This window comes from Brassica napus, chromosome C3 (assembly GCF_020379485.1).
Source record: "Brassica napus cultivar Da-Ae chromosome C3, Da-Ae, whole genome shotgun sequence".
Classification (NCBI taxonomy): Eukaryota; Viridiplantae; Streptophyta; class Magnoliopsida; order Brassicales; family Brassicaceae; genus Brassica; species Brassica napus.
Window position 1 is genome coordinate 69317385 of NC_063446.1, and position 69925 is coordinate 69387309.

At 35.9% G+C, this 69925-nt stretch overlaps 8 protein-coding genes, 2 long non-coding RNA genes and 1 pseudogene across 10 annotated transcripts; 9 read left to right on the forward strand and 2 right to left on the reverse strand.

Moving 5' to 3' along the window:
- The first annotated feature begins 16000 nt into the window (after window positions 1–16000).
- LOC106386230 (lariat debranching enzyme) lies at window positions 16001–18676 on the forward strand. Its single transcript, XM_048750446.1, has 10 exons — window positions 16001–16122; window positions 16169–16327; window positions 16433–16554; window positions 16646–16842; window positions 16915–17097; window positions 17184–17302; window positions 17397–17533; window positions 17659–17781; window positions 17921–18047; window positions 18236–18676. The coding sequence occupies exons 1-9, from the start codon at window positions 16001–16003 to the stop codon at window positions 18016–18018; spliced, it is 1260 nt and encodes a 419-aa protein (XP_048606403.1). The 3' UTR covers window positions 18019–18047; window positions 18236–18676.
- Window positions 18677–19338: 662 nt separating this feature from the next.
- On the forward strand, window positions 19339–23232 carry LOC106424194 (probable protein phosphatase 2C 59). The gene is made up of 8 exons (XM_048750445.1): window positions 19339–19472; window positions 21258–21385; window positions 21622–21720; window positions 21841–21999; window positions 22185–22271; window positions 22349–22440; window positions 22631–22705; window positions 22793–23232. Exons 1-8 carry the CDS (start codon window positions 19339–19341, stop codon window positions 23006–23008), a joined length of 990 nt encoding a protein of 329 aa, XP_048606402.1. The 3' UTR covers window positions 23009–23232.
- Window positions 23233–23267: 35 nt separating this feature from the next.
- On the reverse strand, window positions 23268–24835 carry LOC106384795 (annotated as a pseudogene).
- Window positions 24836–25052: 217 nt separating this feature from the next.
- On the forward strand, window positions 25053–26396 carry LOC125583471. The gene is made up of 2 exons (XR_007320507.1): window positions 25053–25845; window positions 25932–26396. It is a non-coding gene; the product is annotated as an uncharacterized LOC125583471 (long non-coding RNA).
- Window positions 26397–27163: 767 nt separating this feature from the next.
- Window positions 27164–29071, reverse strand: LOC125583472. Its single transcript, XR_007320508.1, has 3 exons — window positions 28583–29071; window positions 28441–28510; window positions 27164–28354 (listed from the first exon to the last, which is right to left on the reverse strand). It is a non-coding gene; the product is annotated as an uncharacterized LOC125583472 (long non-coding RNA).
- Window positions 29072–37498: 8427 nt separating this feature from the next.
- LOC106390020 (transcription initiation factor TFIID subunit 10) lies at window positions 37499–39086 on the forward strand. Its single transcript, XM_013830396.3, has 6 exons — window positions 37499–37771; window positions 37845–37909; window positions 38117–38179; window positions 38344–38395; window positions 38491–38541; window positions 38837–39086. The coding sequence occupies exons 1-6, from the start codon at window positions 37679–37681 to the stop codon at window positions 38882–38884; spliced, it is 372 nt and encodes a 123-aa protein (XP_013685850.2). The 5' UTR covers window positions 37499–37678; the 3' UTR covers window positions 38885–39086.
- Window positions 39087–39456: 370 nt separating this feature from the next.
- LOC106390018 (B3 domain-containing protein REM7-like) lies at window positions 39457–41052 on the forward strand. Its single transcript, XM_048749954.1, has 5 exons — window positions 39457–39534; window positions 39611–39938; window positions 39991–40118; window positions 40196–40597; window positions 40670–41052. Exons 1-5 carry the CDS (start codon window positions 39457–39459, stop codon window positions 40940–40942), a joined length of 1209 nt encoding a protein of 402 aa, XP_048605911.1. The 3' UTR covers window positions 40943–41052.
- An 81-nt stretch (window positions 41053–41133) lies between these two features.
- LOC106390019 (B3 domain-containing protein REM17) lies at window positions 41134–43444 on the forward strand. Its single transcript, XM_013830395.3, has 5 exons — window positions 41134–41264; window positions 41371–41775; window positions 41855–42166; window positions 42244–42526; window positions 43006–43444. Exons 1-5 carry the CDS (start codon window positions 41178–41180, stop codon window positions 43041–43043), a joined length of 1125 nt encoding a protein of 374 aa, XP_013685849.2. The 5' UTR covers window positions 41134–41177; the 3' UTR covers window positions 43044–43444.
- Window positions 43445–43711: 267 nt separating this feature from the next.
- LOC106378537 lies at window positions 43712–46893 on the forward strand. Its single transcript, XM_048750447.1, has 9 exons — window positions 43712–44437; window positions 44753–44914; window positions 45002–45275; window positions 45660–45774; window positions 45845–45969; window positions 46036–46117; window positions 46192–46303; window positions 46610–46767; window positions 46833–46893. The coding sequence occupies exons 1-7, from the start codon at window positions 44225–44227 to the stop codon at window positions 46244–46246; spliced, it is 1026 nt and encodes a 341-aa protein (XP_048606404.1). The 5' UTR covers window positions 43712–44224; the 3' UTR covers window positions 46247–46303; window positions 46610–46767; window positions 46833–46893.
- Window positions 46894–62822: 15929 nt separating this feature from the next.
- On the forward strand, window positions 62823–64663 carry LOC125583302 (glutamate receptor 2.1-like). The gene is made up of 2 exons (XM_048749955.1): window positions 62823–63066; window positions 63251–64663. Exons 1-2 carry the CDS (start codon window positions 62823–62825, stop codon window positions 64600–64602), a joined length of 1596 nt encoding a protein of 531 aa, XP_048605912.1. The 3' UTR covers window positions 64603–64663.
- A 117-nt stretch (window positions 64664–64780) lies between these two features.
- Window positions 64781–67438, forward strand: LOC106442144 (B3 domain-containing protein REM-like 1). Its single transcript, XM_048750448.1, has 3 exons — window positions 64781–66287; window positions 66358–66429; window positions 67006–67438. Exons 1-3 carry the CDS (start codon window positions 66195–66197, stop codon window positions 67264–67266), a joined length of 426 nt encoding a protein of 141 aa, XP_048606405.1. The 5' UTR covers window positions 64781–66194; the 3' UTR covers window positions 67267–67438.
- The last annotated feature ends 2487 nt before the right edge of the window (window positions 67439–69925 follow it).

Genomic DNA, 69925 nt, shown 5'->3' on the forward strand with positions numbered 1-69925 from the left:
TGGTCTCCACTAGAACTGATCTCTCTTCACTTGAAAAGAACCTTCTCCAGGTGCTGACTCAAAATCGGCAGAATAACAGTTTTCGAAAACTGCCTAAATCGCTCGAAAACTGCCTAAATCGCTCGAAAACTATCGAAACTCGATCTTTCTTTCTTTGCTTTCTCTCTCACGTTTTGAACTGACTTTCAAGTGTTCTGAATGTGTTCAAATGAGAGGGGGTCGTGGGCTATTTATAGAAAACAGCAACCAATCAGGAACAAGCCGTGTGGCAGCCCGTGTGTCGCTTCGCATGGCTCCGGACGCATGCGCGGCGACACCTCGTGCTCCACATGGCTGGCTGCATGTCTCAGTCTCATGCAGGATGACACACCCACGTCCAGATGGCCAGCTGCATGACTGAAGTGCATGCAGGTCGACACGCCATCTCACACATGGCTGGTCGCATGCTTCGGTTGCATGCATCGCAACACCTCGTGCTTGGTCGTTCCACCTCGTGCTCCACATGTCTACTTGCATGTACAGGTTGCATGTACTGCAACACATTCTGCTTCCCTTGACATACACACTGCCAGGAGCTTGCCACCACATCCTGAACACACACACATCTAGCCACCTCGAGCTTCTCGGTCAATTGTCTGATATCGGCCTTCCGGTGAATTTTTCGTCCCGCGATCATTTCCAATATTTTTTGACGCCCGTTCTGAGGATCTGATTATTTTTAATAAACTCCAAATGAATCCTAACTTGATGTAAAATATTTCCCGAGTTTCCGGCTTCTTCGAAAAATTCCATAATACCGAAATTAGGGTTTTTCGCCCAATTTCCGGTCTTCCAGTTGTGCTTCCAAAAGTGTCATGCTTCAAACGTCCTTTGAGTAAATATACCACATTGTCTAACCATTGTGTAGTGGGATACTTGACTCATGGTTCAGACAAAAATAATCTGATCGTCCGCGACTCGACCACCCAAAAGATACTCGACCATTATTATTATTATTTTTATGGGTTTTTACATTCTCTCCCCCCTCCCCTTAACAGAATTCATCCTCGAATTCTAAGGTTCTGAGGGGCCTCCTTCTTCCATCACATCATCCTCTCGGAAGAACTCCGGGTGATTGGTTTTAAATCGTGCTTCATCTTCCCAAGTCACATGAATCCTGTTTTGTCTTCCCCAGAACACTTGTACTTGATCAATCTCACGATTCTTCAGCTTCCGAATACGCCGTTCTCCCAATTTGATAGGTCCTTCCGGATACGTAAGGTTTTTCCTCAACTCCTCTAGTCTCTCGGGTTCAACAACACTTGGATCCCGTATATGTTTCCGAAGCATGGAAACATGAAATACAGGATGTAGACGCATATCCTCTGGCAGTTCCAAACGGTAAGCTACCTCACCAACTTTCCCGATGATCTTGTACGAACCAATAAACCTGACCGCAAGTTTCCCGACCTTGCCAAATATGTCCTTCCCTTTCTGTGCAGTAACTTTCAAATAGACCCAATCTCCTATCTCAAAAGTTACCTCTCTTCTTGACTGGTCTGCGTACTTCTTCTGGCGGTCCTGAGCCTTCTTCATGTTGGCCTGAATGGTCTCCAGCTTAATCATGGTCTCCTGAACGATAGGTGACCCAAACATTCTTCTTTCGCCCACTTCCGTCCAACACATAGGCGTTTTGCATGGCCTTCCGTATAACGCTTCATAAGGTGACATCCCTATGCTCGAATGATGAATGTTGTTATACGAGAACTCGACCAACGGCAAATGCTTCTCCCAAGTTCCTGCCCAATCGAGAATACACATCCGAAGCATGTCCTCGATGGTCCAAATGGTTCTCTCCGTTTAACCATCTGTTTCTGGATGGAACGCCGTGCTTCTGAATAGTTTAGTTCCCAAGGCTTCTTGGAGTGCTTCCCAGAATGATGATGTGAACCTTGGATCGCGATCTGAGACGATGTCTGAGGGTACACCATGTAACTTCACAATTTGGTCGATGTACAGCTCGGCCAACACTTCAACTTTATCAGTGTCCCGCATAGGCAACAAGTGTGTAACCTTGGTTAACCTATCCACAATCACCCATATCGAGTTGTTCGATCTACCTGGAGCAGTGGGTAATCCAGTGATGAAATCCATGGAAATAGAGTCCCATTTCCATTAAGGTATCGGAAGACTCTGCAATAATCCTCCTGGAACTTGATGTTCTACCTTAACTTGTTGACAAGTTGCACACTGCGCGACCCATTGCGCTACTGATGTCTTCATTCCCGGCCAATGATAGTACCTTCTCACGTTTCGGTACATCTTCGAACTTCTAGGATGGATACTAAGTAAAGAATGATGAGCAATCCTTAGTATCTCACCTCTCAACCCTTGTCCATTAGGAACCGTGATCCTCCCATTAATTAGCAAGGTTCCATCCTCCGCTAAGTAGTATCCAGCTCTATTTGGCCCACCTTGTCCTTTGAGTTCCTCAGCAATCTTCAATAGCTTCTCATCCTTTAGTTGTTCTTCTCGAATTCTCTGAATCAAGCTGGCCTGGTTCACCACTTGAAGTCCCAATGGCTCGCTCGCTTGCCCTTCCAAAATGACCAAATTTACTTGTTTCAATTCTTGGTTCAACAGCTCCACTTCTTTCTCTAAATCTGCGTCCAACTTTCTTCAACTTAAGGCGCCACAACAACATTCGCTTTACCAGGATGGTAGCGAATCCTTATATCGTAGTCTGCCACAAACTCCATCCACCTACTCTGGTGCAGGTTGAGATCTGGTTGAGTGAAGAGGTATTTAAGACTTTGGTGGTCCGTGTATACCTCCACTTCTTCTCCATACAAGTACGATCTCCAAATTCACAAAGCAAACACCACGGCAGCTAACTCCAAGTCATGTGTACTGTAGTTATCCTCATGCTTCCGTAGTTGTCGTGAAGCATATTCAATGACTCGTCCATCTTGCATAAGAACACAACCTAACCCAACTCGTGAAGCATCCGTGTAAACCGTGTAAGGTTTATCGTACACATGAAAAGATCTTGTTCTCTGCAGAGGGCTCCTATCGTGTCCAAACATCTCACTAATGCCATTTCCATCCTCTTGATCAGATTTGTAACCCAATCCTTTGCCTGTCCAATCCATACCCTCTCCCCATATCCGACCTCGTCCATCATCACCTGTCCCGCGATTAGCCATCTGCACACAATCAAAAAGGGTAAGTCATATTCCTATTACGGGAAGCGGCTGGTTTCCTAATCATCTTTTTGCGACTCCTTTGACTCGATAAAATCGTTAAAAAGCACTTGTGTCACGCATGGACGAAACCATGCTCTGATACCACCTCTGTAACACCCCTGAACCGTTCTAGGCATAGGTCGAACCATCGGCCAACAATCAAACAAGAACATGACCGACGGGCCGATCGTCTACCAAGGATCGGGAGTGCTACATGACGGGTTAACGGCCGATCCGGCCAAGGTCACTAAAAGTGCAATTCGTGATTAGGCCAGTCCGCCCGCTAACACGCCCCGTCAGACCAAAGCCTAAGGCTTCTCAACCCGTACTCTGATATGACGTTGTGTTAGCTTGGACAAGCTAATATCAAAACAACAAGGCATTTACACAAAACATTCGCTTTATTTATTTTATATATTGTATGGTTCAAAACACACAACATAATATACAAGCGGTGGCATGCCAAGAAAGCGAAAATACATACTTATAGTCTGAAACGCTTTAACCAAAAAGATGCAAATCTACACCAACCAGCCTAGGCTCCCGCGACCTCTACAAGCTCGCTACTGGTCACCTGAAACAACAACGAATGAGGAGTGAGTAATCTAGCATTACTCAGCGAGTTACAATCCCCAACTAACAAATACAACCCCTCGCTATCCCACCCCAAACAATCTAAAGCGAGAGGTTCACCTAACAACACAATTCAATAACAATAAGCAATATCAGAAATATGCAGCGGTAAACGATAGCAAGATAACTAGCATTATGCTAATTACAAGCTCATCACCAAACTCAAACTCGACTTAAACCAGGGTTTAACAACCCGAAACACGAAATAATATATATAACAAACTCGGGCCCTGGTGACGTTATGTTCCTCCCTCACTATCGGCAATATCCTATCTTCCTACCACAAAGGCGAGAAGAAGGAACTTTCAACCGACCGCGGCCCACAGTCTTTCGGGTCACCGCGCGACAGTCCACAGTCCTTCGGGTCACTGCCACATTACACCGTCGTGTAATCACTCAGCCATAGGCCATGACCCCGTCTATCTGAGTCTTCCCGATCCAGCGAATAAGGGGTTTCCTTGAACCCGCCGGGTACGAGGTCTGAAGGAACACTAACTCACCCCAATATGCCTAGCATTGTGGGTTACACAAATGCTGTCGGCCAATATATGATTAATACTAAATCCGGTAAAAATAACACAAGGTTCCTAGTATTAATCTCCACACAATCAACACATTTCACCTCAAACATGCCTAGCAGTGTGGGTTACACAAATGCTATATGGCCAAAATATGATTAATACTAAACCCGATAAAAATAACACAAGGTTCCTAGTATTAATCGCAAATTAACACAACCAATCATATTCCAGAATACCTAACTATCCACAACTTAGCGATATCATCTAAGCATTCCGCATTCGCTAACTAACCAATCAACCTAACCATTAGCATGCTACTACGGTTCTCAAACAATAACAAGCATGCCATCAACTCAATCAACATAACCTCAATTATTCAAACCGTTACTCAGTTAGACCCGACCTCCTGCCATGATCCAACGTCCAAGTAACGGGATCCTGCATGAAAACAACTCAACAATCAATCGATTATAACTCACAGTTTTTGGTTGACCGTGGCCTTGACCCCAAACCCTACTTCTGCGATCCGAACCCTTTCTCGACCTTCTCAAGTAGACCCACGTCCAGACCTTTCTCGACCTTCTCTAATTTTCAAGGATCGATCGAGAGTTGGTCTTCGGGGAACTTTCATGCATTGATTCGTCGTGACCGGTTTTGACCCCAACAAACCCTTCTTTTTACACACGGATATCGTTCATAGAATGGCTTCACATGAAGGATTCTACTTGCCCTCAGACACTCCGTAAGCTGGCTGCCCAAGCAGTCATCTATCACTTGTGGCTAGAGAGGAACAACCGTTTACACAATGCAGTCTTCTCTACTCCCGAATGTATTTTCAAGAGCATAGATCGTCATATCAAAAATACGATTCTTGCAATTAAAGGAAGGAAGAAGTTCAACTCCCTTATGAGCACTTGGCTGAGATTCTTTTAGTTATATGTTAGTGCTGTTGGGATAATATTTCTCTTCACGGAAATCTTTTGATGTTTTTTACCTTTTTTGGCATCAGCTGATTTAATCTTTTTGTACATGTACAGACAATGTTTCATTTTATGATAATTCACATACTTATCAAAAAAAAAAAAACCTCTCGCCTATTACCCTTTTCTTTTAAACTGGACCTAATCTTTTGGACCTAAATTTCTTAGTCTTTTTATACACATTGTTAAATTGATCTTAAGAAAGTGATATGTCGCTGCCAGTTGACGACCAACAAAGATATTGGTCACGCTGGATACTGTTAACAATCCATAAACATTAATAAGATTGTTGCTGGTGAATAAAATAGTTAGGGCTCATGGAAAAATTAATTAAATACTCCTAGTGTTTGTGAAAAAACTATTTGCATAACTCCCAGTGTAATGTTATTAGATATCAGCGTCGGTTGATCTTGGATCTAGAGAAAATTAGGATTTGGTCCGATCCTCCCAATTAACTATAAAACTCTAATTAATAAAACAAAAATTTAAATAAAAGTATAAGTAGCAAAATATTTATTGAAAGGCAAAAAACACAAATTAGTTTTTGAAAAATAAGAATTAACAAATAAAAACAAGCCTTTTATTAACCAATAAAATAAATTTCTAAAATAGATGGGTCTTTCATGGGTGGAAAAAAATTCAGATAGTTGTAGACTTGTAGTTTATTGATCCTAGGTGGAGTAATAAGACCATCTTTAAGTCATCGTCTTCTCCTCGGATAATTGTACATGACGACGTCCCCATGATGACATCATTACTTTGCATATATATGCATGATGCAATTCAATAACCTTACGTGTATTTTATTTGTCTTTAGTTTCTGGAAATTTGCTCTGATCCCGTAGTGTTACGTTCAACGAAATAATATAAAATGCCGAAAACGGAGAAAGAAAACTTTAAATGATTTCAAACCTCCTGAGAATCATAATTTTCAAACTAACTTTCAAGTTTTACAATTTTGAGCCTTTTCTTTTGTGCATGGGAGACTGACTAGTCAAAGTTGATATCAAGAAAATTATTTAAATTTCTTCATATAGGATTTAGACACGTTTCTGTGACAAAAAAAAAGATTTAGACACGTATTTATCTGAATAAAAATCATTTAACCGGGTTAACTGCAAATACTTTACTTGTTCAACTTCGGAACAAAATATTGGATTTTTTGGAGTTGTTATGACAGATTTAGATTATTTACTTATTTATTTACGTGAATTTGAATAAACAGGAGAGTAGTGCACAGATTCTGAAAAACATATGGAATTAGTGGGGGAAGGATCATTAAAACCATACAAAAAATAGTTGCTATTAGTTTGTACGAAATAAGCTATTGATTGACTCGAAGAAGCTCACAGCCATCACATGTGAATATAATAGGTAATACTATAGTTGAGAAAGACTTAAGTTGATAAAGAGTCAAGCTAACTAATAGTTCAGACAAAACCAAATAGAATAATAATGTATTTTTAGTTGGAGATTTCTTGAAATATCATTGCGGATTTCAACCCAAAAAAAAAATCCCATAGAAAATAGAACAGTTAGCGATGTGCTAGTAAGTATAACCAGAGATTAGCAATATTGTTTTTTTATGTTTTTTTTATGTTAATTAGTAAGTATAGCTAGAGTCTAGTTGAATAGTTGTTCTGTTCCAACTCATGGGACTTTTAGCCAAAAATAATAGTCCATGCACGTGTATTTTCTGAATGGTGGTTAAGCATTCACGATTCAGCAGCATCGTACGCAAGTAACCCCTACGTCATCCTGTATGCATCACGCATGCATACGCTTTTGTCCTTTCTTTTTCTTTATCAAAAATTTAAATGACTTGCGTCGTGGAATTGTTGAAAAGTAATGATTTTAAAATTGTGGGAGATGACCTAAGAGCGTGTTTAACTCTGCATCTTAGTTGGGTTCTAAGCCCAAAATGCCATTTTAAAATTAAAAAAAAAAATGTGGTAAGAGCTGGGTTCCAGAAAACCCTACGGAGGAGGCGCATCTTGTGACTGTCTTTTCGTCTCTCTCTCTCTCCTTTCTCACAGAGAATTCGTTCTTCTCCGACCAAATCCAGCCAAAATCAGCCGCGAGAGAGATCTCTTCATCTTCTTCGACTCGGTGGCCGTGTTTGCGGACCCGGCGAAGCAAAGCTCCCATCAGACCACATCGTCGAAGGTATGATCTCCCTCAATCGTCTTCTGTTCTTCCTCTATCCTCTTCTTGCTCTATCGTCTTCCTATATTGTCATCAAACCCTCGAATTGAAACCCTAATAAGAACTGATTTGATGATTTATTTGTCTTCAGGTGAGCCAAATCGGTTAGAAAGAAGTAGAGATAGGAGCTATTCTGTTTTCGTGTATCTCGGAGTTGAAGAACAAAAGGTAAACTGTGTTTTTTTCATCGTTTATAGGACATGCATGTGTGTTGAGTTGGTTAGATTCAGGGTCGAACATAATGTGATGTTTTGTGCGTTTTTGAGGTTCTCAAGTGTGATCGCGTGAATCAAAGAGGTATCCACAACAAGATTCATCATACAGAAGAAGATTTAGGTAAGCTTGTGGTGAATTTGAATTCATATAAGTTGAATCTGGTTGTGAAGAGTGTTGATGCTTTGTTGTTCCTCTTTTTAAGTTCTGAAGAGGGTTGTACTGAATCACAGAGGGGGCTGCAGGAAGAGTCATTCTACAGACAGAACATCTGGTAAGCTTCTGGTCTTTTTATTTACATATAGATGTTGTTTGATGTTTCCGAGAGGTAGATAAACATAGAAATAAACCTGAGTTGTTCTTTGAATTGCTTTCCCATGCTGATTAATTTTGCATCCTGTGAATTGTTCTTTCTTTCTTTGATCGCTTATTAGTTTGTTTGCTTGTTTGCTCTATGTATAATCATCATGTTTTCATCTTGTTAAAGCATTCACACATCTCCGATTTGATGTTTCTTTTTGCTGATCAATTCAAAAATGCAATACGTAATTTGAAATCTAAATCATAAAAAGTCCTTTATATTAAAGTCGTGTTTCTTGATGTCTGTCATTTATGGTGTGTCCTTTGTTAGATAGAAACATTAAAACATATACAAACATTAAAACTTCATATAAACAAATCTACAACAAACAACTACTTCCTAAAACAATTAAAAAAAATTAAAAGCAACATTAAAACTTCATCTACTTTCCTCTATTAAAGCTTCCTTTAACTTCGTTTACTTCATAAACTTCATCTCCTTCATATTTTCTCTAACTCTTCTCTCTATGGATTCTCATCAAAGCCAGTCTTCTGGCTTTGTACACCTACTAAACAGTCAACTACCTGACCATGAAAACCCAACTCCGTTTTTGAGTTCTTTACCTAGTCCAGACCTTGGAGGTTCTGCTTCACGTGCACAAAATTGTGAGGACCGTAAGCAAAGGTGCAAGTGGTCAATAGCTGAAGACCTGGTCCTCATCAGTGCATGGTTGAACACCTCCAAGGATCCACTAGTTGGAAATGAGCAAAGAGCAGGAACCTTTTGGAAGAGGATTGCCGCTTATTATAATGCAAGTCCCAAGGTGATTGGTTTGGCTAAGAGAGAGCAAAGCCACTGTAAGCAAAGGTGGGGGAAGATAAATGAGGGTGTCTGTAAGTTCGTGGGTTCATATGACGCTGCAACAAAACAGAGGACCAGTGGTCAGAGTGAAGATGATGTTCTGAAGGCTGCACATGAAATTTTATTTAACGATTACAAGGTGAAGTTCTCATTAGAGCATGCCTGGAGGGAGCTTAGGAATGATCAGAAATGGTGTGGGGCTTATGGAAGTAGTCAACAAAGCTCTGGTTCAAAAAGAAAGAGGGTGGGGGAAGAACAATCTTTTCAGTCATCAGCATCTATGCCCAGTGTCAATGGAGAGGATGAACCAATGGCTAGGCCTATGGGTGTTAAGGCAGCAAAGACGAAGGCTAAAAGGCCAATGGGAGAAGAAGGGAAGAATATGCAAGAGTTGCGGCAAATGTGGGAGATAAAGGCGAAGGACTTAATTATGAAGGATAAGCTTAGCAAGACCAAACTGCTTGACAGTTTGCTTGCAAAAACAGAGCCACTTAGTGAATTAGAAGTGGCACTTAAGAACAAACTGATTACTGAAATGTTGTCAATGTAATCCTTTAAAATATAAGTAGATCAATGTTAGTCAATTAGTAGTCTTTGTGATAAATGTTATCAATCTTGCTTAGAAATATAAGTTGATGTGTAATATAATAATCTTTGTGATCAATGTTATCAGTCTTTTAAATATAAGTAGATGGTTTTACTTTTTTTGTTTTTCAGGGGAACAGAAACCGAAATGGAAGCAAGAAAACCGATTGTTTGTGGCCTCTCAGCAAGAGGAATCATACCGCCTCTCCCACAAGAAGATACAGATGATGATGTTGCGGATAGCACACCAACTGAAGTTGAAGTGGTGGAGATATCAGATGAAGAAGAAGAAGAAGAAGAAGAAGAAGAAGAAGATATGGTGGAGTTGAGCTTTGAAGAATACATGAGAAACATGGGGTACTTGATTAGGGTGGAGGAATCGGTTGAGGACATCGAACCTGAGTTCAGAAGGATGCTGAAAAGGATGGAACAGGAAGAGAAGAAGCTGAGAGAGGAGAAGTTCAAGGTACTGAACTCGGGAATCAAGCTAGAAGTAGGCCAATCTTCTAAGGGTGATGGTAAGAAGAGGAAGAGAAGAAGCTGAGAGAGGAAGGTCACGGACAGGCTCCTGTATGTTGTATTTTGGTTCTTGCAGGTCACGGATTGTATGACATGCATTTTGTATATTTGTGTAGTCACCAGTCACGAGACTCTTGGATTATTTTGTAGGCATGCATTTTGTATGTTTGTGTAGTCACGAGAGTTGGTAGTCTTGTATTATTGGTATGGTAGTCTTGTACTTTTGGTTCTCTTGTTCTATAAATTAAGAACTAATTCTCATTCTACAACACAACTCTTCTTCTCTCATTCAAGAAACACAACTCGTATTCTCTCATTCAAGAAACACAACTCTGCTTCTCTCATTCAAGAAACACAAACTCTTCTTCTCTCCTTTTTTATATTCTCAGTTTGAATCAGTCACATTTTTCAAATTACGCTTGTTCTCCCTTTCTCTATTCTCATTTCAAACAATTCTTGTTCCAAACGTTTAACAAAAAAAAAAAATTCTCTTTCCATATGGCATCTTCTTCACAAAATCCTTTCGAGGGATTGGATGATGAAAAATTGGACGAAAAATTTGATCAATATTTTGACCAACATTTTGATCAAAATTTTGAACAACATTTTGAGCAAAGTTTCGAGAATTTTACCATTAATTATGGTAATCAAGAAGAAGAAAAGAAAAAAAGAAAAAAATGAGCTTACATCGAAAGAAATCGTGAAGAGGGCGATATACGTTTATGGAATGATTATTTCAGTGAAACTCCAACATACCCTGATAATCTATTCCGACGACATTTTAGGATGAATAAGCCATTGTTCATGCATATTGTTGATCGACTCTCCAATGAAGTTGAATTCTTTCGACAAAAGAAAGATGCTCTCGGAAGGCTTAGTCTCTCTCCTCTTCAAAAGTGTACCGCTGCCATTCGTTGTTTGGCATATGGTACTGCGGCTGATACGGTTGACGAATACCTCAGACTCGGTTCATCTACAACTCGGTCATGTTCGGAAAATTTTGTGGATGGAATAATATATTTATTCGGCGATCAGTACCTAAGAAGACCAACACCGGCTGATCTTCAACGTCTACTTCATATTGGTGAGCATCGTGGATTTCCCAGGATGATAGGAAGCATCGATTGTATGCATTGGGAGTGGAAGAATTGTCCCACCGCTTGGAAAGGTCAATATTCACGGGGTTCGGGGAAACCCACAATCGTTTTAGAGGCGGTTGCATCGTATGATCTATGGATATGGCATGCATTTTTTGGACCTCCAGGTACCTTAAATGATATCAATGTTCTTGATCGCTCACCTGTTTTTGATGACATAATAAAAGGCCAAGCTCCGCAAGTCACCTTCTCTGTCAATGGAAGAGAGTATCATATGGCTTACTATCTCACCGACGGTATTTATCCGAAATGAGCAACTTTTATCCAATCAATTTCAATACCACAAGGGCCGAAAGCGGTTTTATTTGCGCAACATCAAGAAGCTGTCCGAAAAGATGTCGAGCGTGCTTTTGGAGTCTTGCAAGCTCGCTTTGCCATTGTTAAAAATCAAGCACTTTTTGGGATAAAGTCAAAATTGGAAAGATTATGAGAGCATGTATCATACTCCATAACATGATGGTAGAAGACGAACGAGATGGATACACTCAATATGATGTTTCAGAGTTCCAACCAGGAGAAGACACCGGAAGTTCACATGTGGATCTCACGTTCTCTACAGATATCCCTACAAATATCGGCAATATGATGGCTGCTCGAACTAGAATTCGTGATAAACAAATGCATCAACAACTGAAAGCTGATTTGGTTGAACATGTATGGCGTAAATTCGGACGTGGTGAAGACAACAACTGAGCTCGGATATTTCTTTCAAATTATTCTCGTTTATTTTACTAATCTTTCTTTTGATGTTCTTTTTAAAAATTAATGTTTTAATATGTTTATTTTAATATGTTTAATTTAATAAATAAATTTTCTCTTTAAAAAATTTAAGTTAAATAATTTTTTTTTCTTAAGAACCCCTAATTAAAAACTTACCATTGGAGTTAACAAAATAGATGTCTCTTAAGATCAAACTCTTAACTATGATTAATTACTAAAAAATTATTAAGAGACCGACTTTGGCTGTAAGGGTTAAACATGCTCTAACAGTTACTTCAAAACAATAAAACATTTATTAAAACTTTGAAACAAAACAAAACATACAATACAATCTTTGTAAAAGTGGTGTAAGGAGACACTCCGATACTAGGTCACAATCTTGTGACAACAAGACCGAACAGTAACAAACGGAAACGAGTAGTCCTCAAAAAAACCAAATCAAATAAAAAAACATACTGAAATTCTCTCTGAACAAAGATCTAATACAAAGTCACATCATAGATATACTAATAGAGTTATAGGTAACATCGAAACCACCAAAATTAAATAGAAATGAAGAATACAACAGTTTTGCCACCAAACTATCGTAGTACATGCCCATCGTTCTTGCTCCGCCTTGAAGCTTTAAGAGCAAAAATAAAGAGCCTTAATTCTTCAGTATTGTGGTCTTTTAATTTGCAGTTTTTTTGTATTAGTAAAACTAACATCTCTTCTTCCATGGGATGAGTCTTGCCCTATTATCACAAGAGAATGCAACGGTGCTCACAAATTAACACTCTCGAGTAGCTTTAATTATCGTCCCTTCGGTGTTTTTCTTTTCACCTTTATTGCTTCTTTGTTTTATATTTATGTCCATGTATGTGGGAACGGTGTAGATAAATCTAGAGTATTTGCATCTCCTACCAAAACATTTCTTCATAATTAGTAATATACCTATATACACTATCTTGCACTGTTCGTAAAATTTTAATGACAGTGTTACTCCTATTCCTAATCTACTACTACATTTCTTCCAAGATCGTTCATATCTTCTACAAAAACTCTATTTAGTTTTCACGTGTAAAAGAATCTACTTTTTTCCCCCAAATCTTTCAGAAGCTATGCGAACCCATTTTTTTCCGACCTTACATGAAATTCGAGGTTCATCTTTTCTTCATCAAGACCAAAAGATCACTTTTCTGATTTAGCTAGAGAAAGGCCCGGCTCAAAGTGTTGGTAGGCCCTGTGCTATATATATGAAATGACTCAGAGATCGATAAAATTTTTGTTTGAAATAATGCTAACATTAAAAAAACAATGATACTGAATTTGTGAGTTAAATAATATTAAATAGCTTAAACTCACGTGTTTGTGGTTTCATATTCCAATGCCACATATATTTTTTTTCTAGAATTCACGTATATTTGTTGGATAATAACAGTTTTTGAAAAAAAATGGACCCTGAATTTTAATGAAATTGTGGTAAAAGAAATTAGGACCATGTGCTACTGCACCTCTAGCACACCCTCAAAGCCGGCATTGGCTAGAGATGATTCGCCCACCATATTTTTTGTCACCCTCATCTCTCCACCACCGTTCATTTTATATGGAAGACGGTAACATCTAATCAGGGGAAAAAGATAAAAAAAATTCTCTCTGTTTTAGAGGTTTTTTCTCTGTAATATACGATGTTTGTTTCTGTATTGAATTGTATATGTAAGTATTTCATGGTGTTATGCAGCCCAGCACTGGTCTTGACTTTCTAAGTAAACCACTACATTAAAGATGGTTCATTGAAATAAAGGCCGATATTTGTTAATAATATAGAAGGCCGGAAGCCAATGCTTCGGTGGCTTCCCCTCAAGGCCGGTACTAGTGTTATGAATTCTGTATATAGTGAAAGGAAGAAAGGGGGAAGATAATCCGTCTCAAGTGAAAGAATATTAATAACTAAATCTTGTAATTGGGAATTCAATATTTAAATTGGTAAATCAACGCCTAACTAGATCTGTTTTTTATATATTTAGAGACAACCTTTACATAAATATAAGGGTGTTGATTTCCTCCTAAGATTTTGATGATGTCAACAAGAGTCCAAATCGATCCGGGTAGCGTCTTGGAATTTTTTTTTTTGCCAAGTCGAAAGATGCCAATGAAGATGAAGACACACCATAGAATTAATCTGAGAAAAATAAGCATGATCCCTGGTCATGCAAGGGAAACTGATACGGAAGCTAAGGTAAATAGTTCCAGAACTTTATACGCTAATCCCGTTATCGAAATATTATTTGGATAACCTTTTTGAGTAACTGCTACTTTTAGCTCTAACCGTACTATGTAGGCACAAGTTAAATGCATTATATGAGGCGATGAAATATCCGAAATGGTTTGGTCTGACGAGGAGAAAGGACTTTAAGGTGGACTACTTGCTCAAACTGATTAGCAAAGAGAACATGTTCTCGACCAAGGAGGATGTTTGTATTACAATAACAAGTGAATAATGTGTTAGCAATACAAATATAAAACTAGCCGTCCACAGCCTAAGTTAAAACAATCTTAGTAATAATGCGTCATTTTGATGTCTAACCAATATTATTCTGAGCTAATGCTAGTTTTAGCTGTGCTTTGCATGTTTTATCCGGTTAATAACATTTTCACGTACTTTATATTTCATTTTGTTGAAGCTAATATTATGTTTAAAAATACAAGTAAAGTTTTTAGCCGGCTATACACAATCATGTAGTATAACATTTTCAATTATTTGTTTGTCTAATATAATTTACAAATGATATTTCTAATTTTGATTAACTGACTTATAACCAGCATGTCTTATATTAAGTCATTACCTAAATTTATATTGATACACTACTATTATATTTCATACAAGGTTATGAATTAAAATATATATCTTTTGTTGCATAATAACAAGTAAATAATATGTTAGCAATGCAAATACAAAGTTAGCCGTCCACGTTTTGTATTAACCGATGATATCGTTTGTATGCAAGTTTTTTAATTCACGCATGTGTCTTTGATCAACACCACCAAAGAAGTTGCCTGAATTAAATCTACCAAAAACTAGCAATGATAATCATTGATCTAAGTTTATATAAACACCTTTAGATAAAAGCTCAAATCTGATGTCTATCACACCAGAAAAGATAAGCCGCAGACGATTACCTACAAACACTCATCAATTATTTATAATATAAAAAAACACTCATCGAATCTCCACTTAATCAGTCCATTTTGTTAAAGCATCTCGTTTGAAGGAAAAAAAAGAAAGATGGAGTTTTACTTTAAACCTGGAAGAAATTATTAAGAAGAAAAATGTGTGAGAGAGCTCATCGATAATGGAAAGAGAATGTTTTTACCGTTTGCTCTACAAAAGCTACTGTTTCAATTACAAAATCTAGATAAATACAACAAATCTTTAATAAATCTTTATGTAGGTGTACAAAGGTAATTTCATCTATCTTTATGCTAAAGAAAATTTCACTTTTCACTGTTGCATGTATTCACCTAATTACTTTTTTTTTATGGGTTTTGAGCGAATTAGCTCATATTACTATTAGCCTTGTGACGACGCCGTTTCATTTTATGTAAACGAAGTCGTTTCATTTTATGGTAAACGACGCCGTATCTAGTTTCTTCTCTCCGCGAGTCGGGCGATTTCCGATTCAAAAACAATCAAGCCCTAAATCCTCGCTTCACCGTCTCTGCTCTTACTCAATTCGTCTGCTTCTGGGTTTATCCAGGAACCACCAACTAATCCTTCCTTCGTTTCGCGTGAGACGACGGTAAGAATCGATATTGAAACTGGGCATGTACTTTTATCTGTGCACATAGGGATTGCATGTTTGATCTTAGTCTCTAAGCGATTTGGTTGTGGATAGTGTTGTTACTCTCTGGGTTTTGATCTATGGATCTTTGTTTTAGATGTAAAGTTATGTCAATGCTGAAAAGTTTCAAACTTTGACAATAATAACTATGTTTCCTTTTTGCCTCAACGGATTGTTCTGTGTTGTTATTTAAACTCAGGAGGAGCATCAAAAGGTGAGCTCGTGTTATAGTTCTTGAAACCCAAGAATCCATAGGGGCAATGAAGATTGCTATTGAAGGTTGTATGCATGGAGACCTTGACAATGTGTACAAGACAATCCAACACCATAAACAGATTCACAACACTAAAGTCGATCTCCTCCTCTGCTGCGGCGATTTCCAGGTTAACTCTATGAATAGAATACTATTTGTTTTCTGCTTTCTTAGTGGCTGTGAGAAATGAGAAAGACATGGATAGCCTTAGCGTGCCTATAAAATACAGAGAGGTGAAGTCCTTCTGGAAGTACTACTCCGGCCAAGAAGTTGCCCCGGTTCCCACCATTTTCATCGGCGGGAATCACGAGGCTTCCAACTACTTGTGGGAGCTGTAAGTTGTCTACTAACCTTTTACTCGGTCTTGATTAGGATCCTGAAGCTGAAGAATGTGTTCTTGATGATTACTGGTTGTTGTTGTTGCTGCTCTAGCCTCTAGGTACTATGGTGGCTGGGCTGCCACCAATATCTACTTTCTAGGTTATGCCGGGGCTGTGAAGTACTGTAATCTGCGAATTGGAGGCCTTTCTGGTATTTACAATGGCCAAGATTACCGTTCAGGTTAGTCTCTCAGATCAAGAACCATAGTCCAGTTCTTGAAATACAAAAAAAAAGAAAACGGATTTCTGAGTTGTGTCTCTATTGTGAGTAGGACACTTTGAGCGGCCGCCATATAACAAGAACACCATCCGATCGGTCTACCATGTTCGTGAGTATGATGTCCACAAGTTGATGCAGCTTGAAGAGCCGCTTGATATATTCCTCTCACACGACTGGCCTGTTGGAATCACTGATTATGGAGACTCGAAAGTACTTCTTATTCAGCAAAAGCCTTACTTCCAAGAAGAGGTAAACGTGAAGTTATTGGGAAAATGTTTTGGTTTGAAGTGATTGGAGTTAATCGGACCAAATCTGTAATAGATCGAGACGAGAACTCTTGGAAGTAAACCAGCGGCTCTACTGCTAGAAAAACTAAAGCCACGGTATTGGTTCTCAGCTCACTTACACTGCAAATTCGCTGCTTCTATTCAACACGGGAGTGATGGCTCAGTGACAAAGTTTCTTGCCTTGGATAAATGCGCTCCAGGGAAAAATTTTCTACAGGTTCTTCATCTCTCTCTCCTCTCCAGCTTAAGCTTTGTTCTTTTCAAGCAAACGAATATCTTATAACTTTTTAGGATGTTTGTTAGATCATTGAAGTCGAGTCAGAGCCTGGAGCTGTTGAAATTCTATACGACGAAGAGTGGCTAGCAATAACACGAAAGTTCAATTCTGTTTTCCCACTAACACAGCGACGCGCTAATTTCAGGTGTACCATCTTAAGCAAGCTACTTACTAAGACATGTTTATATCTCTCCCATTCATTTTTTCCACTCACTTACGTACTGTTTTTGCGAAAATAGCTCTGCTGCAATGAATATAGAAGAGAGCCGCGAGTGGGTGAGGAAGAAGCTAGAGGAAAGGCAATTTAAACCTTTTGAGTTTGTAAAGACAGTCCCTGCATATAACCCATCACAGCGTGTCTTTGATTCCATACCTGGTAAGTTAAATGCACTGGATATATTAGAGGATTATGTATAGTTGGTGAATAACCGATGAGATCTGCTAGGATGTAAAATAAACAAAATAATTGGTTAACATGTGTTTTCGTGTGGAATTATGCAGATATCCCGCAGAATCCCCAGACACTGTCTTTGTTAGAGCTCCTTGGTCTTCCTTATCTCCTTGATTCGTCGCCAGTAACAGGGGAAAGAACCGCGATCCCTGCTTCACCGGCTCTTCCATCTGGTAATGATTTTGGCTTTCTTGATTTATTCTGTGAAGTTGTTCATTGACTCATTCTATCTGATTGTAATGAAACTGCATCAAGCACCAATGACAGAGATACCTTTAGTGCAAATTAAACATGTATGGTTGTGTATTGCAGACTTTCAAACGTATGATAGTGAAGAAATCCCAATCGATGATATTGATGATTTGGAAGAGATAGCAGAAGCAAAAGCCGACGACCCTACAAGAGAATAGGAGGCATGAATCATATCTCCATTCCAATGGTCAGAACCTTTCTCTTGGTAATTTATGCTTTTTGCTTAATCGTCAATTTTGGAAACAGCCACATTAGTGGGGATTTTGTGATTAGAAAACGAGGTTTTTGTTCCTACAAATGAATCATAAAATGTCTAACATATGCAGTTAGTTATGTTTTCGAGAAAGCTGAGCACTTTTGTCTTTCTTCCTGAAGTACATTGGCTTGGGAAGTTACTATCCGAGGAGGGTGATGGAAGAAGTGGATAAAACAACTGGAAGAAGAGAAATTCCAAAAGGCAAAATCATCTTGGTGAGGAAGAGAAATAGGAAAAAGAGTATTATTATGAGACCATTGAGGACTTGATCGATGTGATGAAAGTTGTTGCCCCCTTCGAACCATGAGCAAGAATGAAACCTGATTTTCTTTATCTTTTTTTTTTTTTTTTTTTTTTGTTATTAGTTATATTTTGTCTGTAGTCTTTTTGTTCATTAGATTTGGAGTTTTGGTTGCTTCTAAATTTCATAGCACAGTAAGTACAATTTAGCTTGCTAACTAAAGAGTATCTTCAACTCTATTTTATATTCGAAAATGAAGTGTAGTTCGACTTCTTATGTGATCAAAGAAAATAAATAAATTCAAAATTTAAGCTTCATATTGAAGATGCGCTGACTCGAATAACATGGCAGCACAAAACTAAAATTATTGACACTTTGGCTTATGGGTACTCTGTAAGGTTATTTGATGAATCGCTAAGCGGTAAGGCTAACCGTGGATCCTAATCTGCATGAAAGACACGTGTCATGATCCTAGTGAAATGGCGGTCTGATTCATCCTGGCTTCGTTTCACGGTAAAGTGGGTATAAAAGAAGCAACGAAGAAGAAGGGAATAATAATAACCATCTTTCTAGGCCCACGAGGTACCGACAAAAATCATTATTGTTAGTAGTTAGTACTGATTTTTATATAAAAGATTAATTAGATTAACCAGATTTAAATAAAAAGGGCTTACCTGTTTACTCTGTCATTTATTATTGATATCTTTTCGTCGTCTCCAGTTTGTCAAACGGAAAGGACAGAGCGATTGGTGGATCCCTAAATCTTGTCGGGCTCTTAATCTACAAATCTCGCTGTGATTATTTGAAAACAACTTCCTTCTTCTTCTGGTAAGCTCTAACAACTCCTTCTCCTCATTTCGTCAGTTTCTCTCTCGATCTGATCTCGAATCCATTTATTCACATTAGTTTTTGGCTTTATAGTTAAGCAGGTCATTTTGAACTGGTGAGCATTTGGTGATAGATTCTGTCCTGTGTATTGACATGTTCTCCGACGTCGTTTTTAGGTGTTTGAACAAGGGTGTTTGGGAGGGTACTATGGGATATCTGAATTCTGTGTTGTCATCTTCGAGCCAGGTTCACGCCGACGATGGACCTGTTAGCGGCGGCGGCCTCAGGTTCACTCTCCTCCTTTTTTTTTTGCCCCAGCTTCACCATGTCTGTTGTTTTGCTCTTTGTTTGAACCGAAAATAGTGTTTTTGTCGGATTCATACAATGAAGAATTTAAAAAATAGATTTCTTAAATTCCTGAGGCTTAACCGAGAAAAGTCTCGATCTTTTCGTCACACCGCTTATTGCCGAGAAGGACGTTCGTTCTTCTATCATCATTGGGCTTGTTGGTTCAACGATCGTGACTGAAGCTTGAACCGGGGAGTTCAATTACAAGCCAAGATAAGAGCTGTGTTTGAGTGTCCAGCTCGGGCTCCTTGGTGTTGGCGGAGCTTAAAGACGTCGCCACCGATGGAGCATAGGAGGCCGAGCTTCTTTGTCGGCAGCGTCTCACTGATCACTATTTCAAAAAAATAGTGCTCGGGATGAAGCTTAAAGACGTTGTCACTGACGGAACCTGCAGACCGATCATGAAAGGATAGCTACAGATCGAGAAGAGTTTATCTCCTCGTCACACTACTTTGCCGAGAAGAATCAACATGTTTGCTTAGTGATCGTCGGAGAAGCACCACTGTTGAATGAGTTCCTCATCTTCAAGAACGAGGTGCCGAGATAAAGACTTGAGCTTTGCCAAGATAAAGTCTCGAGAATTGATCGTTGGAGAAGCACCCACTGAAGTCAATTCGTTGAGGTGGTGATGCCTCAACAACCGCGATTGATTATTTGAGGATGAGTTGTTGCTAGTTGTTGGTGTAGATGATCATGAGCTGAGCTAGTTTGTTCGCCATTGTTTCGGTACCAAAGCTGATATCTTTATCCAATCGAAAGCAAGCTACGGATTGAGATCAGCGTGGTGAGACGAAGACAAGCCTCTGGATGGGTGGCGAGTTCTCGACCCCTCGGTGAGATCGGGGATCTCAAGTCAAACTGATGCTTTGTCTGAACGGAAAGCTCAAGCTCGATGCTCTCCACCGACGAGCTCTTCTTGGACAAGAAGCTCGTGCCTTTGAAGTTCTGATCTGGAGATGAGGAGCTCTGGATCGGGACTTTTGCGCAGAAGCGGGGGAGATGCCGTCAACTTCACTGGCGGATCGAGACGGAAGCTTCACCGGCAGATCGAGGAAGAAGAAAGAATCGATTTTGGATTTTTTTTTTTTTTTAACCAGATCTCGATCCTCTCAAATTTGATATGCTTTGAAGATAGTTTTCCTTAGCCCCCTCCTTCTAGCGCCAACTGTTTGATCCAAAAACGGTGTTTGTGCTGGTGATGTTTGTTGGAATCATACAATAAAAAATCTAAGGATAATGATTAGATTCTTGAGGTTTAGGAGAAATTTTGAAAGAATCAAATGGGAAATGAACATCAAAAAGAGTTTATTGATCAAAGATTGTATTACAAGAATGGTTTCTAGTGTAAAGTAATCTAAGAATCCATAAAGTATAAAACGGAGAAGAGAAGATCCTTTCTAAGAAGGAGGTAGCTTCTTATTTATAGAAAAAGGTGTATAGGATTTTCTAACAAAGTGGGTCTAATTCATTGTCTTAATGAACCTTGAGTGAGGATGTAAATCCACCCCCAACACTCTTCTAGATGAGAAGATATGATAGATTTACTTGGAAATTGGAATTATAAGATGTGTGATTATATATATATGTTAAGGCGTAATCATCGTTCCTAGACTACTTATAAATTGTTTTTCGTTTCATATATGAAGGCTTTGACCGTAGATGCTGTCAGTTTATATAGCGTTATAATGTTTAAAAAAAAAAAAAAAACTTCTTGTTATGTGCAGTCAGAACGGGAAGTTCAGCTATGGATACGCAAGCTCTCCTGGTAAAAGATCTTCTATGGAGGACTTCTATGAGACTCGAATCGATGGCGTTCATGGCGAAATTGTTGGTCTTTTTGGTGTCTTTGATGGTACTATATCCATCGTTCTCTCCCTCCCTCTCCAGTACTACTTTAAAAGTTTCTAATATCATGTAGGAAGCGTATGTATATTGTAAATTGGATATTTAGTAAGATTGGCTTTCGCATGATACATGAGAACAATAACTCGTTGATATCTACTGAACTAGTAACTATGATATTGTTTGCTTACCTTTTTACACGGTAAGGTGTTGAAGAGGCCATGTAGCTAATGTTTTTATGTGCAGGACATGGAGGTGCACGTGCTGCTGAGTATGTGAAGCAAAATCTATTCAGTAATCTGATCAGGCATCCAAAGTTCATCTCTGACACTACTGCAGCAATAGGTTTGTTTTCTCTTTTTAATCTTGTCAACCAGATGGTTCGTTAATTAGAGATCCCCAGCAAGGTGCCTTGCCTTGTTTACCCTTCCGATTTTTTTTTTATTTGCTTGCTTCTTATTTCAGCTGATGCATACAACCAAACGGACTCGGAGTTTCTTAAATCAGAAAATAGTCAGAACAGAGATGCTGGTTCAACGGCCTCAACAGCCATCTTAGTTGGTGACCGTTTACTTGTTGCAAATGTAGGGGACTCTAGAGCCGTCATATGCAGAGGTGGCAATGGTAATGATTCTTTTCCAAATCTTTGTATCTTTTTCTTGAGTGGAGATTAGAAGACGTTTGTAGGTGATATAGCACTCTTGTAGATGAAATTTGCAGTTTGTCGTAAACAATGCATCGTTGAGGAGGAAGTTGTGAATGTTCGTCGTGTCTGCTAATAATATATTTCTTTTTTTGGTTTGTCAAAGCTATTGCTGTATCCCGAGATCACAAGCCTGATCAAAGTGATGAGCGCCAACGAATTGAAGACGCGGGAGGATTTGTCATGTGGGCTGGTGAGAAAACGTTTAATGAAAACCTTTTCTTCAAACATGCGTTTATATCGTCTACTTAATTGGTGTTATGCTAAAAGGAACATGGAGAGTTGGAGGAGTTCTTGCGGTTTCTCGTGCATTTGGCGATAGGTTATTGAAGCAGTATGTCGTTGCTGATCCGGAGATACAGGTATTGGCTTTGTACCATAATCTCCTAGCGACCCTTTGCTACTAATAACTTATCTTTTGTGTGAATAAACTCAACTGTGGGGGCAAAGGAGTGACTATTTGTGTTATTTCATGCCCACATTGTATACTATTTTATACTGACTTCACCTATCCTGTCTTCGTTCACTCATGAACATATATGAAAATTTCAGGAGGAAAAAGTTGATAGCTCTCTCGAGTTTCTCATTCTTGCGAGTGATGGTCTCTGGGATGTTGTATCTAACGAGGTAGGAAGTACCGTTTGCTTTCTATCCTAACCTTTCAAAAAATCGACTTGAAAACCAATCTCTGTTCAAATCTTATCTTATCCTCAGGAAGCTGTTGGCATGGTCAAGTTGATAGAAGATCCCGAGGAAGGTGCAAAGAGACTGATGACCGAAGCTTACCAAAGAGGAAGTGCAGACAACATAACTTGTGTCGTTGTACGTTTCTTCTCAGACCAGACAGGAGCAGTAGGTACCAGCAGCAACAGTATCCCAATCGATCACGGTATTATACCAGACAGAAGCTCCAGTGACCCATCAACCTAGTTCTAACATTGGTTACGTACCTTTGGGTTTCTCATTTACTCAAAGAAACAAATGGATCTGGAAGGTTATATAAGATCGAGAATATATATAGACAAAACTCTTATGCACGAACGTTGTTTTTCTTGTCTCGTGTCACTTTTGTTGTTGTTATACATTGGTTACTTGGCTATGTAAAGAAACATATCTGTGGATTTAAGTTTCATCTCCAAAATGGATTTGCAACATTGGTATAAGTGAACTATTATTATTCCAATAAAGATTATCTCTGCATAATAGAACTAGAAAATGAATTGTATGTTATAACATTCTTAACTACCTCATTTCGCTGCGACAGCTCCTGCAAACTGTTGTACTCGATGTAGTTACCTCCACCGACCATGAAAACTATGGCTTCTCTGAACGGTTCATTCACATGGCTACAACCACTAGATCCTGTCTTTGAAGCTTTTGGATCCAGCATAATGTATGGATCGGTTTCTAAGTTCGGTTGTCCCTTGGCCAAGGCTTCAACGGTCCGGGCCACAGCCAGCTGCTGATTACTTGATAAGAGATTCTTGACTCCTGCAGTGACTGCGCTAATCGAGTGATCATAGAGCTTCTCAGCCCAGTCAACAACGTTGCTGCTGCTCGCTGAGTCTGCCGAGGCTGTTGAAGAGAGGTTAAGCGACTTGATTTTTTTTACGTACTGAAACGCTCTTGTATCAACCTCTGCTTTACGCAAAGCCGCTTCCACGGCTTCAGTCTCTGTCTGGTTTATGGTTTCTAAGGATAGTAGTAGGTACATGATGGCAAACCTCAACTTGTCCATCTTCGTTCGTACCTTTCTCATTCAAAACAGCTAAAACTTTGATAATGTCTATGCTGCCTCCTTTCATCATCTCATTCTCTTCCTCAGTGAACACATCCAGAGACCGCTCCTTGATCTCTCCCAAGAGATTTGTCGCGATGTTGGTGTGCTTGTCAATCATCTCCTTTCTCGCTTTCATCTCCGGAAGTGAGTTCACAGCATTCATCAGATGCTTTGTGTGTTCCCAATCAAATCAGTCTCATAAGCGCCAGTTCTCATCATGTTTATCTCTTCCAAGTCTTTCTTGTACTTGTTCAACTGAGTTTCAATCTCCTCAGCGACTTGTGGGAACTCTAGAGAACCATTTGCCAACCAGAACGGGTCTGAACCATCCAGCTTCTTCAGGCCAAGAACATCGTGGACAAGAGGCTTGTATCTGAAATCATGCCGAACCCCAACAGAGAGTTCAAAGTTTCCATCGAAAATGCACAACAAAGTACTGGTCATGCACCTTTGCGAGTCTTGCAACGGAACCTGAACTAAGAGTCTGGGAAGCGAGGCTGTGGAGGAGCGGGCGAGGGATAGAAGACGAGAAGTTCAGGTGAAAGTGAACGTAGGGAGATATTGTGGAAGCATCTGCTGTGATTTTCTGGATGTTGGATTCAGTAGGTTGAACAAAGTAGACGGCTACATCAGGAACATCATCTCTTTCTGTCCTATTGGTGAGCAACTTCTTATCAATGGGAGAGTTGAGTGTAACTCCATGCCTGAGAAGATCCTTCACTGACATCAAAGGATCGATAATCTTCTTGCAGAAATCGTCGTAGATCAACATCTTGTAACAATGCCCGTTTGGATTAAGAGGTTGGTTCAGGTTCAGCATCCTGATTATACACTCTGCAATCAGGGGAGATCATAAATCAAGAATCAACGAATAAAGAAAGACAATCGACAGAGATATGATCCATATCGCACCATTATGTTATGTATATGGAGATTTGAGACTTGCCAGACTGTTTATGGCGGAGATTGAGAGCCATGGGAGGTGTAACTTCTAAACTCTTCTTGTGAAATTGAATCCTCCTCTTCTCGCTCAGTTGTTCTTTATATATACCCTTTGGTCTAGATGTGGACATGAATCTAATATTTTTTTTTTTATTATTGACAATATTTTATTAATTAAAGTACATGCCACATGACCAATCCAATTCTTAAAATGTTTACAAATCTAAAATCACAAGTATAGCAAGTTTCCTTGATCTAAAATGTTTTTGTAACAAGTAGAGAAAAGTCTCTCTCTCTCTCCTCTTCTAGTTTACTTATAGTCGGGAGGTTGTGAGTCTAGGCTCATAAGACCATCTCCATCGGGAGGCCTTAGTAAGGGTCTCTTAAAAAATGGTAAGAACCCCATACGTGTCTATTTCGTAGTGGATAATGCCTTTTAGGCGAAAAGGATGAAAAAAATTTGTGGTCGATGTTTCCGAAGTTCTTTTGCAAGAAAAATCGAATCGTCCTTTGGAAAGAGAGAGAGAGAGAAGAGACGATTGGATCAAAGCGAAAAGAAGAAGATGAGTTCTGATTTGTATCCGAAGGAGTTTACAGCAGCGACAGGTGCACGAGCAAGTACAGTTGGTGGAGACTGTTTATAGTCGCCGGAGCTGCGGCGATAGCGGTGTCTGTTTTGGTGATTGGACACGCGGCGGATATAGGGTGGGCGTGTAGGGATGGAGAAGGGAAGGGGATGATAAAGCCTGAGGGCGATTGTGGCGTTGGGTTCGTGGTGTTGGTATGGAGGAAAACGATGTCGGATCAGAGCCAGGAGCTGAAGGACGAGGATGAGGATGTGGATTTGGGATCTGAGATGAGTAGAGTCTCTGTCTTCTTTGGTACTTAGACTGGAACCACTGAAGGGTTTGCTAAGGTACTCTTGCTTTTGGGGTTCTTACAGAACCGGTGGGCAGAGATGTTTGAGTGTATTGTAGCTGCTGCATCAACCGTTGAAGTGATATCTAACGGTAGTGGTGGATCTAGAAACGGCTCTCTTCAATTGGTGTGTTCCTCAATAACTATAAACGTTTGTATTTTTTTGATTCATTGGTGATGATGACCCATGATGATTCTTTTTGTTTGGGACAGATGCAAGCAGAGTTTCAAGTGATGTCTCCATTGTTTCCAATCAGACAAGTAAAGTTTCTTAGATATTGCAAGCAACATGGAGATGGTTTATGGGCGGTCGTGGATATTTCTTATGATGTAAACAGAGAAAGTCAGGACTTGAAGTCTTATGGTGGCTTAAAGAGGCTTCCCTCAGGATGCATCATACAAGACATAGGCAATGATGGTTGCTCCAAAGTAACCCGTTAATTTTCTTTCAACTTTTAGGACATTTTTCTAAGGTGTGAGAGTTAGTTGTAACTTGGATTTGTGTGCGTTTCTTTATTGAATTGCTTACCTGAACTCGGTATGAGAGTCAGAGGTTGCTCTTGTCTCTCTTTATTGATACTAGAGATTTTTCCGGACTTCTCGTATATACTAAATAAATTTTGATATATAATATTATTCGAATATTTAAATGTAAAATATTATTTATTTCTTTGTTCATTTTCTCATTCCCAAGTTAAAAAAAAACAGATGTATATTCCCCATTTCCATTTGCCAAAAACTTCAGCCCTGAGGGAAGAGGAATATGAATTTATTTCAATTTTATATCCTCTGTTATGTTTACTTCATCAAAGATGTTTTAGTTTTTATAATTTAGCAATAGTTCGCTAATAAAGTAAGATGAATAATGTTTGATCTTTTAGGTGTATTAGTTGAATTGGTTATTAATTAACTGAAAATTGTTTTTTGTTACATTGAAATGATAAAAATTATTTATAATCTATGTACTTTATTTTCTTTAAATTTAACTATGTTTTTTTGTTAATCTATTCTCTTTAACGTTTATTTATTTTGGTTTAATTTTTTCTTTCTGTGTAATCTATTTTTATATATTCATCTAATCGTATTGTGGAAGGTAAATACAATTTCACAAATTAGTTCAACTCCAATTTTTCATTTTAATCTTTTTTTAAACACGTTTAGACTATGAATTTATATGAAATCTGCAAGTCATTGTATATTTGTATGTCACACAAATTATCTAACAGGATATTTATGATTGATATAGTATCTCAAATTTTGCTATTCCATTTGAATCTATCGTACTCTACTTTTACATGTTTTATTTATTTATTTTTGGCTTATAGCTAGAGTAATGGAATAATATTCGATACTTTTTATCTTATTTGGCTTAGTTACACCTCTGTTATTACGTGTATGCCATAGTTTGACTTAAAGCTGTCTCTCCTTGTAGTGTGCTTTCAGGATACATATGTCTACTTTTTAGCCATCATGACGATCAAATACATTGTATCATCGGACGTAAGAAAAACGCAAACTCAAAACACACTACCTCTCCAGAAAAAATCTTCAACGATTATCTATTCAGGACATAGCTTTGATTATCTCCAAGCCACAAATAGAAAAACAGTGTGAAGAGTATACATAAACAATAGAGAAATATTCTCAAAGCAGGAGCTACCTTTAGTCTGTAGCACTATCCTCCAGAATTCATCCATATCCTTTGATATTGGTTTTGTACACCTTCTGAAGGTAACACAGCCTCTCTCAAATGTGTGATGCTATCATTGACAGAGAATGCATAAGATTTGAGCCTTTAACAATGGTGTTAGCGATCTCGAAAGATAAAATTGAGATCTTAATCCCTTTAGTCCTCGTTGCAGAAGAGAATACCCCATATAAAACCCTCCATAACTGCAACATGACAGGAAAATATATTTTTAGGACAATACCAAAAAACTTATAAACTAAGAGTCAAATACATAATATGGTCTGATGTGGGGACACACACTTACCATGTAACCTCCACACAAAAATGTTAAGATACTAAGCTCCAAACCATGAGAAGTCATCATCAATAGCATCACAGGAATAAAACCTAGAGTAAAATGTTCTACTATCAAATTGAGTGGCTACCTGAGTTGTATATGAATGATCGTTAGAACTAATTCTGGAGTTGTATATGAGTGGCTACTATCCGATTGTGGGCTCCTTATCAACACTTCTTCCAAAATAAGATTTTGGGCTCAGCTGAAACCAAAGTAGTTCTTTCTAAACTATCATGATTTCCAAATGTTCTAAGAGAACTTTTCATTCAACCACTGGTTTTAGCAATTTTAAGAGCTTTTGTGGCCTTGTGTTCCTTAAACTTGATATGGGTTGACATAAAGGAAACTGGAGGTCGAAAGAACCACCAGTAGTAGAATTATAACAAACATCACACACAAAAATACAATCTGAAATAAAGGTACATCGAATTCTGAAGCTTTACTTACATGGAATCAGTTGTTCAAAAAAAAAAAAAAAAACTTACATGGAATCAAAGGGTCCCAGGGTATCGGCAAAACGTTTGATACTTCTCTCAAGAAAGTCAGTATGAGGAAACTTTCTGTTTCGTAACCAACGTACTTGAGTCTTCTATAACTGCCTTCATAACTCTACAATGTAACAAATGTACTTAAATATTACGCACTTGCACGAATGAAGGATGAATATAATCGAAGGTAACAAAAAGATAGCTTACTTGTTCGGAATTATCATAATACTCCTTTCCAACCAGCGTAGTAATGATCGAGAGCTGACGTCTTGCTTCCCTGTATTTCGAAGTATATAACATAACACATTAAAACCACAATTAAACCAGTTTCGAAGAAGGTGGAAATTACCCTTTTCTGTTAGTATATAGTGAGAGAGGATGGATACTGAAGCGGCTGAATGGTTTTCCTCTGTTACAATCATGTAGATATTTTGATGAAGCATGGTGATGGAAGACAACAGTTACACCTGAGATTTGGCAAGACGGTGAAGGTTAGGATTACATGTAATAGGAGAGAGATAAAGCGGCTGGAGGCCTGTGAATCAGACGGAAGCGTAATCCCGAATCCAATGGCTTGGTGGGTTGTAGTTGAAATATAGGGAAGCATGAGATGCGCGCCTGAGATTTGAGGAATCAATGTAATCTTCTACAAAAGAGTTTCTCAATATATAAGCAGAGAAACAAAGGGAGGTGGAAAGATAGCTCACTCATCAAGATAGAGTTAAGAAAGGATTGAATGATTGAAAGTGGATCAGAAACGGAGATTTGCATTAACCAATCGGCAACAACACGGAGAATTGGAAGAGGCAAAACATGACGTTAAAAAAAAAAAAGGCGAAACAGGACAGTTATAAATTCAGAGTAAAGAAGCTAATGACATGGCAAATGAAAATGATCTGATTGGATGATTTAAAATGAGGACGTGGACAGTCTGGTTACTCCTCGTATATCCCTTTTACTATTAGTTAGATGTAACTTTTTGGACATTTTTATAAGGTGTGAGAGTTCGTTGTAACTTGGACATCAATTATGCTTGATGGGAACTCTTTATCAGGTTCGATACCAGACTTCTCTCGGTCTCTGAACTTGAAGATAATGTAAAGAACACTCTCTTTAGGATCAAAGTTGTCTATTGTTTTTGTATAAATGTTGATGGGCTAATGTTTTGTATAAACCGGAAAGATCCCTTCCTCGTTGGCTAATGTTTTGTAAGCTACCTATTGATGTATGAGTTATTCTTGGGTTCATCCCTACGATGAACCTTACCTAGAGGTTCATCAACCAATAGGATTTCATTATTTCAAATTTGATATCTTTTAAAAACGAAAACAAAATATTGGCAAGTTATATTATGTTTTTAAAATAAAAAAGTAAAAAAAAAATAGTAGTTACAAAAAAAAATTAAATTTTTTTTTTTAACGTCGTCAGTAAAACACTAAAACCTAAATCCTAATCCCTAAACCCTAAATCCTAAACCCTAAACCCTAGGGTAAACCCTAAACCCTAGGGTAAACCCTAAACCCTTGGGTAAACCCTAAACCCTTGGGTAAACCCTAAACCCTTGGATAAATCCTAAACTATAAATAAAAACACTAAACCCTAAAATCTAAACTCTAAATCCTAAACCCTAAACCCTTGAGTGTTTTAGTGTTTAGTGATTTTGATTTAGAGTTTAAGATTTATCCTAGAGTTTAGGGTTGACCCAAGGGTTTAGGGTTTAGGGATTGGGATTTAGGGTTTAATATTTTGCTGACGACGTTAAAAATATTTTTTTTTTTTGTAGTTAGTACTAATTTTTTATTTATTTCTTCTTACCTTTTAATTTTTTAAAAATAATATAATTTGACAATATTTTGTTTCATTTTTTAAAAAATATCAAATATGAAATAACACAATCCTATTGGTCGATGAACCTCTAGGTTCACCCTAGGGGATGAACCCAAGCATAAGTCTTGATGTATTGTTGGTCACTAAATCAACGTTTTATACCAGCAAAGGCTTGGCTTTATAATAATTTGTATAAAGGGATCAATAACACTTGTTCAACCGTGTTATACCAGCAACCGTGTTCAACCGTGTTATACCAGCAACCGTGTTCAACCGTCCTATTGTTGGCCAAGCTTTGTGCTTACGATTTCTCTTCCCTTTATAAGTTAAAAACTAGATTTTGACCCGCGCTTTCAAAGCGCGGATTTATTTTTTTTTGTTTCAATGGTCAAAATATTTAGTAAATGTCATATTTCATATATTTGTGTTTTATTTTATAAAAGACTTAAACTTTTTATCTTTCTTTATCGTGTTTCATTTTAAATACTATTTATGTTTAAAAAATTAAACTTTATTTTTTAATGAATTAAGTTGGTATAACTCTGATAAATTAATTTTATTATGTGGTTAATATTTTTAATAAAAATAATTATATACTTTTAATAAAGATTTATACTTTTCAATGAAAAAATCAATTTTTTTTTATGAATGCTTAAATTATATTAAGAAAAGAAAAAATAATAATTAAGAATGGTTGAAAAAAAAATTATTTGAACTTGGACTCAATGGCCCAAGGAAAAATGTGAGAATTGGATCTGATTTGTTAATCGGTCCAAATGACCCAAGAGAGATCTGATGTGGACAGTGGGCTGGATCCGAAAAAAGTGGCCCAATATTGTGTGTTATTAATATTACTTGATTGGTCTTAATGAAACATGCAATCTTAATAAAGAAAAGACAGGCTAATGTAAAAAAGACAATGGGATCATGTTTTAATAGTATAGATATGTATGGTGTAATGAAAATCACATTGTGCTTACCATTTTTCTTCCCTTCTTTTTCCTTTTGTTTCTCTTAACCAATTTCACTAAGATTTCGTATTATGTCATATTAGTTTAAATTTTATGAAAACCAATCATTTAACTTAGAAAAAAATAATTAATTAACAACCTCAAATGAAATTAAATTACACTAGTAGATGTTCTCCCATTGGATCATGCTAAATTAAACTACATTAGTAGAGGTTCTAAACTTTACAAATTACACAATCTAATCTATTAATTTATGGTCCTATTTTTTTATCTACTTACAAATAGTCTAGGTTGGATCATTACATTTAACTAGGTTTCTTATTATTTCTACTTATACCTTACTTAATTATTATTAAATATATACACTAACCTAAAATTAAGGAGCTAAATAACTAATCTATTATTTTTTTAAATAATGAATTAATTTTCTATTAACACTACTTTTAATTGAATAATCAATTATAATTTATTCATTAATATAAAAAGAATTATATATGCCTACTAATTCATATATACAAATGTACTTTAATTCAAATGCAAGAAACAAATTCTTTAAAACCCTCACCAAATACATAATAACATAATTTTTATAGATAAAGTATTAAATTAGATATATATATATATATATATGTATAGTAATAATCATTAATATATAATGATATGCTGGAACATGTTATTATTGATACTAGAGTTTTTCCCGGGCTACGCCCGGGTTTGAACAAATATCTTTATATTGATAATAATACATATATATTATGATCATAATATAAAATTATAAACCATGATTAAAAATCAAAGTTTATTGAAAAAATCCGAAATATACGTATGGAATAATGAGAAAAACTGAAATGAATAAAACTTAATTAAACTTAAGTTATGGTCAAATTACTTTTTTATCGTTTTTTTATCAAAACCTTTTTATCTTATATATTTGGTTTCTCGTAAAAATAAATTGTTAATTAAAATTGATTCATATTTTTGTTTTATAATCAAATGGTGTCATTTTACTAACAATTAAGTACTTATTAAATGATATTAGAGAATAGGTTCTTAGAATCTATGTGTTGATGTTTACAATTATTATGAGAGAGTTCAAAACGTCCCATCTTTTGCGTTACTTCCTGAGAAGGGATGAATCTCTAAAATCCACACTTAAAGAGAAGACAATATTATTTAATTTCTGGGTTATAATACTAATTTTTATTACATGTCTAAAAGTTAGATATGATGTGATAATATGTCTTTCTCATATATGAAAATTAAATGGGGTTTTTCTACAAATATTGACTGATTAAATTTTAAAATATATAGTACTAACTTAAAATGTATTAGTTGGTACAATATCAACTCTTTTTCTCAGTTTCTTCATTCCTTTGTTAAATCAAATTTAAGAAATTTAGTAAAGCAACACAACAAACCTGAATATACTGTTGCATACTAAAATCTTCTCCATGAATGAAGCGTTTTGTTACTGATCTCATGTATATCGTGGCTTCGTGGGACATAGATAGTAAATATGAGAAACTGTAAAATGATAGAGAGTTGCACGAATCAGATTCATCAACGTTCAATCATATATAGATTCAGATGGATCACTTTAACTAAACATAAAAGAACTATAACCCTTAAAACAATCCAAAATACTTGCTTTGGTTTTAGTGATGTTCACTATCTATTGTATAGAAGAACTCTATATCACATGACTAAGCATTTCCTCGACTCCAGTTACTCCTTGCTTTTTGTGGTTTAAGAATTCACGAAAATTGAGAGAAAGAACATATACCGAAACCGAAACTGCATGACCAACCAAAAGCAACATAACTTATTAAATGAAGAATATAATTATGATCAATCTAAAGAGAATTACTTTTAACAAATTATGAGTACTTACACTTGTCACACAGAAGCTCTGGAAACAACATCTGCTTGTAAATTCTCCTACAGAGCGTGTTGTGGAAGGCAATCCCTCTATTTCCTTGTCAAAAGCATCCCTGAATACATTGAAGACACATAACCAGTTAAGTTATACTCAATATATGACCAAATAACAACATTCACATACTGACTAAAAACAAGTTTTTCTTTTGGTTTAAGAGCTGCAACTGCACCACTTGGCAATGAATAAGAGCCACCAACATGTACTTGGGGATACCAGTAGGTGGTTTAACTCTTTTAACATTGTAATTAGAGTCACCATTTGTGGGGCAATGATGAATACAATGTCCTGATACAGTGAATAAAAATTATCTTAGTACCTTTTATCTATTTACTAAAGTGTAAGAAAATTAAAGTAACTCTAAACAAAGCTGACATACCAGCGACATTACAACGATGGCAAATATACCCCGGAGGTGGAGTTTTACTTTCCATTCCAGTCAAGTAAACAAACGAATCTCAGTATCTTAAAACTTGATGCAAATAAAACAAAACAAAAGCTAATGAAAACATTGTAGAATATAATAATAAAGAATACATAGATTACCAAAACCACATTCGTACCCTATATGTAACCTCTCCCTGCCCCAAAATCTTCTTGACATTGCCTATTAAATCTAATAAGAATAAAAGGGTTGATAAATGTCTAAAAACATCAACATTTTCACGTCCACCATTTGTCAAAGATGGCTTACCTCTGCCAGTCAAGTGCCGGGGTGTCAATCGAGGCCTGAAGTTAGCTTTCTTCATATACTTTCTCTTCTTCTGGTGCAAGAACATGACATGGATTATTATGCTGTGCACCTTGGACAGCAGGGATGAAGTAAAAATCATTCCCGAACTCATATTCAATCTAGAATGTGAAAATGGGTGAAAATTAGTAATTTTCTAGCTATAAAATGGGTCAAAATGGGTGCACTCAACGCCAATATAAATGTTCACTGTAATCAACTTACATATTTTGCTGCAGGCGGCAGAGCAACATGAGAATTGCTGGTTTCAGCTTGAACATGTTCCACTTTATTCTCGATTCTAGGCCTGCAACGTTCAGATAATTGCATTATTTAACATAAAAATCCAGGTGTTTCTTCTAACCAATAACCACACTTTCAACTTATGTTTAGTTAAACATATTTTTGTTGAGCTTACAATAAAATAGCTAAATAAGAGAACAGAGCAGATGGAATCAAAAGATCTGTGAAAACGTACTCTTGTGTAGTGATAAGTCTGACGCGAGGCCGTCCTGGGACTTGATGAATTAGAACAGAAGTGTTTTTTGGTATTAACATTGATTCATCCAAGTACTCTGAAAATTCAAAACAAAGAAAATATAAAGGCCTGGAGTGTAAACACGTTGGCACAACACAATAAGCACTCAAACCTCTTTGTTGATGAGGAGTAGCTCTAACCCAATAAAGCTCCCACCATTTGCAATGTATCTAGCCTCCCAGAAACGGTTCAACCGAAATTGTAGCTCAGATTCTGCTGGTCCTTGAAATAATCAGATCTGATTGAATTACTATTCCCAAGAAGAAGAAGGAAATGTCCGGCTGGTCGGAGTTTCCACCGAAGATCATCCACATGATCTATCTGCGTATTGACAACCCTTTCGATCTGATCCATTTTCGATCGGTATGTTCATGGTGGCGATCATGTAGTTTTCAAACATTCCGACCAATTCCATCACTTAGTTGTCCTCTTCCCTCAGATGCTGGTGGTTGCGGAGATGATTGCCATATCTTGAGGAGCCGTGTTTATCTTGTCACATCTCTTTCTCACGACCCTCCCCCATTCTGGTAATTAAAATTCTCCTACAATAGTTTTGATCCATATATATGCTTATCGTTTTTGTTTCCTTTTTGAACTGATTCTTGAATTTTAACTAATGTGTCAGAAATTTCACATCCTTCTATATTTTTAACTTGTGAGAAAGAGTGGATTGGCCATGTCACTTATTGATGATTACTCAATGTCCGTCATTTTCGGTGTGGAATATCCATCATTAACCTAGAAAATATCCCAATATAATATTAACTTCTGTTAGATCAGTGGTTAACAACCAAGGTGAGCTCAGTGGTTAACAACTCCCTGCTCCCTTCTCTCTCCTCCGCTCCCTAGATCTAAAAGCAACAGAGCTCGGGTCCGGCGTCTGGACGGCGCGTGTGCGCGCGTTCCGGCGCCGGAGCCTCCCCTCTTTCCCTACGATCTCGTCTTTCCTTTGCTTCTTCAACCCCATGCCGCTCTTGCCGTCTTGTTGTTGGTTCTGCGCCGGAGAATTGCTCGTATTCATCTCTGCTCGCGAGGAGATCCGGGTCCGTTGAGGTTTCAGATGGTGGTGGAGTCTCGACACAGTAAGGGTCAGGCTTGACTGTTGAAGAAGTCGGCTTTTTGGGTTGTACGGATGATCCTTTCACCATCCGGCGAGGCCTCAGCGCGTGAAGGAGGTGGAGCCGCTCCGCTCCGATCTGGTTTCCGGTCGGCTTGGAGAGACAGCGGTTGCGGTTGGTGGTCTCATTCTCGGCGTCTTGGTGAGCCGCCATCGTTTGCTTCTGCCTTGGAGGTTCTTTCAACTCGAGGGCGAGCTTAGTGTAGGGTAATGGCATGTGTTGTTGCCTTTCATGGTGGTTCGTTGTGGTTTGCTGTGTTTCAGTGTCGGAGCGGTCGTCAATGGCCATCTCTGAGGCAGTGTAGTAAACGCTCATCTTCCGGTTCCTTCACTTTCTGGCTCGTGTTCCGGTTCCCTATGAATCTTAGTCGACGAGGTTCCTTGGGTTTTGCTCTTGAAGATTGATTGTTGTTTGTGCCGTGGTCACCGGTTCAAATCTTGACGAGTTCAGGTTACCGTCCTTCGGTTCTCAAAGGCGGCGATTGGTGGTGACAACAAGGTCTGCGGGTTGTCTTCGCGGGTTCTCTCGTTCACCGGTGTCTCCTTTCGGCATAGTAGCACATCCCAGCGCCATGGACAGCCTCTTGGTTGCTTATGGTGGTGCTGCTTTGCTAATAACTTGTTTTGCAGGTCACAGAGCTTCACCGGATCAGGTGCGACAGTCGTCTCGGACCCGCTTTGTGTGGTCTTGTTCCCGGTTGGGGGTCTTTGGCCTCTCTCTGAGTTTGGTTTTGGCGGTGAAGATACGGTGTACAGTCTGGTTTTACGGAGCGCTCTCCTTGGTTAGTGTCTTCGGCCTTCCTATCTTCATTACGTCTAAAGTTCTCGAGGCTCTGGTATGTTCTCTGCCTCTCCTCCTTTCAGTCAATAAGCTTCAAGTCAGTGGAGAGAACAAGCTCAATGAGATCGTCATGAACCAGCTACTCCGGCAATGTCACGAGAAGTAACCGACAACCGAATAAACGAGGTGAACGCCACCTTCCTTGTGGATAACATTAACGGTTGAGAACGGGGATTGACAATCTAAGGATTGCGGAGACGGCTAGCGGAATGCGTCGGGGTAGTGGTTGAGCGAAGCTAGGTGTTTTCTTGTTTGAATTAGATCGTTTTGTTCGAATTGGGCTTATAATCAAAACTTGAATTTCCGTGTTCTCGAATGGTGAAATAAATATGTATATTTTTTTAAAAAAATGTACTGTCACAACCATGGCTTCCTATATATCATGTTCCATATGAGTTTTATTTAAAAAAAAAAAAAAAAAAACTTCTGTTAGATCAGCCAAGACTAACTTCTTGTCAGACCGATTTTGGTCTAAATCGATCAAACCTTATTTGATTGGTCGTATCGATTTCGGTATGTGGGGAAAGCATGTGTTCGGCCTTTGATAGCATATTAATTCTCATGGACTTTTATCTCAAAACCAGTTAGTTGATGTGACGGGTAACCATCATAAAAACAATAGGAACGGATAGCAAAAAAAATGAACAGGAATAAAATTTTAGGAACAATGAGGAATGATGGTAATTAATGAGAAATTGATTTGTTCTATAAATCTCTGCGAACAAAAGGAATGAAGAAGAATGAAAAGAAAAACCTATTCCTCATGAATAATAAAAAGTTTAAAGGAATATTAAAAAACATAGCGTTCTTCCTAGCGTTACCTTGGTCACCGGTCACACCCAAAGTCCCATCATTTTTCCGATATGGAATATTCTTTACAAAACGGATATTTAGCCTTGCCATACTTGAGAAAAATATAAGATCTTAGATGAAAATTTGTTCCTCGTAGGCTTTTTAAACTAAAGTTTTATTATCATCACCTTTCAAACCCCAAAACAATTGTTTGCTTAGAAACAAAATTACGTTTTTTTTCAAAAAGATATGTATATGAACTATATTTGTCCAATTGTCCTTGTATAAGCATTTGGATTGTATTCTTTATATCCTGTCAGCATATGGTTCATGCTCGTGTAATAATTTACGTTGACCTCGACTTTATATTGTTTTATAAAATTTTAGTCGGTACAAAAATCATTATAAAAAACGAATTGATAATAGTAGTCTCTATCCTCGGGGATGTCAAGGAGAGAATGGGCTTAGTTTAATCATATAGGCCCATTAGGCCTTATTGGAGATCTTTCTCAGCTGTTTAAACCAACCGGTGGCGATTAGCTTCGAGTCGTCGACTCAGTCGGAGATTTAGGGTAGTTCCAACGGCGACTCAGTAGTCAGTCGTCTCTCCGATCCCTTTACCTCGTGTCAGCTCAATTCGCTGCTTTTATCGCGTCGTTTAGGCTGGCAATCTCGCTCAGGGCGGTGAGAGAGATGAATCACGGCCAACAGTCTGGCGAGGCGAAGCATGAGGATGATGCTGTTCTTACAGAGTTCCTTGGGTCTCTGATGGATTACACTCCTACTGTAACGTTTCAACTTTTTCGACTCTCCAATGCTGGGTAGTGATTGAGTTATGGATTTGTTAATTTTGTTTCAGATTCCTGATGATCTAGTGGAGCACTACTTGGCTAAGAGTGGGTTTCAGTGCCCTGATGTAAGATTGTAGGTACTTCCTTCCAGTTTCATATAACTTGTGTTGGGTTTTAGAATGGTTTACAAGCAGTTTAATCAGATGTTCTAGGTTTGTCATTTCTTGTGGAAAATACTCTTCTATCTTGGATTATGGAATCCGTTTTCATAATCTTTTTTTTTTTTTTGGATGTATTCTGGCGAGTTTGTGCTGATAATTTTGGTTTACTGGTTTGACAGAATAAGGCTAGTTGCTGTGGCTACACAAAAGTTTGTTGCAGATGTTGCCAGCGATGCTCTTCAGTAAGTTTTCATTCCCTGAACTTTGTATATCATTTTTTATAGTTGATATGGACAAAGAGAAGCAGCATGTTCTAAGTAAGTTAGATGAAAGATGTATAAGCTAGATTTTCTCATAAAATTATTCACTTAACTCCTGTTTAATTAAAACTGTAAATTTTAAACAGGCACTGCAAGGCTAGACCAGCTCCAGTTGTTAAAGACAAAAAACAGCAAAAGGTGACCTCTGACTCTCTTCCGTTTTTTGGCTTGTGCGACAATAAACGCTATTTGTCTTTTGGATCATCTCATGAATATTAAACTTCTTGAAACAGGATAAACGTTTAATATTGACAATGGAAGACCTTTCAAAAGCCCTGCGTGAGGTTAGTGCTTCGAGTGGTGGCTTTGATCCACATCTGTCCATAGTATGTGAAGAAATTTAGATGCTTTGTTTCTAGACAAGCGGCAAGTTAGGAGTCTGACCATATCTCTAGATACAAATGGCATAGAACTAATTCAGTATCACAGGATGAACATTAAAAAAGTTTAGAGGCATGCATATTGCCTAAGTAGTTCTTATATTGTGGATTGTAATAGTGTAGGTATATAGTAAGGTTTTCCATCTCATGGTAACTAGTAAGTGGAAGGCTAACCAAATGAATAAACTCGGTTTGGCAGTATGGAGTGAACGTGAAGCATCCAGAATATTTTGCTGATAGCCCTTGAACCGGAATTGATCTAGAAACCAACCGCAAGCCTTGACCATATTTGCCTAGTAAGGATGATCGTGTGTGAGAGATCCCTGGTTTTATGTTAGTGTTTCAGTGAAATAAAACTCTCTCTCTTCCTAGTTACATGTATATTCTTTTTGTTATTTGTTTCTTGACTCGTGTCTCTCTTGATAATAATATTTCTGAGTTCTTGGTATTCTAATACGCTTATGTAACAGTCCCTTTGGATGATCCCTCCTTGTAACCACTCTCTTCATAGTCAAATGTGCTTGGAAATCTCAATAGATAACTTTGGAATTATCACCAAAAGATCTCTCTGTTTTATTGGTGAACCAAATTTTACTCGACTCCCTTTTTTTTTTTAACTTTGCAACAGAAAACAACAAAGTTCTATTGCTTTTTGCTTTTTACTATTCATTCACGTTGCCTCGATATCCATTAATGAAGACAAGAAAGTCTGAAACACTAACCTTTTCTATAAAGCACAACTTTTCTTTTTCTTTTACTTCCCAGGAAAAAGTTTCAAATAATTCTCTCCAGTTTTTGTTTCTCTTTGAATTGTTTGAGATGGTGAATCCACCACTTCAGTCTCCGACCAATCCACATTTCTTCCAGCCACTTCTTCCTGGTTTTCACACTCACCTCGTACGTACACTCTCTCTGTTTATGTCCCTCTTTTAGACTCAGGTTCTTGGTTAACTTTGCGTTTTGTGGTTTGCAGACAATACCTGTGGTCTTCTTCTCAAAGCACATACATGGAAAAACCAAGAAGAAAACAGTGAAACTAAGATCAGACGCTTCAGACAAAACTTGGGAAGTGAAAATAGATGGCAGGAGACTCACCCGAGGGTGGAAAGACTTCACCACAGCACATGACCTTAGAATCGGAGACATTATTATTTTCAAACACGAAGGAGATATGGTGTTCAATGTCACTCCTTTTGGTCCTAGCTGTTGCGAGATTCAGTATACACGATCTCACATCATCAAGGAAGAAGCTGACACTGATGATGATGACGAAGATGACAATGAGCGTCAGTACAAGATTAGTAAGCTTGAATCCAAGTTTGAGGATACAATTCTTGAAATGTTTTTGACATGAAAACGAAACTGTGTCTTATGTTTCAGGAAATGGTCTAAAACCCAAAACAGAACCAAGGTCTTCGTTCTCATTCGACCACTGTTTTGTATCAGAAGTCACTACTTCCAATCTAAAACTAGACACACTTGTGAGTACTTACATTCTGTTTCTTCTACTTCACAAGTATTAACCATGTTTATGATGTATACTTTTGGGGGTTTGCAGTATCTTCCTGTGGGAGCTACGAGTTCAAATGCTTTGAACAAACGATGCCACGAGATGATACTAGTGAACAAAGAGGGAAACTCATGGACTGCAAGTTTGAAATTGAGAGAGTCAGGCGGAATGTATTACATCAGAAGAGGCTGGAGAAGATTCTGTCTTGATAACAGACGAAAAGTAGGAGACTTATTTGTGTTCAATCTGGTCGGAGATGGAAAAACTACTCCAATGATGTGTGTTTGTCCTGAAGAAGATTGTTCTGAACTAATGAGCAAACACTTGAGCAGAGGGAGACGGAGTAGAAAGACAAAGAAGCGTTCTAAATGGGTAGCTTCATCATCTTCAAGGCGAAACCGATTCCTCACTATCACTCTCACACGTTACAACTTCATTAGCTCCAAACTTGTAAGCAATGTCACTTCTGATTTATGCTTTTTTTATCTTCTGTTTCTGATTGATCTGTTAAACATTATGCAGATTCTTCCTATAGCTTTCACGAATACTAATGGGCTTAGCAATTACAAAGAGATAATCTTGATGGACAAGCATGGTGTGAAGCGGTTAACGAAGCTGGTGCAAGACGGACCACACAATAATAGAAAAGGATTGGGGAAAGGATGGAAATTTTTCTGTGAAGCTAATGATGTATTCAAGATTGGTGAGTCTTTTGTGTTGGAGTTGGTGTGGGAAGACACGGTTCCTGTTCTCAAGTTTTGTTCCAAGGTCAAAGTCGAAACAGTTAATGTCTGAAGAACATAAGAGTATTTTTAATTTAGTGTCTCTTAAGTTTCATTAGACTCTGATTAAGAGTTTGTTTGACTCTCTAGTTTTCAATCAATGTTTAGAGTGTTACATCGTAACTTGTTATGCCTCGAGGTTCGAGACAAAAGTCTTTGAAAAATATAATCGTTTTCTGACAAAAAAAAAAGAAGATCTTATTACATGATCTTCACCAGCTTAAAGTAAGTTTCTTTGTCAAACTTCTATGTGGTGTTTGACAATGGCGGATACAGTTCTTCAATCTCCAACAAACCCACATTTCTTCCAGCCTATTCTTCCCGGCTCACACATGGTTCTCTCTACTCTTGTCTCTCTTCTTCTTCTCCAATGAGTAATGCTTATTGTGGGAGATGGTTTCGTTTGTTTGTTTGTTTTTTTCTTCTGCATGTTGTTTGCAGAACATTCCTGTAGCCTTCTTCTCAAAGCATGTCCAAGGAAGACACGGAGACAAGACTGCAAGATTGAGATCAGATGCTTCGGATACGACTTGGGAAGTGGTAATAACCGGCCGGAGACTCACCGGAGGATGGAAAGAATTCGTCAAAGCTCATGATCTCCGTGTTGGAGATGTTCTTGTTTTCAGACACGAGGGAGAACTGGTGTTTCATGTCACTGCACTGGGATCCAGTTGCTGTGAGGTTGAGTACACAACCCTTGATGACGGTGATGATAATAAAGAAACTGTTTTACCTTCAGATATCAAACCAATGAAGAAGAGAGCGAAGAAGAATCCAAGGAAAAAAGATTTTTGTTCTTGTTTTGTAGCAAATGTCACAGTCTCAAGCTTGCATGAGGATAAAGTGGTTAGTTTCTCACAGTACTAGAATGAAATTGATTTACTCAGAGATCAGTTTGTTTGCTAACTTGTGATGAGTGTTGCAGTACATTCCAGTTAGTTTTGTGAGGCCAAACGGTTTGAGCAATACCTACTGTAAGATTGTTCTTCTTAACGAGATGGGAAGGTCATGGAAGTTAAGTTTGGTTCACGACAAAAGCGGGTCTTATCTCAGACAAGGTTGGAGAAGCTTTTGTAGTGCCAATGCGATTAATGGAGGTCGTTATACATTCAAACTGGTCCAAAACTCAGAAACGCCTGTAATACGTTTGTACCAAGCAGAACATAGACATGAGGACAATACACATTCTTATCTTGTGGGAACCCTCACGCCTTCTAGCCTACGTAATGATACGCTGGTGAGTACAGATTTAACAAAAATAGTCATAATTGGAACTAAAGTGGTAGTGACTGTTTTTTAATCTGATGTTTGCAGTATCTTTCAAGGCGGTTTGTTAACTCAAATGGTCTGAAGGAAAAATGTTGTGAGATGATTCTTAAGAACGATAATGGTGGAACATGGTGTTTAGTTTTGAGACGCAACGAAACAAACGAGACTACTGTTATCTCACGAGGCTGGAGAAGTTTCTGCCATGCAAACGGGTTAAAAGTTAGAGATCCCTTCAGGTTTAAACTAGCTGGAACAAGAGAAAAGCCTGTTCTTCAGTTTTGCCCTTCTGAATCCAACCGCAACACAAGGCATGTAGACTGTTCAGAAGGTAATAATGATGTACATTCACTCTCTAGGTTTTTTTTTTTTTTTTGAACAACACATTCACTCTCTGAGTAGAACCCATTTGTGACATTACTATAGGTTTTTGATATCTGTTATGGTTAAGAGAAATTCCCTAAGATTTATTAAGTTTTTGTATTATTAAGTTTTTGTCACAAAAATAGTCCTCAATGAAAAAAATGACCAAAAGAAGTTTTATTAAAGGGTAAAAGTATATTTTTACTCTAGGGTTAACTAATCTAGACTTAAGATTTAGAGTTAAAGAGTGGAGTTTTTGGGATAGGATTTCAAATTTTAAAAAATTAAAAATTAAAATTAAAAATTTTAAAATAAAAAATGACTATTTTGGTCGGGTTTTTTTTTTAAAAAAATGACTATTTTTGTGATAAAATTTTTTTAAAAAAAACTATCTGAGAAAATTGCCCTATGGTTATTCATTTTGTCCCAACCAAATCTTTTGCCCAGAGGCTTCCACTATGGCATCAACAAAGCAGGGAAGATAACTCTGATGGGTCAAGATGGAGCAAACTGGATGGTGCATCTTACGAATGAAAACAAATGCCGAAGAATGAGACTAGGAAGAGGCAGGAACGGATTTTGTGAAGCTCATGGTGTAAAGATAGGAGAGAGTCCTTTGTGTTGGAACTCATGCGAGAGAAAGATTCAAGTCATGTGCTTAAGTTCTGCACCAAATAATTGTGTGTGAGGCTGTTGTTCTAAAACATGTAAGCTTAGTTCACTTTTGTACACTCTTTTATGTCTGCTTTATCTGGAATCTGCTTTGGATTCCCCTTTTGTTGTATCACTCCTAAACCTAATCAGAAAAAGACAATGAGTCTGGTGAATGAAAGTTTGGTCAAGGTCCTAGCCTTTAATGTGCCACATGTACTTGTGGTTTCTGAATATTTTTATTTTACTTCAAATGGAGATTTTATTATTCAAATTTGTGATGAATCCGAGAATTAAACTGAAATAGAAATATAATTTTAAAATGAGTTATTGAAGGCGATCCTGCGACGCAGCAACAAGAGGAGGCGGATAATCCAACTCTGTTTTGAGTATTTTTTGCAACTCTAGAGAAGAAGCATGTGGTGTCTGAACACGTTTTCTCTTGCTTTAGGTTAATATAATAGTATTATGCTCGATGCTATGCACTTGGAAATAGACTCAACATAAATGTGTTATTTGCTTTAGACAAACCAAAATATGACAATTATTTACAATTTTTTTTTAAATTTTATCAGAAAATAATAGATCCAATTAAAAGCTGTATTTACCAAAGAAATGATCAATATACAATACTAAAAGCTCAATACACAGCCTCGCGAGCGTGTCCACGTAATACCAAAAAAATAGCCAATGAGATTAAATTATTCAGCCATGTAATCAGAATTATTTGGGCTCTGAATTATTTTGTCACATAATATTTGCAACGGCCAATAATCCATTGAGGCCCAGTATCAAACCCTAGATCAATACACGGATCCCTCTTACTTTTCGTCTTCCTTCTTCCTCTAGATTTTCATCCATTGAACGACGTTTTGTCTCTCCATCTCCACTGCAACCAATCTGTAGAGTAATCAATTGTCCGTTTTGGTTTGATTGAAGGTTTCCTCTCCATTTATTTATAAATCTCTTCTTTCATGTTTTTTTTCAATCAAAACTTTCTCAATTTGTTCTCGCGATGAAGTCGAACGGGAAAGCCATAGTCTCTCACGATCCGATTGTGAAGAAACCAAACGGCAAGGATGCTGTCTCCTCCACCGTTCTGGATCAACCAACCGGTAAAAACGCCGTCTCCTCCGCCAAGGTCCATAAGGTGATGCCCGCCGTCTCCTCCGCTGTACCGATCCAACCAAGCGGTAAAACCGCCGTCTCCTCCGTCAAGGTTGATAAGGTGATGTTTTTCTTCCATTGTTCTTCGTCTAATTCGTTGTTGATATCAAACCCATATTTTCTCTCTCTCTCTCTCTCTCTCTCTCTCTCTCTCTCTCTCTCTCTCTCTCTCTCTCTCTCTCTCTCTCTATCTTATCTATCACTACGAGTTTTCTCTGGTCAGTGGTGATGTCCGTGCGGAAGAGAGAGCATATGATTTCTTTTTTGGCTTTCTTCTCACATTCGCCTTTTAGCAGACGTCATCCCTTTAAACCTATGCGAATTGTCTCACATTACAAGGTCTAATCAAAACCTCTCTGTGCTCCCTTTGTTTCAGGTTCGCTCCTCCGCCAAGGTTGATAAGGTGTTGTTTTTTAGAGACGTCTCATTTGGCATACAAGAAGGGGAGTTAAGGTTTCGGCTCATCCATTTATGGGAGGCTCGAAATGTGCTTACAAAAACACTTATTGGTCTAGAGATGCTCCTCATCGATGAACAGGTTTGATCTAAAATTTTTTTAAAATTTTTTATATTCTTACGCTCTTGATATTTACTCAATTGATCGTTTTTTTTACATGTTTGACAGGGATCTGTTATCCAAGGTTTCATCCCATCAGCAAGGATTGATACCTACTTGCCACACATGAAAGCAGGATCTGTCTACAGACTGAATAAGTGTTTCGGATCAAACAGCAAAGTCATGTACCGGGTTGCTGAGCCTAGGGTAGTCATCAGTTTCACTTCGAACTCTGTCCTCTCTGATCTTGAGGACAGTCGGGTTAATTTCCCTGATGATCGGTTCCGTTTCCATAGTTACAAAGAGTTTGAGGCAGCATGTGACCTCAAAGGTGATCTTTACGGTAAGATCTCATCGACTTCACATTGATTTTGATAACTGTTTGATTTGATCTTAAATATTTAAGTTGTATTTAGCATGTCCTCAGATTTAAATAGATAAAGTACTATTTGGTAGCATCTGTGGCTTTGTATATAAGTAAATTTGTCTATTTTAGTTGTAGAGTATCATGTTCTATTTTTATTTAGTAGATAGAGAACTATTTGGTAGCATCTGAGATTTTTGGTTATAAGTATTGATTGTCAGTTTTAGATGTGGAGTACCAAGTTCTTTTTTTATTCTGTTGCAGTATATGATGAGATTTTGGTTATACTGATGAAATTTTGGTTATAAATATATTTGTCAAATAAAGTTAATCAGCATTAGTTTCTATTATTTGTTATTGCAGATTATGTTGGGCACTTGAAACTGGTGAATGGGCAGACACTGAATGCTAGTGTGGTGCTTGACGAAGAGGAAATAGCTTCGACCCGGCGGCTTTTGCTCCATGTTCAAACTCATGAGTAAGTCATTCACAGTGTCTTGGATCTATTAGTATACTGTTTCTCTAACTTGGGTTTATTTTAATTGTAGTGGACCAGTGATGAAGCTCTACCTATGGGACCAGGCTGCAGCAGACTTTTGTGCCAAATTCAAGTTGCATGGAAGCACTCCAAGGGTTATTTTAGTAACCACCGTAAACCCAAAACGTTTTGGAGGTTAGCATACTGAATGTCTTTTAATGGCGTATAGTTATTTTATGACTAACAAAGGTTCTGCAACAGGTGCTCTTGCTCTTGCTTCAATGTCATCCTCTCGGGTGTTTTTGGACTTTGATGTTCAACCAACCCGTGATTATGTCACTTGGTAGGTATTCCTCTGGTTGAAATTGAATGTGTAATTTCAGTCTAACTACATTTTTGGTTTCACATTTTCTTCAGGTTGGACTCAAATTTAGATGTGGCTAATAGGGTTGATGCAAAGGTGGTCACATAGACTGAAACAATGACAATAGGGGAGCTATTCTCCTATATCAAGCAGGAAGCAGCAAAGGTAATATATTTCCCACGTTTTACAAATGCATTATGAGAAGGTTATTTGGTTGGTGTGGGATGTATGTTTGAGACTTCTTTTCCCAGTTTCATTTTTTGTTGACATATCCGTATCTGATTAGATTTGTCTAGAAGACTCATCCATTTTGCGTAAAGTCTCATCCGTTTATATTGATCTCAACATGTTCTTTGCAGTAGTCATCATCTTTAGTTCGAATTTCTGTCTAAACACTCAAGTAACCAAGAAGACTCAGTTTAGAAATGTACCTGCTGATGAATTGTGATAGAAGTATTTTCATTGTTGCAGGTTGCTTGGTTTGAGTGCACAGCAACTGTTGATGCTGTTTTCCACGGTTCTCCTTGGTATTATATTGGCTGCGGTGTGTGCCATACTAAGGCAATCAAAGGGCCTACATCGCTCATGTGCCAGAAATGTGGAAAACATGAAGTAGATGGCGTTCCGCAGTAAGTATCATAGTTTATATTTCAGTCATACTTTTGTGCATTCTTTTAATATTCTTCCATGGCAGGTACCTCACAAAGCTGTCTGTTTATGACAACAATGACCAGGCGGTTTTTGTTATCCTTGGTGAAGCTGGGCATGAGCTGACTGGAAAACAAGCATCTGAGTTGGTTGAGAGCTACTTTGAGGTGATTACTAACCTCTATGTCAATACAGCTTAGTATATTTATTCTAACAACTATTCCAATTTATGATAGGCCAATGAGAGCATGGGTGACAGCATGGGCGATGATCACTTAATCCCGGTGCCACAGACCTTGGTTGATACCATCGGACGGACATACAGGTTCATTGTCAAGGTATCAGACCGCAATCTTAAAGGCCAGATACACACTCTGACTGTCACAAAGGTACTCCCTCTTGATGCTCCTGAACCTGTAGAAGCTTTGGTAGAAACTGTCTCTGAGGAAACTGTGGATGGGAGGGTGAAGAGAGGTTCTGACCTGGTTGAATCAGGTGAAGCCAAACGTGCTAAGTCTGGCAATTAGATCTCCATTTATACTCTCACATGTTGGAGAATATGTTGCGGATTAAGTATTGGTTTTCATTTTATTTAAAGACTATGTTGTGTTTCATTTTCATACTTTGGCTTTCAACATTTGAGCTATCTTGGCTCTGGACTATTTTGGTTTTAGTTACCTTTTGCTTATTTTTGAACTTATGTTTATCACTGATCATTACTACATGATATTGACTTTGATCCATGTTTTATTTATTCACATGCAAATTAACATAGACTTAACATAAACAATGCTTATAAAGGCTTATGTAAACATGTAGAGGGCCTTATAAAGTATAAATATTAGTCGTTGTTTATGTATTGTTTATTTGCACAGACCTTTACGATTATAATTTTTTTAAAAGACAGCTCATAAAGTCTTTTAAATAGAGTTCCACCAAATAACATAAAATGGAGAGTTTCTTTTTCGCTTTCTACTTCTGAAAATTTGTAGTAGAAATGTGATGAAGTGAGTGAGAAAGAAGGAGCGCTAAGTCAATATATGGAGGGAACGAAGCCAATGAATTAGAGCGAAGGGGTCATTGGCTTTGGTATGATAAATAAAGGTTGTGTTTACGATTGTTGAGAAAATAAAACCATAGTTTTCGTAGTATATATGCGTCGCGTTTGTATTAGTATTCACAAAGATTAATCCAACTTAAGAAAAACATACAATATAATTTATTAACTAAAATATGTATTGTTCGCATTTGTATGTTGTTCTAATTAAAAAATGTGTGTATCTATATTTATGTTCATATATTTATGTGTGTACTTTACCCGACTGATTTTGGTTGTGTGTAGAACCATAATGTTGTTAAACTTTATAATTTGCTAAGTATTTTAATAACATAAAATATATTGTTCAGAAATCAAAGAAAAGCTTTAAATAAATTTTAAATAATATATAATTAGCTATGGATACAAAAAAGTTTTCCATGTACAATTAGTTTTTTTTCTTGACTCACCATGAAAAATTAGTTAAACTGACCAAAAAGTTATATATATATATATATATATATATATATATATATTTTCATCATTTTTCATCATCCTCCTATACATTAAAAGAGAAGTCACTTTAGTGATTTCTGCTGAGGTGGCACTCATATAGATCTTCTCAGGAAAAACGTTATAATTCTATTGGCTGGTTTTTTTGAATTTTTCTTTTTCATTTATTTTAATCAATTGCTTATGTAGACAAGCCCAAAACTATTGTATTTTTTTGTTAATTTTTTAAATAAAAAATTTGACATGCATTTTCGGATCGGGTTCGGGTGCCACTTCGGATATCGGGTAAAGTGCTCACCCCTACTAATTAGGTTGTTTGTTTTTAATAACTTACCTTTCTAATATGGATTACTTGTGCAAGTTGAAATCATTAAATATGAAAATAACTTATTGACAAAATTTGTTTTTAATAACTTACCTTTCTAATATGGATTACTTGCGCAAGTTGAAATCATTAAATATGCAAATCACTTATTCACAATATAGATTACTTGCGCAAGTTGAAATCATTAAATATTATCAATTTAGTTTACCCTTGGGCAAGATTTAGAATTAAGACAAATATTAAAAAAATTTCTTATTATTCAAACGGTAAACTTGCGCATGTTGATATCATATTTATTACATTGCTTACAAAATATTTTAATGTTTCTAATTAGGTTGTTTGTTTTTAATAACTTACCTTTCTAATATGGATTACTTGCGCAAGTTAAAATCATATCATATGCAAATCATTTTTTGACAATACGCATTTAATATCTTTCTTTAAACGATTTCATTATTTATTGTGCAAAATATTGTGCGTCATTATTATGAGAAAGAAATCAACTGTATATATATATGAGACACCCAAGGTCTTAAAATACAAACATTCTATTTTCATTATTTAAAGTATTATTCACAAATCTCTCCTCTCATACTATTAATGTATTACGATGATGCTGCTTGTGTGATAAGAAAAATGTGTTTAGACGCAAAGGCTCCTCATCTTTCATCGACTCTGCCACCCACTTTGCCTTGGAAGTATTATATGCTACTTGATGAATCGACTCTGCCACCCACTTTCATCGACTCTGCCACCCACTTTATCTTGGAAGTATTATAGAAAGATTAATAATGTTTTATTTATTTCTTTTAATATTTATGAACTATAAAATACAATGAACGAAATTTTTTATAAGATAATTATAATAGTTTTATACTCTACTTGATGAATTATAGAAATTATAATTATATAATAACTATTTTAAATATTACAAAATCCAAAAATGTTTATTAATATTATTTTTAAATTATTTATCATTGTTTAAAGAATAAATTTATCATAATTTATCATAATTTATAAAATGCTTACAAAATGCAAGGCAAAATTTCACTTTCAAGAGTTAAGTCGAGATCTGGATTAAAAATCCTAATAACTGGTAAAGAAGGGAAGCTGTCGACAAAAATATTGAATGTTATCTACAAACAAGTTTTTCAGAATATTTCGTAGTCACGGTACGTAATTTTAATCTACTTTTTTTCAAATACAAATTTTAAAATGAATAAACTGTTGCAATTATTTATTTTTTGTATTTGCTAGATGGGTTGTGATGAGTTATGAGACCGATGACAGTATGTCAATTTAATATTATTTCATGTTCAATAAAATTCAGAAATTTATAAATCTATCAACTAATGTTAACCCGTCAAATTGCTTACAAAATTTATTTAATTTTTTGCAAGTTTCTAATTGAATTTGCTTTCTTTATCGAAAAATGTACTTCATAATTTATATTATTTATGGATAATATTTTGATTTTTATTATATTTTCTTTTAATACGTCTACATAAATGTTTGTTTATTATTTATGGAAAAATAATATTATTCACCTAAAATAAAGAATTACGAAACATATACAATACAACTAATTAATGATAATATAAAATATGTTACTTCTAAAACTATACACTATTTATTCCATTTTTTGAATGAAAGTATCTTTGTAAACACACAAAATATTTTGTGACGTTGCAATTATACATACACACAATATCTGTCTCTTCACACTGACGTTACTGTGTTCACTCTCGTGAGGTACAGGCCGAGAGAGAACACAGGGTGCAGACCGATCATGTTCTTATGCCCGCACAGGGTGCGGGCCGGTCACCTAGTAAACCATTAAACATCAAACATTTTCCGCGCGTAGCGCGGACATCGCATCTAGTAAAAGTAAAAGATATATAAACTGTGAGAATATACTTTCTCCAAAGATGGACTGAAGATTAGCTAAAGAACATATAGTCTAATGAAATATTTTTCATCTTAATGGAAGTATTCAAATCAAACGGTGGCCATCATGATGATATGTCTTGCTCTGCATATGCGACAAAATGTTCTTCTATCACTAAATATGTACAAATAGGCAAAGTAGATGCATAACTTTAATCTATTAATAATAGCAATCTCAATTAATATTGAAAGGTTGGGTATTTTTATTCTAAGAGTTGCTTTGGTTTAAAAAAATTGTCAAAATGTAGAAGTATATATCTTTCCATTTTAACAATGTATTTTAATCTTTAAAATTGCATTAATTTAAAAGAACTTGTCAAAATGTAATTTAAAATGTAACTTTTCAATCTAACATTGTGTCTTTTCATCTTATGAATTGCAATGATTTAATTTAAATTGTCAAATGAATAAGTATGTATCTTTTCATCTAGTGTCTTTTCATCCTAAAAATTGCATTGGTTCAAATGCAATTTTTAAGATAAAAAGACACATCCTAATACATTTTAACAAATTCTTTTAAACCAATAAAATTCGTAAAATGAAAAGACACATTGTTAAGATGAAAATATACATACTTATATATTTTGACAACACTTTTAAAGCAATACTCCTTTTATCACTTTTAAAGCAATGCTATTTTTAAGATAAAAAGACATTTTGTTATAATGAAAGTTTACAAAATTTGACATTTATTTGGATAAACTATACATCTTTAGGCATTTTGACAACTTATTTTTAACAAATGCAGTTTTTAGGATGAAAAACACATTCTTATACATTTTAACAACTTTTAAACCAATGAAAATTCTTAAAATGAAAAAGCACATTGTTAAAATAAAAAGATATATACTTGTGTATTATGATGATGTTTTTAAAGCAATGCTATTTTTAAGACGAAAAGACACATAATTATAGAGAAACACTTATTGAGATATGTTAACAATTAATTTTTTTTGTATTTTATAATGAGAAATACACAACTCTTAAAACTAATAACTGTAGAAAAAAAATTATTTGGATAATTTAACTGTTTTTAAATATTTTTTATAATGAAAAGACATAACTCTTAAAACTAATAATTTCAGTAATTTTGTATGAAAAACGCAACTTTTAAAATGAAAGTTATGTCTTTTCATCTTAAATTGTAAAACAAAATGTCAAATGATGTATCTTTTTATATTGATGTGTCTTTTCATCATGCAATGGATATAATTTTTTAAAAAATGTGTATGAATGTGTTTTATGATTCTAAGAATGTATCTTTTTGGAATCCAACATAAATATTTAAATATTTAAATATGTGTCTTTTGATCTTAAAAATTGTATCAGTTTTTAAAAGTTAATTAATGTGTCTTTTCATCATGTAATTGCTTTTTAAGAGATTGTGAAAATGCATAAGGATGTTCTTTTCATTTTTAAAAAAGTTTTAGTTTTAAAAATGTTGTCATAATATCTTAAAATAGTATTATCTCAAATATTAAAAACCGTGATTATTAATTGCACATGATTTTTTTACTTGAATATCTTCTAAAAGTTTATAAGCATATACCTAATTTCAAAAATGGTGAAAGACTTACAATAAGGAACTTATTAATGTAAACGATTTATATATTTTGATAAATCTAAACGAAAAATCACAACTTTTGATTTGAGACAATTATTTAGAGATAGTACCTTTACAGTATATTATGATTAGATACATCATTACAAAAACACTGCATATGAAAAGACATATTATTATAGAAGAAATAATTATTGTGATATTTTAACAACTTAAAAATTATAATTTGTCTTTTATAATGAGAAGACACAAATATTAAAACTAATAATTGTGCAAATACATTTATTGAGATATTATAACTACTTTAAAGAAAATCCAATAATTGCATGTTGGAAAAACAAAAATAATCTCAATTTTAAAAGACACAACTCTTAACATTATATGAGATTCATTAATTTACCTTTACAATATTATAAATGGACACATCATACAAAAAACACTCCACTGCATGTGGAAAAAATACATAATTATATAAGGGACACTAAATGAGATATGTTAAAAATAATTTGTCTTTTATAAAGAGGAGCCACAATTCTTAAAACTAATAATTATAGTAATATACATATTTAGAAATAAAGAGATTTTCATCTTTTCATCAAAGATCTTAAAGAAACATATATAAACACAAGAAATATTATTTGTTATTTATGTACCTTGTCCTAAAACAAGAGAAATTTATCTTTCAAATATTTTTTTCAATAAAGTGATTTCATGCGTGAATCAATTTTTATCAACCCCAAAATCAACAATATAATTACTAATAATACCTAACCTTAAAAATATATTTAAAAATGTATCTTATGATCTTTAAATTTGCATAGGTTTTAATGGATGTTAATTTTGTTAGTTAGTTATTTCTATTTATTTTACTTTTAAATATTCCAAATAAATATCTAAAGATATTTCTTTTCATTTTTTTTTTGTTGAAAATGATCTATGAATGTGTATTTTCTTATTTAATTTTATATACTATCATTTTTGTATACTATCTTTTTATGAAATCTAAAAATAGCTTCTACTACTTAATCAACCAACTTTCACAAAATAATTTTAATGAAAATTTAATTTATACTACAGAACTAACACAACTCTATATTTTAGAATATAACTTATTCTTTTTCATGTATAAAGATTCATACCTAACTGTAACTCTGTTTTTCCCCCTAAATTTAAGCATTATAACTATAACATGTAATCATTTTTTGACTGTACATCACATTTTTATATGGTTTCAGGCAAATCATTACCAAAGAAGATCTCTTAACTTTACAAATTTAATAATTGATTAGGCATATATCTTATTTGGTATTGATACAATTAACCTAATAGATAAAATCTATAATTAATATTATCAATTAAGGAATATAGTTGTATGTAAGATAGTTTTGCAAGGTGTATTTTCCAAAATGCAGTTATATAAAATGTGACATATAATTTTTACAACATGAGTTCTCGTACGGGTTCTTTACCTGGTAATAAAAGTATAAAACCAACTCTCATTATTTAAGGTAAATGGGGTTGGCGGAAGTAAAGATTTTCAGACTTAATACTCCGTAAAGAATATCATTTTCCTGTCTTTTTCTCATTCTGTAATAGCAAATACTCCAAAATCCTCAAGCTCCATAAACTGAGTTTTAATAATAGACTAGATTTTGAAAGCGCGGGTTTATTTTCGGGATTAAATAGTTTTTATATGAATTTTTTTATAAGAAAGTATATAGGTGTGGTCACATTTATCCAGAAACAAAGAATCGAAAAACCGAAACTAAAATTGGACCGAATTTTATAATAACCGAACAAATCCTCTATCTCTGAAACAAAACAAAAATTGAAACCAAACCGAACCAAACCAAAAATCGAATGCATACCCAGATTTTCAAAATACCAATTATATACATAAAAAATATGAATTATATTTAATTTATAAATAACCAAATATCTTAAAAATACAAGCTATAAACTGAATTACTCGAAAACCTAAATTACCTGAATATTTTTTATCCAATCCATGAATGTCGAGGCCTAAGAGTATATCTACATTTATATAGTAATTAAAAGCAATCAATTTGTACAAATTATTTAACTCCTTTTAATGTGGGTACATTTATGATTTATAGACAAATTAAAATATAAGCAATATTTTCATATTCGACCCAAGCCCCCAGTCGAAAGGTAATCTCAGTGACACATATATAGTCCGTTTGGATTTAATGAAAATCCCATTAATTGAAAATCTGATAAAACCCAAAATTTCGCCATTAACCTATGATATAACACTGGTCAATCCGGTATAAAACCCAGAAAAATCTGATGATATTTCTAAAAAAAAATTGATTAAATACTTTTAAATAGTACATAAAATTGAATAAACTATTTGATTTGTAATTCTCTACACTTAAAAATTTAATATGTCATTCGAAAAATGGTAATAGAGAAAACTAAATTTGTTGATATGAAAGTATTAATTTATTTTTGATATTGATAATCTATTATAAGTATATAGGAGTTAAATCAATAAAAACAAACAAATACTCGACCCAATAAAACATGAGCATATATTTAGGAAGGAAGTTAATAACAAATTAAATTGACCATAATTTTAATTAGGTCCTAGGCCAAAATATGTTGGTGCATAATTTTATTCTGGAAATGCTTTTAATAAAGTGTTAAAAAGGTTAATCAATATAGTGGCAAATCTCTTAATATACCATCGCAAGCCATAACTGTAAATAATAATTTTAATAAAATCAAATAATAATATTAAATTCATGTGAGTGTCTATTTTAATAGTATAAATTTGAGAAGAGTAATTTTAATTACAAAATGAGAAATAATATTTAAATTTATTCTATTAATTAACCCATACTGTAAAACCATATAATAATTTAAAAAATAATAATTTAAATAAAAGAATCATTGTAAGTTTAATGTGTATTGCATTGATTTATAATACTTTTTTACAGAATAACATATGCACATGATAAATTTTATTTGTGTGTTTAATTTTCTATATTTAAATTAAAATTTTATCTATATAACTATGTACTGTCAAATAGAATAATTTGTTTATTTAGTGTGTTTAAAATTTGTTTAACTTATTTTAATAGATGCATGTACTAAAACTCACACATAAACTTTTAGATGTTTTTTTTGGCTAAACAGTAAATTTAATTAAAATGATAAAACGTTTAGAGAAAAAGCAAAGCCTTATGTCATATGTGTCATATTGACCCATCGGTGTTTTCGGAAACTCAATATGTTTCGTCGAATAAGGAACTAACCATATATATGTAGGGTTCTAGTATTACTTTCAAAAACAAAAATTAATGGATTTTCAAATCATAAACCGACAACTGTTCAATGTAAGTGAAAGAACATGGGCCCCACCCATTTTATACGTTTGCTATGAAAGTAAAAGGAGTAGCCGAATGCAAAGTTCATCTAGATAGAAAAATAGGTCCACTGACAAAATTACCATTATTCCATTAACGAGGAGTATAATTTTCTTTGAAAAACCAGTACCAAAAAAAGTAATATTGGATTCTAAACCGCGTTTTCAAAGCGCGAATATATGTTCGGAACAAACAAATTTATTTGATATAATTTTGTATTTTTAATTGTGTATCTACATTTAAAAGGTACAAATGAAACATTATATTTATGAAAATTATTATATGTTTAACTGTCTAATTAAAATAATTTTGAGTATGGAACATATAATCATGTCTTTAATAATATCCGAATCCGAAAAATAACCAAGGAAAGACTTGAAAGTCAGGGTCTAGAACTCCATTAGACCCAACCTAAATACTTGAATGAGTCTTCAATTGCTACATCCGAAAATCGATACTAATAACATGACCCGTACCAAAAAAAATGAGAAACATACATACATTAGTTATATATATTAGTTTTACAGTTATACTTTTAATAATATTAACACCTAAACTAAAAACACAATACCCAAAACAAAGTGGACCAATGGTTACTTTTGGATAAAATAACCGATTAGAAATATATTTAATGATTTTTCAGTTATTTTAGTTATTTTGGATAATTTTAGTAATTTGGATATAAAATTATTTTGGTGAAAAATATCTGAAACCGGACATAGGTTATCCTGAAATTTCCCAGTTCTTTTAGAGGAGAATCGCATCCACTCAAACCCATGAAAACTCTAATCCAACCCAATCCGGTTTTTTATAATACACGAATGAGAAATTTTTAAAAACCTAACAAATCAATATCTGCAAGAAATCCGAATAGATATCCGAAAATTCATCTCTAATCTCAAATTAAATCACAGTGTAGTATAAATATATATATATATATATATATATTAGTTATACTTATACTTGTAATATGTTGCCCAAAAAAAGTTAGACTTATAATATATATATATATTAGTTATGCTTATACTTATAATATATATATACATTAGTTATAGTTATACTTATAATAATATTAATACCTAAAACTAAAAACACAATACCCAAAACAAATTGGATCAATGGTTACTTTCGGATAAAATAACCGATTTGAAATATATTTAATGATTTTTTTTTGCCTATTTTGGATAAATTTTAGTAATTTAGATATAAAATAACCGAACTGAATCGAATAGTTTAGTTATTTTGGTGAAAATATCTGAAACCGGACATAACGGTTTTCCGGAAATTTCTAGTTCTTTTAGATGAGAATCGCATCCACTCAAACCCATAAAAACCCTAATCTAACCCAACCCGGTTTTTTATAATACACGAATGAGACATTTTTAAAACCTAAAAATCAATATCTACAAGAAACCCGAATAGATATCTGAAAATCCATGTCTGTTCTCAAATTAAATCACAGTGTAGTAGTTGCTACAATTATATGTATCGTAAACCAAAATACCTTTTAGTAGAATAGGTTTTATAGAATTTATTTGATTTTTACAAAAAAAATGGAATTGTGTAAGATTTACAAAAACAAATCTGTAAGTTTTAACCTTAATACTTATAAAACATAGACTTAATATGATCTTTAATATTTTGAATTGTATTTTTATTTGAAACTGTTTCCGGTTACAACTTTTTATTTGAGTAATATATAAGATATTTTATTTGAGTAAGTGCATTTTTCGAACATAATATAAAAATAATTTTCTTAATCAAATTTTGGTGGTAACCAATTTTGAAATGATCATATATTTTGAATAAAATGATAAACGATATATTAAATATTCTCAATCTAGTATATATAAAATGTCATTTTGAATTGGACATCATCCTTGTCCTATGGACATTTTGGAGTGTATATCAAGCTTAAGTCTCTGGGGAAATTTTAAAAAGTTTGTGTCAATTTTTGTTGGTGGTACGAAAACATAAAATATATTTAATCATTATTTCAGTTAAATGCTATACAATTATGTTATTTAAATATATATCAAAATACATTTCACCACGTGAAAATAGAAATGACCCACATATAATAATAAACCAGGTGATAACATGTGCCTTGCACGGGATCAGATTATTGATTTCATTATTTATAAGATAAAAAAACATTAAAACTGTTTAATGTAGACATCGATTTAGGGTGGAAGTTTTATAGGTTTAATGTCGACATCGATTTGGTTCTTAAAATATAAGAAGTCTTATAACTAAAATGCTCGATTTTATTAAGATACATAATTATAAAATTTATAATAAATAGTTCTTTAGCAAAATTCTGAAAGGCAAAATAAAATTATTAGGTTTATATCGTATCATGACTGCCGAGGAGTTTTTGATGTTAGAGAAGTTTTAGTTTACGTGTTGCCCACAAAGACTTTAATATGTAGAAACCCATCTACGTACACAGGTTATTCCAAAACTCCTCATGGAGGTCTATAAACCTCCTTACGCATCATCCCAAGACTTTTTGACAGATATAAACCTCCTTACCTCAAGACTTTGTAAACCTCTGTTTTCACTATATTATTCTCTCTCGTGTTTAACTAAGGAGGTGTTATTGGTTTATATATTTTGATTGATTTAGAAATCCATATAGTATTTATAAATCCAAGTAAAATATGCAAATCCGGAGGTTTTCCCTCGGATTTGAGTCTTTATATTTTTAACTAAAAAATCTAAACAAATTCATTCAAATCCATTATTAAATCAAATATATTAGTAAATCCGTACGATTGAATAACAGTTGATTTGATATAGAATTTATGAATCATTAAACCAATAACACATGATTTTAATACAGATTTGAAAATCATAGAACCAATAACACTAGATTTAGTTCGGATTTTCAAATCCATTAAAATACAACAACCAATAACCCCTACTACGCAGATGTCTACATTAAACTAAACTTAGATTTTGACAGGAGAGGGGAAGATGAGTTCACGTACACATGTCTCGTGTTTGTCCTAACGTGTAAGCAAAAAAAGGAAACAAAATTTTGAGAAGCTCTATTAAAGTGACACGTCAACATAAATTTTTTTAAATTAATGTGAGAGCGCCACATGGCGAAGGTAGTGTGAATGCATTAAAACCAGTGCTTCTCTTTCAATATATTAGAGATATAAGATTAATGGGATTAAATCTATATTATTAAAATAAAAGTACAAATAAAAAATATCCCTTAGTTTTCCAAGTTATTTACACTTCTATGCCACTGAGTAATTATTGAACCTACCTATTTTAATGTTTGTTTTTTCCAGTTCAATTAATGTGTTGTCCTAAAATAAATTTTAACTAAAACACCCCGATTCACTTCTCAACTAAATGAATATCAAAATTATTCATTGACATCGTAGGAATAAATCAAAAATATTATGACCCAAATCCTATGTTATATGTGCAGACTACATTTTTCTTTCGATTGACACATATAGTAAACATCTATATTATTAAAAGTCTAATGTTCATTCGCCTCACATAGAGCTATGCCTCAATATGTCCAATGATATCGTAGGGATATACATTTTTCCTTAATGTTATCTGTGTAGTCTATAAATTTTTTCCATATAAGCCATGAAGAAGATGTACCTGCATAAAAATCAGCGGAGGTCATTAGCATTAAAAAAAATATTACCAATATAAATAAATATATATATATATATATATATATATTTATTTATTTATGTATAAAAATAAAATTCAAACCAACAGCACAAATCGACTATGTTTAGCTTTCTCAACAAACCAAATCAAATAGATTTTTCCAAAGCTTTCTCAATTAACCAAATTAATTAATTTAGAATCAAAATAGAATATCTTTATTAGTTTATCCAAATCTATAATCAATGTCGAATATTAATTACCTATAATTATTGACATGATTTTCACTTACTATCTATATTTAAGTAAATAATACATTATCTAAATTTTGCTTTAAATAAAATCTTCAATACTGATGATCTTGCGGAATACTCAACAATAAATAGAAGATTTTCTGAATAATTACCAAGAAGGCAATTGCCTATATTCTCGCTAACAACGTTATTTCCGGAAACAATTGTTTTGCCTTATAAAATATCACGTCATTTTGCTTTTAAAACTTTCTTTAAATTTTTGTATCTACGTTACGGTTCTCACATTCACGTTATATATAGTTTACCTAGCATACATATTCAATAGCACTTCAACAACTCTTCTCACACAAGAGATGGTTTAACACACACAAGAATCATGACTTAGTGAATGTAATATCACCAAATGTTACAAATACATCATTTAATACAAATAAAAAATTTAAAAAAGGAAATTTATATACGCGCGGATCAAATTCTAGTTATTAATAAGAAGTAAGGACATTGCTTTTTCAAAACCGTCGTCCGCGAAGTAGTTGATATCATTGTTATCTTTTTCCCTCCTATTATCGCCACTGGACCTGCTTTTAGAAAAAAAAACTGACTTTTATATAACTACATCTATTATCAAAAACTCTAGCCACGTTATAATTTTCTCTACCATAAATAGTTACCACTTTCTCTTTCCAGTCGGTTTTTATTTCCAACAGTTAAATAATATTGATTAACAAACAAAAATTATGCCCACGATAATTAGTTCCAGAACAATATACATGATGATACCGACGTCGAGTTGGCCCAGTGGTAAAGGGGTTGCGGCTGTAACTTCCGCCACCCGGGTTCGATTCGCGCTGGGAAGAACTATTTACAATGCTTGGGTTTCCGGCAAAAAGATGAAAACACTTTTTTTTTACCAAAAAAAAAAATATATATACATGATGATAGTCAAACTAAATTTGTCAACACAAATATACATGTATATCTGCCCTTAGAAAGAACTAGGGATGACAATCAAGGACCTGGACCGCGGGCCTTGCCCGTAAAGGCTTGCTGCGGGGCGGGATTGGGCCTCCATTTGGTAAGCCCGCAAAATTGCGGGCCTCGCGGGACGGGTTCAAAGCGGGACGGGTCGAAAACGGGACGGGTCGAAAACGGGATGGGCTTAACCTGCGGGATTTTAAAGGCCCGCAACCCTAAGTCCCCATTTTTGCTTTCGCCTAAAACATTGAGACAGAGAGAGAAAGCGATTCGACGTTATGTAGCTCCGGTGATGGTGGTTTCAGGGTCGATGATGCTTCCGGTCTCCCAAGCGCCTTCGATCTGCACTTGTGGAGCTTCTTCGAGTCATCATAAGAAGTTTGAAAACTCACTTTCCACCGAAGAAGAAGATCTAGTTCCCGCAATGGGTTCTTCATAGTTTTACCTATATGTATTTGTTCACACTATCATACATTTTGGAGTTTTAGGTTTCAATATATCTTTAACTGACTTCTATTATTCTTATTTGCAGAAGATGAAGTTGATGGTGAAGAAGAGAAATTTCTATCTTTTTGTCGCTTGTTGGTGATAAAGATGAAGAATAAGAAGTGTGATTGGTGTTTTCTTTTTATTTATTTTTGTGATTAGCATCTTTGATTTGGTGTTGGTTTTATATAATTTTGGATTCAGAAAACTAAAGCATTTGTTATGATCTTATAAGTTATAATATTTGGATTCAGCAACTAAAGTATTGTTTATTTTTAAAATGTTTGGAGTCTAACAAAAGTAAATAAACTAGTGTTTTGATCCAACTAAAATCTTCAACTAACAAGTGTATTGCCTTATCCAGTTCAATCATCGACTAAACTCACTCGTCATGAAACTGATAAAGCGCTTTGAATCATATCTTGAAGCGTTCAGGAGCCATATGTCCGTTTGTAATTCTATGTCCCGCGGGCCGATCCGCAAAGACCTACATGTTTTGCGGTACGGGTTTGGTCCGCCATTTTAAGGACCGCAGCCCGCGCGGGCCTGGCCTGCCGTGACCCGCTCGAAGACAAGCCCGCTGCGGTACGGGTTTGGTCAGCCATTTTAAGGACCGCAGCCCGCGCGGGCCTGGCCTGCCGTGACCCGCTCGAAGACAAGCCCGCTGCGGTACGGGACGGGACGGATCAACCTGTTTGACATTCCTAGAAAGAACGGATCAGAATCTAGTTATAAACTAAAAAGATCATAAGCGCGAGTCAATTTGGAGAGAGAGAGAAAAATAGGGATATGAGTTTGTAGGACCAAAAAGGAATTTACCTTTATACCCTGATTATTACTCTTATTGAACAAATAGTACCAAGATAATACAAAGACAGTAGATAAGAGTGATTATGTATTAATAATATAGATGCCATATAGTAATATGGGTAAATAATATGACTGATCCTGAATTAATAATATTGATCTGTTGAAAAACTGAGAAAACAATAGATAAATAATAGTTGAAGACGTGCAGTATATCCATAAAAAAGAATAGAGAACAATAAAAGTGTTCTATATTCTGATAAAAATTGATTGATATTTTTTCTTTGGAGATTTTATAGAAAGAGTAATCGACGTAGACAGATGGATAATGTGAATGATTGAAAGTGAGGAGTTAATTTAAGGATAATGGAAGATATTGGTTTGTTTTCGTTATAAGATTTCCGAAAAATAAAAATTACTGGAAAAAAATTGGTAGAAAAATTGGAAAAAAATCAGATAAAAATTAATTTGAACATTGTAAATACAATTGTCAAACACACAATTGCCTACGGGCTTCGGTTTTATTGGAATTGCTTAACCCTGAAGTATTTTTCGTATCTGTTCTATTGGCCACTTGTAGACTGTTTCTTGGATTTGCCGGACTTTTAACAGTGAATTTCCTGCGTGTTGACAGGGTTTCATCTTTTTGCTTCTGCCTCTATGTCTCCACGTCGTTGTCTAATTCAGAGTTTTAATCAACGTTAGAATTAGAAAGACCGCTGGTATCTTTTGCATAATTGTCCGAGAATCGCTATGCCTTACGATCTACGATATCACAACAACTGAAATGTATTCACATTGTGTACCGAGTAGAGAGAAGCCATCCACAAAATCGTTTAAAAGATACATCTCAGAAATGCCAAAAACATTGTTTGTTCTCTTGGGAAGATATTTCAAAAAAGTTCCACAAAAGGAGCTTTGAGCCACCACACCTTTTATTTTGTTTGATACAAAATGTCATATTAATGGAGGAAGAAAAATCTAAGTAGTTGCTGACTTGTTTACTTCTCAAACTCTCAAAGCATCTCTAAAGAGCATACTACAAGCTCCTTTCTTTCTCGGCAAGTTCTAACAAGACGAAGAAGAAAAAAAATGATGAGGGGAAACAACTTTGTTCTCATCTTACTCTTCTTCTTCCGGATGCAAGTCAGAGAAGCACAGAATACCGATGTCAAAGTGGGAATCGTGACCGATGTCGGAAGGGAAAACTCCGACATAACTTTGCTTTGTATCAGCATGTCTCTCTCTGATTTCTACTCTTCTCACCCAGAAACCAGGACAAGGCTTATAACCACCATTGTTGACTCCAAAAACGATGTTGTTCTCTCAGCAGCAGCGGGTATGCAGATTCTCATCTCTGTACTATATACATTGTGTGTACTGAGCTATATATATATATATGTGTGTGTGTGTCATTAATAATTGTTTCGTATGCACACTTTTTGTCTACATTTATGATATTTCTCTTCCAAGGATTTTATGTTTACATAACAGAACATTCATTGGCATTGACCTTGTCACAGCTCTTGATCTGATAACGAACAAGGAAGTGAAAGCGATTCTAGGGCCATGGACTTGGATGCAGGCTCAATTCATGATTGAGATGGGACAAAAGTCTCAGGTGCCAACTGTTTCATACTCTGCAACAAGTCCCTTCCTAGCTTCCATCCGTAGTCAATACTTTTTTGGTGCTACGTATGATGATTCATCTCAAGTGCACGCCATTAAAGCAATCATCGAACTTTTTATGTGGAGAGAGGTAGCACCTGCGTATGTTGACAACACCTTCGGGGAAGGTATATTGCCTAGTCTTACCAATGCGTTACAAGAGATTAACGTTCGTATACCTTATAGGACCGTGATTTATCCCAATGCCACGGATGATGAAATCTCCGTGGAACTTCTCAGGATGATGAATCTACCCACTAGAGTATTTGTTGTTCACATTGCTAAATTGCTTGGCTCAAGATTTTTTGCCAAAGCTAAGGAAATTGGTATGATGAAACAAGGATATGTCTGGATCCTCACCAACTCCATTGCCGATGATCTGAGTATCATGAATGAGACGGAAATTGAAACAATGGAAGGGGTCTTGGGTGTAAAGACTTACTTTCCGAGATCCGAAGAGCTTGAGACATTTAAATCTCGATGGAAGAAGAGATTCCCAAACTCTGACCTGAGCGTGTATGGATTATGTGCTTATGATGCCACTACTGCACTAGCACTGGCCATCGAAGAAGCTGGGACATCAAATTTGACTTTTGTCAAGACAGATGCCATGAGGGATATGTCTGAACTTCAAGGTCTAGGTGTATCTCAATATGGTCCAAAACTTGTTCAGGCACTCTCTAGAGTTCGGTTTAAAGCTCTTGCTGGCGATTTCCAGTTTATTAATGGACAACTGCACCCGTCAGTATTTGAGATTGTTAATGTGGATGGGCGTGGAGGAAGGACCATAGGATTCTGGAAGAAAGAACATGGACTCTTGAAAAACTTGGAGCAAAAACCAGCTACCACGACCACTTCCTCTACTTGGCAAGATCGACTCAGACCAATTATTTGGCCTGGAGACACTATGTCCGTACCCAAAGGATGGGAGATACCGACAAATGGAAAAAGGCTGCGGATTGGAGTCCCAACTAATAACGGCTTCAAACAATTTGTGAAGGCTACAAGAGATCCCATCACCAATTCAACAATCTTTAGTGGATTTTGCATCGACTACTTTGAGGCAGTAATTCAAGCAATGTCCTATGATGTTTCCTATGACTTTATTCCTTTCGAAGATGTCAACTACGACACCGCAATCTACCAAGTGTATCTCGGGGTGAAGTATACCGACCATGTCTTTCTTTTTATGCCTAACATGCACTAAACTGGATTGTCTTAATTAACAACGTCCTTGTTCTATATGTTTGCAGCTTGAATATGATGCTATGGTGGCAGATACAACAATGTCGGCAAATAGGTCAATGTATGTTGACTTCTCATTACCATACACACCATCTGGTATAGGTGTGGTCGTCCCTGTTGAAGAGAGTGTTAAAAGAAGCAGTATCATCTTTTTGACGCCTCTGACATTGGAACTTTGGGTAATCAGCCTTTTGTCCTTTTTCATTATTGGCCTTGTCGTATGGGTTCTTGAACACAGAGTAAACCCTGACTTTGATGGGTCTGTCAAGTATCAGATCAGTACTATATTCTGGTTTTCTTTCTCCATTATAGCATTCGCACCAAGTATGTCACTTTCTTCACATTTTCTTTTTTTCGAATACTTTAGTGCTGCACCTAGCTATTTCCAGTATTGCTTACATGAATGACATGACAATCCATCTACAGGAGAAAGAGTGCTTAGCTTCTGGGCAAGGCTCGTTGTCATCATTTGGTACTTCTTAGTACTTGTGTTGACTCAAAGTTACACTGCTAGTTTGTCGTCGCTTCTTACATCACAACAACTTGATTCAACAATAACCAGCATGAATAGCTTGCTGGCAAAAGGAGAACCTGTAGGATATCAACTGAGTTCCTTCCTTTTGGGAAGATGTTGGGTCCCTCCTAGATGGAGAGAACCAAGTGGGCATGAGACATAATAATAATTCTCATGACCCTTTGCACTGTAGACTCACAATAATAGAGTTTAGAGAGAGAGACAAAAGAGAAAAAGAAGAGAGAAGGAGGAGAAAACTCGTCAGGCTATTTCAAGACTGGTTTTGGAGGATCAAACGGAACTTGATCGGGCTGATATTTTGTGGGAAGCTTCTTCAGTCAGTGGGTTAGAGATTCACCGAAGGGATTTGGATTTCAACGGTTGGATCTTCTGTTGTCTGGGTTTTAGTGAAGCTGGTCGTCACAGTTCTTCAGCGGGACAGTCTTGGGTGTTTGGTAAATCCAACGGTGAGATCTTCTCTTCTTGAGCTGAAATTTGGCAGAGGTATTGTCGACTTGTTTATCTTGGATTTGTACGGTTAGATTAGTTTCTGGAAGCCGGAATCTTTGTGAGCTGAGGTCGTTTGGTTGCTGCCGGTTTTGAAGTTTTGTGTTGCTCTCTTGTTGTTGTTGTTTGTGTTGGAGATAGCTATTTGTAGCTAGACTCTCTGTTCTGTTCAGGCTGTTGAACAGGGAGGACGTGGTTGTACTCATACCATTTATATAGTGGATTTTTGAGTGGACTACGGTCCCGTGGTTTTTCCTTCTCACATCGAGGAGGTTTTCCACGTAAAAAGTGTGTGTCTCATTTAGTTATCGCAACTTTGATATCTTGCCATCGTCGAAGTATTTTCCTCACAGGTTCGCACAAGGTCAGGGGAACACGACCGTGACATTCCGCTGCGCCGTGTGTCTTTCCCCAACAGAAGACTCCAGGAATCAGGTTTCTCAGATGCTAATCTTGTAACCTATGGGTCTGCCGAAAACTGTGACGACCTACTGAGCAAAGGACCCCAAAAAGGTGGTATTTCTGCAGCTTTCATGGAAGTGCCGTACGTGAAACTCTTTCTCGGACAATACTGTAACAAGTATAAAATGGTTGAAACGCCATTCAAGTTTAATGGATTAGGCTTCGTAAGTCCATAACTTTTGCATTGAACTCTCTGTTGCACCTAAACACTAAGACCATAGGTTTATCTTGCAGGTCTTTCCCATTGGATCCCCTCTAGTCGCTGATGTCTCAAGGGCCATTCTACAAGTGCAAGAGTCCAACAAGGTAACCCAGCTCAAGAACGCATGGTTCAAGAAAATAGATGAAAGTTGCCCAGATCCATTCACCAACCCCGACCCACATTCATCTGTATCCTTCCGCCAACTTGGCATCGATAGTTTATGGGTTCTGTTTCTTGCTGCCGCCATAGTTTGTGCTATAGCACTGGGGAATTTTGTGTTTCGTTTCTTGAAGGAGAACCCAAATCAAAGAAACCTGCGAGAATTGTGGGAAAGGTTCCTTCAGCCAGATCGAAATTCATACATAAACGAAGTCACAAAATGTCAATGCTGTTTAGGCCAACGCATGCCGGAGAAGAAAATGACCAAAATAAGTTTTATTAAAGAGTAAAAATACAGTAAAAATGTATTTTTACTACAAAAATGAGTTATTTTGGTCATTTTCTTTCTTGTGAGCTATTTTTGTGACAAAAACTTAAAAAGAACTATTCGAGAGAATTGCCCTACAAAATACTCTATTAAAAGCAATAAACTTGCAAGTACTATAGGTTGTCTATTACTCAATAGGTTTTTGATTTGTATTATGGTTAATAACTTTGCAACAACCAAATCTTTTGTGCAGCGGCTTCCACTACGTTTCACGCGGGTGAATGGCATCAACAAAGCAGGGAAGAAGATAACTCTGATGGGTCAAGACGGAGTAAACTGGATGGTGCTTCTTACGAATGAAAACGAACGTGGAAGAATGAGACTAGGAAGAGGCTGGAAAGGATTTTGTGAAGCTCATGGTGTAAAGATAGGAGATTCCTTTGTTTTGGAACTCATGCGAGAGAAAGATTCAAGTCATGTGCTTAAGTTCTGCACCAAATTAAATTGTGTGTGAAGCTGTTGTTCTAAAACATGTAAGCTTAGTTCACTTTTGTACACTCTTTTATGTCTGCTTTATCTGAATCTGCTTTGGTTCCCTCTTTTGTACCACTTGTAAACTTAATTGGATAAGACAATGAGGCTGGTGAATGAAAGTTATGTCAAGTTCCAAGCCTCTAAGAGCATGATTATTGGGGGGTTCTTAGAGTGGGGCTCTTAGCGGAATAGAAGAACCTGTCTCTTAACTTTTAACTAAAAAAGTTAAGAACCGGCTCTGAAAACTCTTATTTTTTTAAAAATAAGAACCCTTTATGTAATCTTAAAAAAATAAGAACCCCACGTTAATTGTTTCCTTGTAAAAGACACGTAAACTTCTTTGTCGTAAAGAATAAATAATTTCCTCGTAAAAAACACGTAAATAATTCCTCGTAAAGTACACGTAATTTTATCTTCGTAAAGTACATGTAAACTATTTTCTCGTAAAGAAGACGCTCAGTTTCGTCGTCGTTTTCTCGGTAATAATTTTCAGTTTCCTCGTTAATTAGATATAAATTAGCTACGAATTTGCTTCGATTCTTTATTTTTTACAAAAACAAAAATATAATCAAATATATTTTTTAATTTATTTCAGAATTTATTTCAGAATTCTTAAAAATGTAAATAATATAAATAAATACGAAAATATTTATAAATATTTAAGTTTCAAATTTTTAATACAAAATAAAAAAAAAAGAAAAAAAAACTAAGGGTTGTTGGAAGGATGGAGCTCGTCGAAGAACTCTTGACTCCTCTATACATCTTCTTCATTGTGGGATAGCTGTGGAATGGGATTTTGTGTCCGCATCTGTGCCACCATGGCCTCCACCAGAACGTCTAGAATGTCCTCGAATGAATTCATACGAGCTGTAAATGCAGACCACATCGAATTCAACTCGGAACGCAACTCAGTGACTTCATCAGCCCGTCTATGACCATAAGACGATGTCGCTCTTGGAACATCGTTGATGGAACCAATCCCCAACGTACGTCCTTTTTTCTTAGGGACAACCTTAAAAAAAATAATGTTAGTAATTAAAAATTAGATTATATGAATAATAATAATTAAAGATTTAAAAAAATTTACCTCCTCGTAAATCTGATCCACTTCAAGTGTGGATAATGTGACCGGTATTCCATCGGGAGACTGCTGGATCCGCTGGGTTTGGCGGTCTTCAATTCGAGTAACCACCTCTTTGTAGATTTTCTCGGACCTAGGATCAACAAATTGCCCAGCCTTGTTCTTGCGGGTCTTCTCGTAAAGATCCTTAAGAGACGGGAGTTCTTGTGGGTTCTCCCGTCTCCTTGGCCTAAAAGCATTTAAGAAGTTAGAATATATATATATATATATAAATAAAGTAATTAAAATATTTACCATCTCCATACGGACACCGGCGTGGGATTTTTGACTCGTGGTGTGAAGCATCGGCCCATTGCCATGCTCATCTTTCGTCTAACGGGAGGCGGAGCAACTGTTGGCGACTTTAATAGACGATGGCAGGTTCCAATAACGGATGAGGCCATCCCACACAGCCGTGGTGAGCTCAGCGAGTTTTCCCTGCTCATAACCCTTCAAGATCCAATCATCCTTCCAGTTGGATACCATGTCCAACAATCGTTTTTTCGCATTCCCTTCAAACGCATTCTTCTCCCTCTCGTTCACCTCTATGGACCAATGATATTTTTGCTGTAAAAAAAATTAGATTAGTAATTAGTTTAAAAATAATTATTCGTAATAATAAAAAAATAGATTAATAGTAACTTACGGCAAACATTTTGAACCACGTCTTTCTGATGTAGATTGGCGTCAATTTCCAGTTCAGATGAGTGTGGGGGAAGTAGCATTTTATCACCTCGGTTATGTTCCGAGCGACATAACCGTCAACCCCAAACCTGAAAAAAACCAATAAAAAGTGTTTAAATTATTTTTTGTTATAATACAATTACACAATAAAAATGTAATGTACCACAAAGTTTCGTCCGGTCGGTCGGGGTCTAGGACTGGTAAACCTCCTCTGCCTGGCTGAGCGAGAAGGTCCTCGACGGTGTACATAGCATAAGGAGCATTCGGCGACACCAGCAAATCGGGATGAATCTCGTCTGGCGCCATCGGAGGAGCTAGGTGCCTCCTCGGGAACATGATCGTGATGCGCGGGTGGCGCATCAAACCGAGGAACCGGTGGCAGAACATACAGAGGCGTCTGAGAGACTCTCTGAGAAGACTGAGAGTCGGGGACAGTCTCCGGAAACCGAAGAACTGGGAGTTGAAGAAGATGATGTGCCGGTACGAGTACCAAGCTCACCAAACATCTGACTGTAATGCTGTGTACGCTTGTTCTTTTGAACCATCTGGAAAAAAAAATAATTGTCATTATTAACCATATAAAAATATAAATATATAGATTATTAATTAACATTTAAAAACTATCATCCTATATTATCAACAAATTCCAAAAATCTATCTACAAATTCCCTACACTAACCACCTAAACTAATTACCCTAAACTAACCACCTAAGTTATAAATTAGAGAGGAAGCAGAGAAGAGAGTACTTTGCTTGGAGGAGGAGAGGAAGTGACTATGAAATGGGAAGTGATTTGGTTTAGGTATATATAAACTTATATATTGTCGTAAAAACC

Excerpts from the sequence above, each read along its gene's own strand:
- LOC106386230 (XM_048750446.1), top strand. The coding sequence starts at position 16,001 with ATGAAGATTGCTATTGAAGGTTGTATGCATGGAGACCTTGACAATGTG. Across the intron at positions 16,555-16,645 it reads TGGCCAAGATTACCGTTCAG|GACACTTTGAGCGGCCGCCA; the intron begins GTTAGTCTCTCA and ends TATTGTGAGTAG. Across the intron at positions 17,782-17,920 it reads TTCACCGGCTCTTCCATCTG|ACTTTCAAACGTATGATAGT; the intron begins GTAATGATTTTG and ends TGTGTATTGCAG.
- LOC106424194 (XM_048750445.1), top strand. The coding sequence starts at position 19,339 with ATGTTCTCCGACGTCGTTTTTAGGTGTTTGAACAAGGGTGTTTGGGAG. Across the intron at positions 22,272-22,348 it reads AGGATTTGTCATGTGGGCTG|GAACATGGAGAGTTGGAGGA; the intron begins GTGAGAAAACGT and ends TTATGCTAAAAG. Across the intron at positions 22,441-22,630 it reads TTGCTGATCCGGAGATACAG|GAGGAAAAAGTTGATAGCTC; the intron begins GTATTGGCTTTG and ends TGAAAATTTCAG.
- LOC106390020 (XM_013830396.3), top strand. The coding sequence starts at position 37,679 with ATGAATCACGGCCAACAGTCTGGCGAGGCGAAGCATGAGGATGATGCT. Across the intron at positions 37,772-37,844 it reads TGATGGATTACACTCCTACT|ATTCCTGATGATCTAGTGGA; the intron begins GTAACGTTTCAA and ends ATTTTGTTTCAG. Across the intron at positions 38,180-38,343 it reads GTTGCCAGCGATGCTCTTCA|GCACTGCAAGGCTAGACCAG; the intron begins GTAAGTTTTCAT and ends AATTTTAAACAG.
- LOC106390018 (XM_048749954.1), top strand. The coding sequence starts at position 39,457 with ATGGTGAATCCACCACTTCAGTCTCCGACCAATCCACATTTCTTCCAG. Across the intron at positions 39,939-39,990 it reads TGAGCGTCAGTACAAGATTA|AAAACGAAACTGTGTCTTAT; the intron begins GTAAGCTTGAAT and ends GTTTTTGACATG. Across the intron at positions 40,598-40,669 it reads ACTTCATTAGCTCCAAACTT|ATTCTTCCTATAGCTTTCAC; the intron begins GTAAGCAATGTC and ends AACATTATGCAG.
- LOC106390019 (XM_013830395.3), top strand. The coding sequence starts at position 41,178 with ATGTGGTGTTTGACAATGGCGGATACAGTTCTTCAATCTCCAACAAAC. Across the intron at positions 42,167-42,243 it reads GCCTACGTAATGATACGCTG|TATCTTTCAAGGCGGTTTGT; the intron begins GTGAGTACAGAT and ends TGATGTTTGCAG. Across the intron at positions 42,527-43,005 it reads GCATGTAGACTGTTCAGAAG|AGGCTTCCACTATGGCATCA; the intron begins GTAATAATGATG and ends TCTTTTGCCCAG.
- LOC106378537 (XM_048750447.1), top strand. The coding sequence starts at position 44,225 with ATGAAGTCGAACGGGAAAGCCATAGTCTCTCACGATCCGATTGTGAAG. Across the intron at positions 45,276-45,659 it reads CCTCAAAGGTGATCTTTACG|ATTATGTTGGGCACTTGAAA; the intron begins GTAAGATCTCAT and ends TTGTTATTGCAG. Across the intron at positions 45,775-45,844 it reads CTCCATGTTCAAACTCATGA|TGGACCAGTGATGAAGCTCT; the intron begins GTAAGTCATTCA and ends TTTTAATTGTAG.
- LOC125583302 (XM_048749955.1), top strand. The coding sequence starts at position 62,823 with ATGAGGGGAAACAACTTTGTTCTCATCTTACTCTTCTTCTTCCGGATG. Across the intron at positions 63,067-63,250 it reads TGTTCTCTCAGCAGCAGCGG|CTCTTGATCTGATAACGAAC; the intron begins GTATGCAGATTC and ends ACCTTGTCACAG.
- LOC106442144 (XM_048750448.1), top strand. The coding sequence starts at position 66,195 with ATGGAAGTGCCGTACGTGAAACTCTTTCTCGGACAATACTGTAACAAG. Across the intron at positions 66,288-66,357 it reads AGTTTAATGGATTAGGCTTC|GTCTTTCCCATTGGATCCCC; the intron begins GTAAGTCCATAA and ends TTTATCTTGCAG. Across the intron at positions 66,430-67,005 it reads AAGTGCAAGAGTCCAACAAG|CGGCTTCCACTACGTTTCAC; the intron begins GTAACCCAGCTC and ends TCTTTTGTGCAG.